At 34.1% G+C, this 72,089-nt stretch overlaps 2 protein-coding genes across 2 annotated transcripts; one reads left to right on the top strand and one right to left on the bottom strand.

The window, feature by feature from the left end:
- The first annotated feature begins 12,513 nt into the window (after positions 1-12,513).
- LOC129745903 (trans-1,2-dihydrobenzene-1,2-diol dehydrogenase-like) lies at positions 12,514-29,195 on the top strand. Its single transcript, XM_055739281.1, has 3 exons — positions 12,514-12,926; positions 13,033-13,571; positions 28,740-29,195. The coding sequence occupies exons 1-3, from the start codon at positions 12,722-12,724 to the stop codon at positions 29,007-29,009; spliced, it is 1,014 nt and encodes a 337-aa protein (XP_055595256.1). The 5' UTR covers positions 12,514-12,721; the 3' UTR covers positions 29,010-29,195.
- An 11,363-nt stretch (positions 29,196-40,558) lies between these two features.
- Positions 40,559-47,603, bottom strand: LOC129745065 (aldehyde dehydrogenase 1A1-like). Its single transcript, XM_055737892.1, has 2 exons — positions 46,784-47,603; positions 40,559-41,507 (listed from the first exon to the last, which is right to left on the bottom strand). Exons 1-2 carry the CDS (start codon positions 47,595-47,597, stop codon positions 40,855-40,857), a joined length of 1,467 nt encoding a protein of 488 aa, XP_055593867.1. The 5' UTR covers positions 47,598-47,603; the 3' UTR covers positions 40,559-40,854.
- Between the last annotated feature and the right edge of the window lie 24,486 nt (positions 47,604-72,089).

Below are 72,089 nucleotides of genomic sequence, written 5' to 3'. Positions count from 1 at the left end.
TTGGCGTAGTTAAAAAAAATATTGGTTTCTTCAGTTATTTTTAATTTTCTAAAAACATGCGATTTTCTCCCTTCTTAGAAAATGGGGTAACTTGCAACAAACTTTGTTTTTTATGAAAAATCTTATGAACACGTACGAAAATTCATAATTTTTAATATATTTGCGATGTCTTAAAGACCATTACGCATGACAACACCAATTGCAGTAGTTTTTGGGTCTGTAAAAACAAATTTTCTCATTTTTTCTGAAATTAAGGATGCTGCATACATTTAGGGGTTAAATAATATTACGAAAAATTCTACAAGCTGAAATTATAAAAATAAATGTTTTGATGAATGAAATTTAAATGTTTACAAACGCGTGATTCAAAACATTCATATTCCAACACATGGAAACGAGATTTACAAGGTATTTCTTTGATTTGCATTTTGTTGCATTTAACCCCAGACACCTAACTGAATATTAAAAATATTCATTTAAAAAAATTGGGTGATTGTTCGAAAATTATTTTCACACCAACAATGTTGGTATAATATGAGGAAACCTGTAAAAAGTTTGTAGGTAATTTCATCAAGCCGATCCGTCATACTGGGTAAAGTTTTTTTCGGCATCAAAAAACGTTAAAATTTGTACATTTATTGTTCGATTTTTCAAATTTTACATAAAAATAAAAAACTTAAGGCAACTAGCTTAAGATGCGAGAAATTATGTCATCATCATTTTGTTATCATTAAAAGATAACTTTATTACAATACATTAAATTAAAAATTGATTCAATGTAGTGTTATATAAATGTTGCATCGAACCCCGCTGTTGCATGATGCCCCGTTTGACGGTATGCTATTAGTCTGCAATCTCTTGCGCTTTACATTCTTTATTTTGTTTGTAGGGGAAAAGTTCATATAACGCCCCATGTGGCTAATACGCGCCACCCTTGTTTTGAAGAATCTGAAACATTTTAAGCCTGCAAAATATTACCAATTTGTTTTAAACGCTGTGATTGGTCATGGCAAGTATGAATTTTTCCTTAAAACGCCCATGTGTCGTGATAATTTCACAATTTAGGTTTTTCTTCATTTCAATCTAAATTTTAAAAACCTTTCAATAAGGTGTCACCAAGCAGAGAAAAACGAATAAGATAATATTTTCTGACACATCGATAGAGGAGAATCTAAACTATGATTTAAGGCAAAAAAATCATACTGAACTCGCTAAGGTATGCTTTTTATGGGTATGTTCTATCACGGCCCACGCGCTCGTTATAACGCGCCAATCGTAGTAGGCTGAAAACAGCATTAATTTTTCAAAAAGGCCAATTTTCAATGAAAATAAACATAAAGTCTAAAACCATATTTTGAGCGTTAATTCAGCCCAAAAAATCTACTTTTAATTTTTTTTTTAAATTTTGATTAGTCCTTTTTGATTTTTTTTTCACTCAAAGTGTCTGTAAGTATTGGTGTGTTTTTGGTCTTCGGCTACTTTCGGGTGTGTTCAGCTGCTAGGCGCGTATTGAATACACAGCGGCGCGTATTTGCTACACAGTTTTGTTCTGTGGCTTTGAATAAGGTTTTTAAAAATCAAGTTTTTGAAGCAACTATAGCAATTTTAGTAATAAAAAATCATAGGCATTTATAGAAAACAATTTTCTTCAACAATTGCACCCATTTTTAATACAATTTGTTCATGGAATACATAGAAAATCAGCGATTCGCTTAGATGGCGCATAATAGAGCATGTTCCCCTACAGCTCATTTACGAGCTAAATCTGAGTTTGGAATATTCAATCTGTTTCTAAATATTGAAACAAAGTTCAAAATTTAAGATTGAAATCTGTTTCCGATTTCCTCAATTCAATGCGATTCTTAAACGATTCCTTATCTTGTTTCCAGATCAGAATATCAAATATGAGCCAAAATGTGAGTTTTAATTCATGGATGCATTATTCAGATTCTAATGTCTTGAGTTTCGTTATGTTTAAATTCTGCATATAATTTAAGTTAAAGAACTTCGAATCTGAATATGAAACAAAAACTCAGAATGGTTTCAAGTTGTTTTATTTGCGGAAAAATTCATCTTTATATTGAAAATGTATAGTTTTTTATTTACAAATGGTTTAATTAAAGCATTTTGAAAATGTGTATAAGGTTCGAAAATCATGATCCAAATTTTAAATGAAAAGCAAAACCAAATTTGAACTATTGTTTAAAAGCCATTTTTTTTCTCCTGATTTCTATTGATGTTTTGAAATGAAAATTAAAAATCCTGAACTGGATTTTGATTCAAAATTTGAAAAGAGAAGTACAATGAGATAAATCTTATTTAAAATTGAGTATACTGAACTGAATTTCGATCAACAATTGAGGTTGGCAGTTGAAACCCGAAACCCATTTTAAAAAAAACATTTAGCGACATCATCAAGTGAAAAAACTATAAAAATATGTGACAAAATTCTGAACTTGGGATATGTTTTCAAGGTTTCTGCTTCAATTCTGTATCAATATTGTTACTCTCGAATAACCTTCTCAATCATCAAAGTTTGATTTGAATTTTAAAAATTTTAGTGAATATAAGAATACTTTGCTTGCTTTTCTGGACTCGCTGACACTGCACGCTTTGAAAAATGGAGCAAAGGCTGTTTTAACCCTTAATTCCTCTACATTTTTCAATTGATTCAGGAAAAATCACAACTCCATTTTCCGATGCGTGCGATGGCTCAAATAGTCTTCATTTGATTCTTCGGAAACATTCACACGAGAGTACTAAATTGTTCCATAATGCAAGTGCAAACAAGCTTTTTCTGAATTATTAAATAAATGTTGAGAGATTGAGGGTAAAACAGCTATAACTCCAACCAGTTTACGATGCGTGCGATAGCTAGAATAGCCTTCGTTTGAATTCTCGGAAGAAAACCAAATGGGATAAGTCCCATTTGTTTAAAAAATATCAAATAAGGGCATGTTTTTTTTCTAATATTTATTTGATCTAAAATTTTCCAGTCCAAACAAGCTTTTTCTTAACTATTATTAAAATGTTGGAAAATTGAGAATAAAACAACTATAACTCCACTTTACGATGCGTGCGGTGGCTCAAACAGTCTCCATTCAATTTCTTGGGGAAATTAACACAAGATAGGTCTCATTTGATTCAAAACTATAAAATCCGAACATGCTCTTTTCTGAATTAATTGGAAAATGTAGGGGAATTTAGGGTAAAAACAGCCACAACTCCATTTAACGATGCGCGCGGTTGCTTAAACAGCATTCATTCGATTTCTCGGAAAACTTCATAGCATCATTTGGTTCAAAATTTTCAAGTCTGAAAATGCTTTTTCTGAACTATTTGAAACATGTAGGGGAGTTTAGAGCAAAACAGTCATAACTCCACTTTCCGCAGCGTGTTGTGACTCAAACAGCCTTCATTCCATTACTTCATTTTCCGAAGCGTGGGGTTGTTCAAACAGCCTTCATTTAATTTCTCGGAAAAAAATCATTCAAGATAAGTCTATTTTTGTTTCAAAAAAATTCTGGTCCAAATCTGTGTTTTTCTGGATTGTTTACAAAGTATAGGGAAATAAGGGGTTAAAAAGGTACTATTTCTCCATTCATAAGCTCTTGCTGCATCTTAAACTATGTTCAATCGATTTTCGGACATTTTTACAAAAAGGAAAGTATATTTTCATAAATTTGGTTCATGTGGGAGGGAAGATATTGAATTTCTTCTCAGTTTGTTCACTTTAACCTCATTGTGCATTGGTAATATGTTATTTCTCACTATCTTTTTTGGCGTTATTTAATCGATGACTCCCAGAGGGTTTCTTCCGCCCACAAAAATAAAAACAAAGGTTTTTAAAAATATCATTGATTTTCTGAAGTATAAAAATTAAATAAGCACATGGGAAAGAGTCAAACGTCAAACATGGGCGGCTGTCAAACGAAGAGCACGCGTTTTTGGTTTGCTCCGAATTTTACTCTGAAAAATTAAATCTTATGTTTCAAAATAAAGTGATTTAAGTGTATACCATTGGAATTTTCTGAACTTAAAGTGCTGATGAACTTATGGATAAGTTACTTCATGTTCACTTGGTTTAAATTCATATCCTGCTTCTCAAAAACGGATGAATGAAACGAGGGGTTGTGGTTGCATTTTTGCACATTTATTGAAAAGTGTTTGTTAGTCCAAATCCTTGGATACTATTTAATGAAGACATCAAGTTGGAAGCATGAACATTAAAATTGCTATACTATTTTGAATGTTATTTTCAAAACAAACTGGTGGACATAATGCTTGTGTAGGATAAAATTTTATGTTTGGACGATCGCTATATTTATTTCGGCATGCTGCGACCAGTCAAACCTTTTTCACGGTGCGCCTCTGGACCGTTATTATAAAAAAAAATTGTCCATCAAATCCAAGTACGGGGCTCGATTCCTTAGGTCATTCTGCACCTCTGGGTAAATTTTAAAAAAAAATCCCTAGCATAAAATCCGAGAAATCTTGATTTTAAGGTTTTTGTTGAGAAATTTTAAAATAATTCATATTCAAATTATTCAATATCATCAAAAAACCTCCAAAAACGTCAAAAAAGTGGTCCAAGTCATTTCCAACCAGTATGTATTTGTTGCCGTTGATAAAATTATGATTATTTACAACTGACTTAACTCTCCAAACATGGCTTAAGTGTATTATAAGTATGGTTTATTGGGGGTTTAAGTTTAGTTTAAATTATTGTTTCCGTGAAGTTATGGGGGAAAAGAATTTCAAATCAGTGGTGCTTTTATTGGTTAGTAGGAAAAGGAAACAGTGAAATAGTAAAAAGTAAAAGTAAACTATAAAACAGCAATACAACTAAAAATAATGAATGGAACATATTAAAAACTCAAAACTAACACATATGGTTGCTGTTGTAATCAATCAAAGAGTTTAACAAACGGTCGTTATAAACCTTTGATGATTTGGGAGCTTTATATCGCTGCCAAATCACATCAAAATCAGCATGTACGGATTCGGAGGCTTGCTCATTGTGAAGCCCAAGTCCTCTTCAAGCTTCTCGACAGAAATCCGCCACATGGTACTTTGTAATGTGATATTTAGATGTGAATGGAAGATTCAGCTTCTCCCAGCTGCTGGCAAAATCTGCAATAGCCTCCTCAAACCCATGCTCGAGTTTAAAGGAAAAGCATTTTGCATACACGTTTTTGAAGTTATTCAGAACCTGAAAATCGTAATATTTATTAAAAACTTGGTAAAGTTTATTTAGTAGAACAACCAACCGTAACGTAATCTGAAAGTTCAGGGTTGTCTGCCAAACAATTGGTAGCATCCAATAGCGCGTGGCAAGCTCTTCCGGTGAAACCGTACGTCATCTGTTGGTGTCTCACCTGTGCTTGTTCCACCCATAAGTCTACCCAGTCTGGTGCTTTCTTCTCAAGTGACTTAAAAATTGTATTAATAATTCCAAGCATTATATGTAACGGTGGAGGCGGGCAAAGGTTCACGATTTTGTCTTCATCACTACCCGAGACCAACGGGGCATTCACGCAGCTTGCGAAGTTCTTTCCATTCAATTTCTTTTTTCTTGTGCAATTTTCGTTTATACTTCCTTTGGTTCTCGCGGTTCCGTTTGCTACACCGAGCTCGCTCTTTAAAGCCTCACAGTATGGACATGGATTCTTCGAAGAGTGGGCCATTATGCCAATTATAATATTTATAATCTTGAGGTCCCCAGCAACCAAGTATTCGAGCTCGTGTAATTTGAGAAGTTTCGTCCAAACGGGGGAAATATTGTCATACTTTTCAGCGAGATTTGGTGAAAGTGCAATGATGAAAAGCTTCTTCACGCCGCCATCCTTGAAGCCAGCCAGATGTTCCATTTGCGGAGAGATCACAGATAACGTTATCTTGAAGAAGCTCCTACCCCCATCAATTCCTATTTTCACCACAAAATCATCAACAGGTGGTCTTGAACGTTTGATACGGTTAATGAGTTCCGGTACATCAGTGCAATATGCAACAACATGATCTGACGAAGGTGCTACATTTCCTGTGATGCTGGACAACTGAACTACATCAAACAAGTCTTTAAGCTGCCGGTTCATTTCAATCAATTTCAACCGCACTCCAGATTCTATATCGACTCCAGAAGCTCGAATACTTTTAATCACACCTAGATAATAGATAGATTATATAAAACAACCATTGTTATGAATAAAATACTAATTACCCATTGTTTTCCTCATGCTTAGATTGTTTTCGCCTTTGACCTTAAACAAATCATCTGCACGTAGTTTTTTGGGAGGTTCTGGACAAGTTGAAACTTTCTCGAATACAGACGGTCTTCCACGAAGATTTCGCAGAACACATTTTCCATCTTGATGGATAAAATATTTTTTTTTTTTTTTTGGATTTTTTAAATCAGGTGATCAGTGATGGTTTGAATCATTTGACTTAATTTTGAATCATTTGCTTATAACTTCATTTGAAAACATTTTTCCCAGAAATGATGTTCTAAACTTTAGTAGAACTAGATCTTAGCTGCAACTTTTGTGACCAACACAAACCTGTATCTCTTATGCCTTATGAATGAGAAATCGAAAAGTTTAAATATTTGAGCAATGATCGTAATCACAATCATTTGGATTAGCGGGTTGGATTAAATCCTACAATTCATACCACATTGAAGATACATATTTATGACATACAAGAAAGTTGTAGCTTAGATCTGTATCTACTAAAGTTTAGAACATCATTTCATGGAAAAATGTTTTCAAAAGAAGTTATAACCAAATGATTCAAAAATAAGTCAAATGATTCAAACCATCACTGCAGGTGATTATTTTAAAATATAGTTTTACCTGGTGAATCTGGCTTTGAACGCATATAGTCAGCTACTGCCGCATCCGCTGAGCTTGACGAGGGCTCTCCATTATTCAAAATTAAAATGATTTTCAAATTCGACGCTCGGGTGGATTGAGTGCAATGGTGCCTTTTTTCTCTTCCGTATTCACTGTAGCAAGTTTTACAAATTACCACCGCTTTACACCCATCAATGTCTTCTGTGTCTGGACTGGACCTGGGTCTTCCGCGCTTGAGTTTCTTGGGTTCAAAACCAGCCAGGTTGCTTCTGCCCTCATGTATACCGGCAGCAACACAAATCTCACATTTGCACATTCCTTGAGATCGCGTGATGATTGAATTTTCGAGCTTGTAACTTCGAATCCTGGGGACCCTTGTACCTCCCTTGCTGAACTCTCCACACGACGCGCGACATGTTCCGCAAATGACCGACGGATACAAATTTTCTCTGGATTCAAAATCTTGGAGAAATTTTCGAATAACAACTCTTATACCTGCACTTATCGGTCGAAGCGACGATGTCTTAGAAAGGCAGAGTACGCAAACCAAATTTCTGTTCTTTTCGTGAACATCCATTTTGAGGACAAAAATTGACGTTGAGAATTTGAAGTTGAATCCTTTTGATTTTTCAAAGCCCACTTGTGTCCCCGCTTTTGTGCCGGTCGACTGTTTCGCTGGTCATTCGCTTGTAGGTAGTTTCAAGCCAATGATGATTACAAGATTTATTTAACCTTAAACCACTAATAAACCATACTTATAATACACTTAAGCCATGTTTGGAGAGTTAAGTCAGTTGTAAATAATCATAATTTTATCAACGGCAACAAATACATACTGGTTGGAAATGACTTGGACCACTTTTTTGACGTTTTTGGAGGTTTTTTGATGATATTGAATAATTTGAATATGAATTATTTTGAAATTTCTCAACAAAAACCTTAAAATCAAGATTTCTCGGATTTTCTGCTAGGGATTTTTTTTAAAAAATTACCCAGAGGTGCAGAATGACCTAAGGAATCGAGCCCCGTACTTGGATTTGATGGACAATTTTTTTTTATAATAACGGTCCAGAGGCGCACCGTGTTTTTAATATTCCCGATGCCTTTTATGGTTTGAAGATAAGTATCCTTTTCAAATGGTAAAAAGGTAAGATGTTTGAAATGTATTATATTCATATATTTAAAATAGCTTTACTCTATTCAAGGGGATTCGTGGGGGGTTGGATAGTAGACTGAGTCGATTTGGGGTCATTTTGGAATTTCTCAAAACCTGGGGCCTAAAAAGCTTTGTATTGGTCTAAAACTCATCCATGATTTTTTGCAAAATTTTTAAGTAACGTTTACATGAGTAAATTTGAACTTTTAGGTTTGCATGGGAAAATTGAATATTTTGTACTGAAAAAATCATCTTCACTTTTGTTTCGTCTGTGGAACCGAGCCAGCTTATGGTTTTTGTGTCAATTTTTAAAATTCCTATAGGAAATTTTCCGCTAAACAACTTTGTCGAAGACCGTAACTTCGTATCTTATTAGGAAAAAAAGTTATTAGCTGTTTAACAAGGGTATGTATTTTCGCACTGATAAACGATAAATTTAATTGACATACCTGTAGAGTGCCTAGCGGGGTATTGCGTGACTACTTTCCATGGAACACTTCACGAGGTTCATGCAGTGAATTTTATAAATTGGCATAAAAACCATAAGCTGGCTCGGTTCCACAGACGAAACAAAAGTGATGTTGATTTTTCAGTTCAAAAGATTCAATTTTCCCATACAAACCCAAAAGTTCAAATTTACTCATGTAAACGTTACTTTAAAATTTTGCAAAAAATCAAGGATGAGTTTTGGGCCAAGACGAAGCTTTTTAGACCCCAGGGTTTGAGAAATTCCAAAATGTCCCCAAATCGACTCAGTCTATTGGATAGGTCACCAAGCGAACGAAAGACTGATACAATGGATTGTGGGTTCAAGCCAGCCGGAGTATCTCGGCAAATATGGAATCATGAGAAGGATACTATGGTTCCTGTTCATAACTCTAAATTTGTTCCGAACAGTCGGAAGAGAGGACCCCTTGGTTGCATTGCAAATATTGTTGGTGAGTTAAGCATGGACAATATTTGAACGTGCGATCGAGACCGCCCGTACCGACTCGGGTCGAAAGGCCTATCAGTCACTGATGGGTTTAACTACATACATACATACATCTATTATATAAAATTCTCTTGTAACGGTGTTTGTAGTACTACTCCTCAGAAATGGCCAGAACGATTTAAATAAAATTATTTTTAGAATATTCACTAGGCATGCGAATCGGTTTATATCGAATGAAAATTACAGAAAGTCGCATAAATTGTCCGTAATAATTAAATTTGTAATTTTTTTGAATCAAATTAAAGTCATGGCTTCCATTTTTTTGAGATTTTTTTTCCTTTGGGCGGTTTGTTTTTCGTCTCCAAGGTCGAGGCGTCGCAAGCAGACGTCGTTAGAAGATAGTAACCATGGCATAGCATAGTGATCAGTGAGAATATTTTGGCGCGTATTTCTCAACCATACATTTTTTCAATGCAAGTGGTGGCGATATGAAGCATTGATGTGATTTTTTTTTCTCGATTCCTAGCTCATTTCTACAGCACATGGTTATGAATGACGCCTAGATGTGACCCAGATTGACATTTTGCCGATCGAATAAAACAAATAAATTTTATTTTACCAAAATCTGAAATTGAAAAGTTAGGCATTCATTTTTAGGAATTTTCTTTTCCTTTAGGGGTTTGTTTTTCGTCTCCATGGGCGAGGCGTCGCTAGCAAACGTCGTCGCAAGTGGATAGTAACCAAAGCAAACTGTTCATTGATCGCTGGAAAAATTTAAAAATTAGGCGCCTGTTTCTCAACCAAGTACCTATATTTCTTATGCACGTGGGGGCGATATGCAACCAAGATGTGTTTTTTTTCTTGCTTATTTGTACACAGCACATGGTAATAAATGACGCCTAGATGTGACATGGATTGATATTTTATCGTTCGAATCAAAACCATATAAACAATTTCAAATATTAAAACCATTTTTAATTCGTGTTAATTTAAGTAGTGAATTGTTGTCCAAAAAATATGAATTTGGTAAAGATCAATATGAAATAATGTCATGGCACTTTGCGGACGTTTGAAAATAAGAAATTGGGAAGCTTTACATTCAATTTCGTATAATCCAATACGCCTAGAACGCTAGACACATTAACTGAACAAGAGTCTATTCTATTCTATTTTGTTTATTTATAGAGTATTTTAGCCAACTTGGTCATTCGTCCTCTCATCAAGAGTCTGTTCTTTGAAATAGATTAGATAGGATTGAACTATTTGATTTTTTGCAAACGTAAATTGAAGTTATCAATAAAATAATTTACTTTTTAATAACAAAAAGTGAGGATATGCATTTCCGAAGAATTTTCAATTGAGAAAGTAGACTAGAACAAGTGCAAACTATCAACTTTTACAAAAAATGTATACATTATTTCTTCATCTAAAAATTATTGGGCTCAAAAATAAATTTTATTAAATAAACTTAACTCTTTTTTAAAATCATTCACCAAAAAACTGTTTACACGTTTACTGTTTGTTTGCACACACAATTTAAGAACAAACTTAACATGAAAAGTGTGTTTTTGTTTTACATATTTTGGCTATATAAAAGAGACTTTTGATTCACTTTTTTGTTGAAAAGTTTTTTTGTGATTGATAGTCCAGGGGCAGCAGATTTTTATGATGAACTTTTTATATGACCTGAAAGTGTTAAAAATAATATTAATTCCTGTAATTTCTTTGGTGGAATAAGTGAAAACGCGCCTTTTAGCTATGAAACATCTACAATTTAAGAAAAAAAAACCAGAAAGGATATCCCGAGTGTTGAATCTGAAGCGGATACTCAAAATTATTGTAAATGTCTTTGTGAATCGAGGTCTTTTGGTTGAACAGCATTCAGTGAAATTGAAGTACCAAGCATTAATTTATTCGGGAGAAAAATTTATTAAGGATATAACAATGAAAGTTGATAAAACAGACAAACAAGAACAAGTATTAAATTCATTTTAAAGTCTTTTCACTGGCGCATCTGAAAAAGACCTATGTGTTTTCACTTGCCCCAATGAATGGGACAAATGTATACTTCGATATTTTCTTTTGTCAACATAACTACTATTTTTTTTTTTTTTGAAAATATTACTTTATTCAGAGAATATGAAAGTTGAACTGTGGTGATATTCGTTAGGATTTGACCGGTGTTTCATTTTTAAAAATTAAGATTTACAGTAAAAAGGACTATTTAGTAAATTTTAAAAAAAATCTGCTTTTCAATTAAATGTTATTAAATCTTAAAAATATAACGTAATCCTAAATGAAATCGCAGATCACCACCAACAATGTTCAGGAAATTTTGAAATCAGAACTGCTTCAATTAAAATCTTTAAAATAATGGGTGAATATATCTAAACATATGTTTTCCTCTTTTCGAACTCAATCGTTTCTTTCATTCATCGGGTTAAAGTTCAAAGGAATTAATTTGCTTTTTTGCTTGAATAAAAAAAAGGAATTTGCAATACACAATATAGCCAGATTTTATGCTATGACAAGTGCTGTTTGGGAACAATTTAAATTGAAATGTGTAAAGTCTATAATTTAATTATCAGGCGAATCTTTTTGGAAATGATTTTTGTGAAAATATGGATCTTGATTCAAACTGCTTCGAAGGATGAGGATGGTGAATAAAAAACTGTTTGAAAATGGTTAGTAAAAAATCTTTTTTTATGTTTTTTATATCTTCAGCTCTAAAAAAATACACCATCCAAAGCTAATTGGGAGCATAAAGCGCTGCGTTAGGCAAAATATTCGGCAAATACTCCAAAAATTGTCCCGATATTAAAAACAATACAACAAAACGGAATAAATCTACTGAATGGAATACAGCGAATGAAACATACATATTATCAACATAAAGTTATTCATTGAACAAGTTACAAAAATTGAATTTGAAAAGACCCGTTGAGTTTAAATTCTTTGGTTTAATTTTGATAGAATTGAGCGGGACGACTCGAGTAAAGGGAAAGAAGGGATATGTAAAGAAAACTAGGAAAAATAGAAAATGGGCTCCAAATTGAACATGGTAAGACGAAGTTTACCGGGTCTGCTAGTATAAAAATAAAATAAGCACATCAATGATTTTCTCGATTTTCTAGGTTTTTCAGTCTTTTATCGTGTTATTATTTGAAAGATATAAGTGAAACAACTATCAATATAATTTTTGAGTTGTTCTCTGGACTTGTTCAGAATAATCATATGATCATGTGCGTTGTGAAGCATCATCATTTTAAAACCGTTTCAATTTTCAATGCGTTAGTGGCAGAAGCTCCAGAATAAAACGCCGTGAAGTATGCAATCAAAATTATCACATAAGCTCTCTGGTCTGGAATAAGCATGGTAACGGTAACTCAAGCCTTCTCATCTTAGCAAACAATAATTGTTCAACAACGTATCTATTATTGTGCCGGTTGTTTCATAATAGCTTATCAATAAGCTTACATATAGACCTAAGCAAACAATCCACTTGTTTACTTCATAGCTTCAAGTAGGTGCTTATCGTCGTCACATTAGTTCCTGTATCAATTCTATCAACCATATATGTAGAGTGAAGCTATTTTCTCCCTTGAGTTCTATCACCGTCAGTTGCACGACACCTTTCGCGGAAACCGGTTCGACAAATTTTGCGGCGCTTGCGTTCTCGTTCCTTTCAATCCGTTCGTCTTTCAATCAGCTGTGTTTTTGTTTTGCTTCCATTCCGGTCAGAAGAAGGTTCTGCTGAATTACAGCTTCCAACTTGAAAGAATGGCACCGCTTCGCTGGGGAATCATTAGTGCTGGTAAAATTTCGCACGATTTCACTAATGCCCTGTCCACCTGGCCGAAGGAAGATCATCAGGTGGTGGCCGTTAGTGCCCGGAAGCTGGACGATGCTCAGAAATTTGCAAAACTCCACGGAATAGCCAAAGCCTACGAGGGCTATGAATCGCTGGCCAAAGATGCCGATGTCGGTAAGTTGGGTGTGATTGTCGATGTTCGACGTGTTCAGAAGTACCTACTAGGAAGGAAGGTTGTAGTTTGACTTTCGTTTCTTCCGTTCGGTTCCGTCTACCGCAGATGTGGTTTACATTGGAGCCATCAACACGACCCACTACGAAATCGGAATGATGATGTTGGACCATGGCAAGCATGTCCTGTGCGAAAAACCACTCTGCATGAATGAGGGCCAATCGAAACGGTTGCTAGCTCATGCCAAGGAGAAAAACTTGTTCCTGATGGAAGCAATTTGGTCCAGATTTTTCCCGAGTTACATTCTGCTGAAACAACGCATCGATTCCGGCGAGCTGGGCGAGATCAAAGAGGTGGACGTTCAGTTCGGCTTCTACCTGTCGGACGTTGACCGGTTGCGTTTGAAAGGTCTCGGTGGGGGAACCGTGCTGGATTTGGGCGTGTACACGATTCAAGTTATTCTGTGGGCCTTCCGTGGCGCTCCCACAAAAGTGGTGGCCAAGGGTCAGCTGAACGAGGAAGGAGTCGATATGGAAGTTTCCGCCGAGCTTCACTTCCCTGGGGGTGGCGTTGCCAAAATGCAAACCAGTGGACTGAAAAAGTTGGAAAACAAGGCTGTTATTCGGGGCAGCAAGGGCACTTTCACGGTGAGTGTTTACTTTGACGACCATCCTAGTGTGACCGTTTGAGGGCCACCAGTGACCGATAAATGGGACTACTTCTCGGATTGCTTTTCTAGGGCGTGTTTTGTCACCGTCAATGACAACCTCATCTTGAGTCTGTTTGCTAATGAGTTGGTCATTAGAAACTGATCAGTATCAACTTTTGCCAACCCTTTCTTCAACTGAATAAGATATTGTTTTCAAAATTAATCCAATAGAGTGGATTTCTGATGATGGGTTAACCGTGGATTTGCAGGGTTACTTGCAAACTGAGAACATCGGGAAAATCTTTAAAATATCAACACGCCACCGAGAAACTGGGAATTTCAACATTTCAGCAGGAAAATTGTCATGGTTGTAAACCGGCCGTTTATTCGGAAAACCAAGTGCCAGAAAGTCGACTTTTGTTCAAAAAATTATTCTTGAAATAACACCATTTCTTAGTTATTTGGCATCGAAATTTAAATTTCGATTTTTCAAATTTCTTTTGGTCCCTGGTGATTTTTGACGGTTAAAAAGACCGAAACTTTGAGCGCTTTCAGGCACCCCTAAATCAAGTATGATTGAGCTGAAATCTTGCACAGGTTATTTTTTGGGTCAATTTTAAAATGTTAATGGTCAGTTTTAAAAAATTCGATCATGAATTTTTTCCCATACATCCATTGCCACCCTTATATAGAGTGTCGAATTTCGGTGTTTCCTAGCGTACATTTCTTCGCGGTCCTTAATGTGTAAATAACCTTTTTTGTGGTCCAATTTCCGACAACCTTCGACACACAGTGGGTCAGGAATCACAATTTTGTAGTCAAAGTTGACTGCAGTTCCGAGAATTGGTTGTAGCTCATCGGTGTATTGGACAATGTTACTCGACTATATTTGCGCTATCCATTTATGATCCATTCCAGCGTGACGTCACAACGTCTGTAAAAATTTTTAGGTATATTGTATGTAAGCTTTACAAGTCATATCGCACATTGAAAAAAATTAAGTTGATTGAAACTAAAAATATTTTTTTAGAACAAATACTAAACAAAATACAAGCAAAAGGAATCGTAACGTCACAACGCGCCTCTTTTCCCATTTTTCAGTTTTTTTTTGTACAACACCGCATTTTTCTGCTCTTTTGTTCGATCAAATTATGTGAAAATTTCAGAAAAGTATTGACTCATTACAACCAACAAATCGCTGTTTTTAATTTTGTCAAATTTTGATTTCAATTTATTTTAAAGCGATTCAATTTCGTGACGTCACAACGCACCAGTTTTTTGAGCAGTGTTTTGCAAAACGTTGTGATGTCACGAAATTTTATGGTCAGCTACATGAAATAAATCAAAGTATAATCTGAAAATTAATAATTAATTTACTTTAAATGCTTAAAAACTCAATAAATAATGTGATTTGGTGATGAAATCGATCCATTTATTCACAATAAACGAGGGGAGTTGAATCTCGAAGGCTCAGATAAGCAGAAAAGGTTTGCAACACTGCTCACATCAATTTTATTCGATTTTTTTTTGTGCGATTATGTGATTATCATTTAAAAAAAAAAATAATGCTAGGAAATATTCATTCGTAAACGCGTTGAAATGTGTATTTGAATCATTTAATCTTTAATTGCAAAGGAAATTCCTAAATGATAATTTCAAAAGCCTTCGATCTTTTAAAAGTTAGTTAATGGACAAAAGAGTACCTAAATCAGCCGACTTATGGAAATCTTATAAGTTGCAAGCTTCAATAGATCCTACGCCTAGCACAAAGTCCTGCGCCAAATTTTGGGGATTGGACCACGGAAATAGATGGCAAAATGAGCCTGAAATTTGTATGGAATTATAAGAAATTTGGTTTGGAAGGAACATGAAAACGAAGTTTTGCACCAACTTCTGAAGTCCCTATCGGCTGATTTGTTTTAATTATTCTCAAGGTCATTTTAGTTTCTTAAAAATCTGATAATAGAATTCGTTTATTGAAGCGCATTGTTGTGTTAAACTTATATTGAAAAATGCGATAATAGTGTTGAAGTAAAAAGTATTGAACGCTTTCGAAAAAAAGTAAATAAATTTTGTGACGTCACAACGCATTCTTCATCCGGGTGCAACTCACAACCTTCTGGACCGATTTTGGATCTTAAAATTGCATTTAATTTCAATTAAAAAAATTTTAAAAGACCTCCAATTTCCGACAATATGTGAAATTCCAGTAAATCATAAAATGGAAAACAGTAGAAACAAAGAAATGCAGAAGTGTTTTGCATCCTTTTTGATCAAGAAAGTTCGTTAAAACAGTCGAAATAGAGACTGATCAATTTTACCCCAAAGCATGAAATTCTAAACAGAGACGAAATCGACCAGTCTAATAAATCTCTGCAACCGAAATATTTTAAAAACAAGTGATCAATCTTACCCCGGATTACGGTACGCAAAACTGCGATTGAGTAAGTTATTGCAATTTGAGAAATGTATTATTCTCACCCATTTACTGTGATTATGGCAGAAAAAATCTATAAAACGGATAAGTTTTTCGGTAGAATACCTCATTTTAGTCTATTTCAATCGAGTACTGTGGAACTTGAAAATATTGTATAGCTAAAAACGGAAATAAGTGAGAACAAATAGTTTTTTCATGTTTTTATTTATATTTTTTTTACAAGATAAGCAAACAACTTATAGCTTAAAAAAATTCTTCAAAGTTTATATATTCATACGATCAACAACTTTGTAGAACAATCCATGCCTGTATCTTGCTTCTGAAAAAAGTTAGATTTTTTTTGCCACCTTTCAGAGAAAACAAGAACTAATTCCAATCCATCGATAGCACTAGTTTACAAAAGTTACAAAAAAATGTGTTTTGTTTTGTGAAATTGTGAAATTTTTGTTTCAAAGTCGGGTGCAGAATCCGAAAATGAAATTCAAAAAAATCTCAGTTGAACAGTTTTTGAGATATACTTTAAACATGAAATTTTGAATTTGTGCTACGATCCAAATATCTCAATTTGCCTGTTATCAAGTTATAATCTATTCTTTGAAAATTGAAGTTGAATAAATTTTCCATCGATCACTCCAGTTTCATTTCTGTGTATAATTAACTGTATTGATGATATTTGTCAATTTATTTTTTTTTCTGGAGGTGAAATTTGATTTAAAAACAAAGATTTCAAGTGGTTAAGTATCAAAGTTGGTTAGAAACTGTGGAAGTTATGTTTATTTTACTCCAACAGTTATGTTTATTTAAAAAAAATTAACGAACCAAAAAAATGTTTTTTACAGATGACGGTACTTTAACGAAAAATTACTAAACAAAAATCAAGAAAAAATAATAATTTTTTATCATCGAAACTCATGAGCAGAATTTTTATCGTTTTCAAGGCTTTCAAAAATCCTTCTGTGGTTATTTTTATAAAACTTGCTCAAAAAACATTGTTTGGAACAAATGAATAAAAAATTTTTTACAACACAATTTATTTATTTTTGCATGAATGGACAAAAAAATTGAATAAATCTGGGCATTTTAAATGAAATTCGGACTCTCGGACTGGGCAGAACTTTTCCCAAATGTTGTATTATATATCCGGCTAAACCCGGATAAAAACTGGGAAATTTAGCAAGCTTAAGTAAGAGCGATAGTAAATCTTTTAGATGTAGGATAACTTTTAGTGTTAATTATTTGATAGTTATAGTATAATGAACAAATGACTGCCCAATAGTGTTCGACACAAAAGCGATAATCCACTAATCGCTCATTTATTAGTCTGCTTACTTGTTTTAAGCGGTTTAATTTTGCCGCTTAATTTTGATTAAACTAGCAAATTTTAAAGTTCGGCTAATTTTCGGTTCCGCTTATTAAAGACCACTATCTCCCATTTATTTCTATCAATCTCACAAAATATAAGTTACAGAAGTTTTGGTCGTTTATCAAGCTAAGGTAGAGTTACCATCAATCCTGCTTTTTTCTCAATATTTCCCGCTTTTTCTCTAGAAAAACTTTTAAAAAGTTCACTGGCCAAGTAACAATTTAAGTTTTATACCAACCTTCACAGCTCGCTTAAAGCATGGATCACTACAAATCTGGACGCATTAAAACGGGTCTATCTCGGAGCTATGTAAACGAAATAAAAATGTTTTGTACTTGAAATGTAGGGTTTTTATTGCACTTTAAAGGAAAAGTAATAAAAAAATTATTCCGATGTTGTTTTGATGAGTTTTCGAACTTTTGGTTGAGTATCACTCATTATAGTTTGAACACCCTATTCGCTGACCTCAGCGGCCATTTTGTTCCACAATCTCTTCATCTCTGTTGCATCCCGAGTCGTCCTACCATTCTTCTTCATCTTCTGCTTGACAATTGCCCAAAATTTTTCGATAGGGCGGAATTGAGGGCAGTTGGGTGGGTTGATGTCCTTTTCGACAAAATCCACCCGTTGGTCCAATACCACTGTAGAACCTCCTAGCTGTAGTGGCAGCTTGCCAAATCTGGCGAAAACTTAACTAGTCCTTTGTGAGATCTAATTTACGAAAAAAAAAGTTTTTCAGGCATACCTCCTTGTAAATTTCGGAGTCCATGGTCTTGTTTTTCACAAAAACCGGAATTTTTCTTCCGCAGCTGCAAATACCTTGCCAGATCAAACACTTTCTTGCAAACTTATCAGCAAAAACGAATTTGAAGTTGCCGGGGACATCACCATGACCAGTGCAGTGCACCACTACAGTGGCTTTACATAATTTTTGGCCAGAAAGCTGCCCAAAATCCATCTTCACGTACGTTTCGTCATCCATGAGGATGCATCCGTCGAACTTCGTTGGAATCTTCTTGTATAACTTGCGGGCACGTCCTTTGGCTACTAAATTCTGCTTCAATGTCCGGTTTGGTTGCTTACTGGTCCGATAGGATCGTATTCCTTCGCGTAGACGAATTCTGCTGACGGTGCACCGGTTGGCGTTGAATTTCTTGGCAATGTCATAGTCCGACTACCCTGTGTTTTCCTTGATCGTTCTCAACACCTTCAAATGCAGTTTCTGATTCTTAGGTCCACTATAACGCTTGGTATGAACCTGCCGATCTATAGTACGCATCTCACGGAAACGTTTGAGAACGCTACACACGGTTGATTTGACAATTTTTAACGATTTCGCGATTTTTGAACCCTACCACGTCGGGTTTTTGAAGTGGGTGTTCAAAATTTATTTTCATCTCGCGGCTTCCATCACGTGTAACTTTTTTGAAACAAAACGAATCGTAATGACATTTTCAGCACTGGTAGAAGAAACATTCCTCTACGAAGTGCTGCCAAAACATTCCAGATCCGACAACTAGGAGCACTATGGTAAAATAAATAGTGCGTCCAGATTTGTAGTGATCCATGCTTTAAGACTATTTCCTAAAGCTACGTTATAAGTCAAAGCACATTCTATGCTTTAGAACAACTTTTTTAAAGCTAGCATATGGACAAGTTGGCCTTGACTTGACATCGTTTTTAAAATTAATTCTTTTAGCTATAATGAAACATCCAACAGAATAGTTTTATTTGACCTTATAGACATAGCTTTAAGAAACTCTTCAGAGATCTCCTAAGACTTCCCACAGCTTTTTGAAAACTACGTCATGGAATCTGATAGGAATTTTATTGTGAGAGCTTTCTTTCGTGTTTTTTCTTCTCTTGTTTTTTTTCTCGTGTAATTCATATTCTCCTAAGCATATTGGTGATTGGTGAAAATCCCATTTGAAAATAAAAAAAAATCATTTTATATCTTAGCATAAAATTTCCTGCAACCTAAGATTTCTCGTGAAATACATACGAAATAGCGTCAAAACATAAGCGCACCTCCAAGAAAATCAAGTTTGACCACATTTTAAGTATTTTTTTAATGAAAAATAATAATTCAAGGAACATATAAATTGGCTCAAATGATGCATTTTTGTTTGCATTGAAATTCATTTCCTATTCAACAAGTCGGTCGTGTTTATTTCGTCTCCGAGAAAATTTTGTATTCCAAAAGTCTTAAGAGATGACATTTGTATGAATACAGTAGTTTTTCTATTTTATCACGGTCAAAAAAAATTTCACCGTGAAACTAAAAATGAAAGTGGGAAAAAGTATTTTTATTGTCTTTATGCAATAATTAATAACATTTTCAGTAGTGGAAACGTTTTGTATCAATAAATTTTGATCATAAGATGTTATTATCAAATTTTACTAAACACAAAAGAACGATTTCAGTTAAAATTATTATTCCTTCAAGCAATTTTTTAATTTTTTTTTCTTGAAATTAATATGTTGAATAATAATTTGCTGGATTTTATCTAATTAAAGTGAATAATTTAATTTTTTTGGAAATTTAACAGTCGTTATCTCTTATGTCGATTTTGAATAAAAATTCAAAGAAATCTGCATCAAAAAATTTTCTTCTGAAAATTTCAAATTTCAAATTTCATTGTTTTAATCTTTACACCTTTAATTAACTTAAAAGTTAACCTTTTTGAAAAATGGTTTGAAATTTTCTCAACTTTTAAAGTGTGTTCTCGAAATTTGCATTATGGGCAAAAAACCACTGTTTTTATATGTAAAAAACCAGAAATCTAAGTCCTTAGACCAAAAGCTGTCCAATCAGGATTGCGTACACGACCCTATCAAATAAACAAGTTAAAAAATAAAATCATAGACACTTAGCTTTTTGCAAAAACGCATAAATTCACCCATATCTTTATATGATTCGCATAACCAAAAAAGTTTACTTTTTAAGAGCGGCTGATCAAGCACAAATTAAAATACTTACATTAGCGTGACGTAAAAATACTTATGTTAATTATTACAAATCTATTTAAATCCAAGTGACGATTTTAAACACTATACAGTTATTTCAAAAGCATTTTTTTATTATTAATTACCTATATACTATAACATAAAACCTTAAAATATCATGAATAAAGACACTCTACACTTTTGAAATAAAATTAAGGTCCTGGAACTGGTTTCTGAATGATTTCTAAAAAGGGTGATAAATTCGAAACAATAACGGTGATAAAATCGAGCTTAAATTTGGCGAGTACTGATAAAATCAAATAGTGATAATGGCCCTTATTCTGCGCCTCGAGTGACGTGACGATAGTAGAGTCACCCAAGTCACTCTATTCCAGCAGTCGGTTTAGGTGAGGAACGTCACTTCGGATGAACTTTGTGAGTTCTTACCCTATTCTCGTAGTCACCGTGGGTGAGAATCGTCGCATTCGGGTGACGATTTTAGGTGACAATTGTCGGTACCTTTTCAGGTGGTGACGAGATAGAAATTTAATCGAGAATTTATGTAAATCACAATGTTAGGCTCTAAATGGTTAATTATACTAATGAATGATAGTTTTGGAAATAAAATTAAGCAAATTTATTAGCAATTATGATTTTTAAATATATTGAAACTTTTTCATTGCTATCTTAAATTTGTAATTTGGATTGGAATACTGAATGGAAAGTATGATCTTCTAATGAAATCTAAAATTCAGATTTAATTGAAGTTTGTTCTTCGAACCGTTAAAACGATGAAATGACGAAAACTTTGGAATTCAAATATTATAGTACTTTTAATTTTATTTTCACTTTTTAATAATATGCTATGCAAAGAAACCGGATTTAGGTTTATGTGACCGAAATTTGTCGTTTGAATCTGATGCTGCTGCTGCTGCTATTTCGTTGGTTTCGATAAATGCTCGGCATTCCATGATCTCCTATCTGGCAGGCGAAACAACTTCCGGCATGCCACGGGGGTAACTTCAGTTGAGGAAAATATATAAACCGGCAGCATTCGCCATTACTGAAAACGAAAAAAAAAACTTAACTTCTCTTGGATGATCGAACAGTTTCAGGTACAAAACACAAATTATTTTACATACCTGATAAACCTTTGGAAATGTTTAACAAACACCGCCTTTTTGTGCGCTGGGTTTTTGGAGCAGCAGCCGTCGGCATCTGATTTTTTTCCCCGGCAATATGACCCAGATCCGAACTTAGCTTTGATGAACGAAATTTCCACTTACGTCACACAAATCGTCCGTTTTTCTTCCAGAAGCAGCTTGCTGTAACCGTACCATCCGATGATGGCCATTTTCGAACCGAAATTCTAACCCGAAATTCTAAAAACTTACTTCGGAAAATCCGAAGCGAGAGCAAAATCCAAACAACACCAGCAACATTCTACCATTTTGACAGATGTGTTCATTCGGTCACTCACCTAGAGTGAACCTCTGTCACTTTACCCACAACGACTCCGGGAATAAGGTGACAAATCTCACGGTGACTCGAGGTGAGGTGACAATCGTCACCTCATGCGCGGCGCAGAATAAGGGCCAATATCGAAAAACTACTGTATTGTTAGAATTCGGTCGTGATGTACCAGTAATGATTTTCTACGATTATGTTGAAAAACAAAAAATTGTGTTTAAGAAAAGGGAAAGTTAAGGGAAAACAAATCAAAAATCGGTATCAGTGGTTGAAAATTTACTGCCGGGATCAGCGGACGATGAATTGAACCAAAATTGGCATGATATGATTTTTTATTACGGAAAAAATGGATCTTTCCAGCAGTTGAAAATCGGATGAAAAAAAGGAGGATTTCCGTACAAGTTTTTTTGGTATAAATTGAATACTTTTTAAGCAAAAGGAACCAAATATTATTAGAAAGGTTGTTTGCGTACGTTTGATTTGGGACCCTCTCTGTAATCACGGAAACTTATCTGAAAAATGAAACGAAATGTAACGTTAGGTATTGAACTTCTACATGAAAAATCTTAAATCAGCTTAAAAGAGTATTTCGAAGTACCGTCTGTATCACTATATGTACTAAATTCTATTTCTATGTTTGTTGAAACTTTCATCTGAAGTAATCTGGAGACATCAAAATAGACCATCAACTCCAGTTATGAAATAAACAATGAAGGTTTTTTTTTTCATCGAATACTAACCACCTTCGATCCTTGACCACCTTGAAATATGGGGTTACATTGTCATATTTTCTTTCATAATACAGTATAATTAACCTTTAACCCTTCGTTTATGATTTTTTATTTTTCTTTAAAAATAATTTAAAACAGATGAAAATGATAAGTACATCAAGAAAAAAAAATTAAAATATAATACGATTTTTCCATTTTTCCATACATTAATTGTGTAAATTTGTAACTTTATAAAACGAGGGTTAAATTTGAAATCTCTCTAATCAAACATAATATCAATCGATCTTTCATAATTCTTAAAGATGATAATGCCTCGATTTAGCGTTTTGGCCAAATGCAACATCTACAGAACTACATAATGATTTTTTTTAATTATTGTCATTTTGTGTAGTTCCTGCCATATCTTTTTGGATTTTTGGAAAAAAAAATTTTTGATATTTTTAATGGTAACTTGCTGTCATTTTTCTCGGTTTTTGCCATTGTTAAGTCAAGTTTTTGTAAAATTTGTGTTTGTTTTTTTTCTTATAAGTTATTTTTAGTTAGTTCTATCTTTTATGGTGATTTTATGTCAGTTTTGCAAAATTATTCATATTTAAATCAGTTTTGTGTGTTATGTCATGTTAAGACATTTTTCGATATCGTGTTTTGGGTAAGGGGGCATCCATAAATTACGTAACGCTCCTAGGGGGGGGAGGGAGTAAGCTCCAGCGTTACAAATTGTGACATAGGGGAGGGAAGGGAGGTATGCTCATCGTTACGTAACGATTTTTTCCTTAAAAATTTCAGTTTACTTAATCGTAACTAATAGCTTTATTGATGTCATGCAAATTTTGCACATGATAAGCAAACCAAAATCAGCTTAAAATTTGTAAGCTTGAAAATGGTTGAAGGTGGTTTGTGATTTTTTCTATTTAAAGATTCTGAGATAGACTCCTTAAAATGTGTATTGAATAAACAAGAAATATTTGTTGAAAATCGAATATTAGGTACATTTACCCCCAAAAACTCAATTCAACCTCAAGACGGAAATTTTACTTTTTTCTCTCAATTGATTTATAGAATGCAATATTGATTACTTCGACGAATATTACTAAGTGGAGTATATTTTACATAAAAATTTATGCTCCATGAACAAAATGAAGTAAACAAGATAGACCATCAGTGAACAAGCACAAAGCAACTCGCAAAAAGACAATCAATTAATTTTATCAAAGAGTTATCATCAATGAGTATTAAGAAGCGATTTGTATAGATTTGAAGAACCTTTAAAAAGTTTTATGTTTAAATTTTTTTTTATCTTCGAAAATCAGTATTTAAAAACATGAGAAGATGGGGGGGGGCGGTTAAGTATCAGCGTTACGTAATTTTCATAGGGGGTACGTCTAAGCGTTACGATTTGTGACATATGGGAGGAAGGTGGTCAAAAAAGTGTATTTTTTGCATTATGTAACTTATGGATGCCCCCTAAGGAAGACCTGCAAAAAATTTCAAAGTATTTAAATTTCTGGTCGAAAAATCCTGTACACTTTCAAAATTTGAAATTTGAGCAAAATAAAAAACAATGTACAACCAAGTTGTTGAATTTATCCAAAATCGATTTTTTGATCAAAGATTCTAAAATGCCACTAAGTTCATCAAAAATATAAAAAAAATTCAAAAAGTTAAATAGACTGCCCCAAATTTGTATGGGAAATTTAAAGCTTGTGTTATGTTATGTGCTGCAGGCTTAAATTGATCCTAGGCCTAGTAAAGGTCTCATGCCATATTTTGGCCAGATGGGATCATGGGAAGGGGTCGCTCAACGAGCCTAAAGTTTGTATAGGATTTTGAGACATTTAGTTCCGGAGGAACATGAAAATCCAGTTTTTTGTAAATAACTTTGGTCCCCTTAGGTCGATTTGTTTTGAAAACGGTTTTTTTTAGAGCCTAAACTATGACAAATATTTCATACGAAGACTGTATTTCAATTCGACTGATGAGAAAAAAAGTTATTAAGGCTATGATCATTTAGTATCCGGGCAGTTACAAACGTGTGTATTTTAAAATCTATTCATTTGATCGAAAAACTTTCTATGAAGGAAATGAAGGTGTTAATATGACATTTAAACTAAAAATATAAAAAAAAATATTTATCAATGATTTCAAGAAATACTCTAACTTTTTCATAAAATCTCTTTTTTATCTTTGCACACTTTTTTCAGTCATGTTTTGATTTATTTTTTTTACCACAGAACCAAAACCTTTGCAAAATCATGGTATTTTACACAAACTCACCTGGAAAAAGCAATTGGAATCTGGTTGGAACCTTCTCATGATTTGGTATCTCGAAGAAATTGATCTCTTAAATCCGGTTTTAACATAAATTTTTTGTCCATCAGAACACATCTGTCATATTTCGTAAAAACCGGATGCACAGATTGCGATCTTTGGATCTGATGATTATTAGTTATTTACTTGGTGTCCACTAGTCAGGCAACACTTTTTGCCTCTGCCGGAAATGGATTTTTTGCATTATTTAGGGAGTCTTCATTCAGTTATCCCAAATAACCAAAATTTTAACCATATTTAAGATCAAGAGTTGCACTCCGATGGTTGATTTGAACTTCGTGTGGATCCTAGAGTGGCTCCTCATACTTATTAACCATTTGGTACGAAAAAAAATCAGAAAGAATCAACAGTTCATGAGCTTTTGAGTCAACAATGAAGAATTTTCGAGACACAAAATGCGCAAAAGGAGCAAATTTGTGCAAAATTATTTTTATCATGTATTTTTGCATAGTAAATATCTCATACACACGTAAACTTAAAAATCTATCAAAAATAGGCAAGATAGTCCTTTTCATAACCAACACAACGCTACTAAAGTTTTGCATATCCGAGCTCTATTAACGCAGCTATCACCAAAATAAAGTGCCCGGATACTAAATGATCATAGCCTTAGACTGGTGGGGTAACTTTTTTCTGGTTCATATTCATCACTTTAAATGCTGCGTCAAAATGTTCTTATCAGTTTCTCTCATTAATAGTGATGAATATCATCTTTATAAAAGATAACTATTTTTTTTAAGATTTATAACTTTTTTATCTTAATTTGAATCGAAATGCAGTCTTCGGATGAAATATTTTTAATATTGAGTCGATTTGGTGTCATTTTTGAATTTCCCGAATCCTGGGGTCTAAAAGCTTCGCTTTGGTTCAAAACTCATCCAGGATTTTTTTGCAGAATTGTCAAGTAACGTTCACATAAGTAAATTTTAACTTTAAGGTTTGTATGGGTAAATTGAATATTTTGTACTAAAGAATAAACATTATTATTGTTTCTTCTGTGGAACCTAGTGTGCTCGTTCGTTATGCTCTGCGTGATCTACCGTGGGATAATCCTCGAAACCTGCCACCTTACGCACAACGTTGCGCTTTGCTTGGCCTTCACACGCTGTCGGATCGCCATTCCATCGGTCAATCACTATTTGAAGCGAAAATTCTCAGAAACGAAATCGTCTGTTCTTGGATATTCTCCCGCTGTAACATTTATGCCCCAGAAAGAGCTCTGCGAAACCGTTACTGGCTTTCACTGGAATCGAGAAATACACGCTATGGCAGCAACGACCCCTTACGTTCCGCAAAAATTAGCTTCTTACGCCATTATGCTCTCTTTGACTTTAATGTCTCAACTGCAACATTTAAGCGCTTGATCGAATCTAACATAAGTGACCAGTTAAGAAACTGCTAGAAAACTCAAAATGTAAGTTTAGATAGACCTAGATTTAAGTAAACCATTAAGACACTTACGTCAGATGGTCTTTTTTATAAACAATAAACAATAAACAATAAACAATAAACAATAAACAATAAACAATAAACAATAAACAATAAACAATAAACAATAAACAATAAACAATAAACAATAAACAATAAACAATAAACAATAAACAATAAACAATAAACAATAAACAATAAACAATAAACAATAAACAATAAACAATAAACAATAAACAATAAACAATAAACAATAAACAATAAACAATAAACAATAAACAATAAACAATAAACAATAAACAATAAACAATAAACAATAAACAATAAACAATAAACAATAAACAATAAACAATAAACAATAAACAATAAACAATAAACAATAAACAATAAACAATAAACAATAAACAATAAACAATAAACAATAAACAATAAACAATAAACAATAAACAATAAACAATAAACAATAAACAATAAACAATAAACAATAAACAATAAACAATAAACAATAAACAATAAACAATAAACAATAAACAATAAACAATAAACAATAAACAATAAACAATAAACAATAAACAATAAACAATAAACAATAAACAATAAACAATAAACAATAAACAATAAACAATAAACAATAAACAATAAACAATAAACAATAAACAATAAACAATAAACAATAAACAATAAACAATAAACAATAAACAATAAACAATAAACAATAAACAATAAACAATAAACAATAAACAATAAACAATAAACAATAAACAATAAACAATAAACAATAAACAATAAACAATAAACAATAAACAATAAACAATAAACAATAAACAATAAACAATAAACAATAAACAATAAACAATAAACAATAAACAATAAACAATAAACAATAAACAATAAACAATAAACAATAAACAATAAACAATAAACAATAAACAATAAACAATAAACAATAAACAATAAACAATAAACAATAAACAATAAACAATAAACAATAAACAATAAACAATAAACAATAAACAATAAACAATAAACAATAAACAATAAACAATAAACAATAAACAATAAACAATAAACAATAAACAATAAACAATAAACAATAAACAATAAACAATAAACAATAAACAATAAACAATAAACAATAAACAATAAACAATAAACAATAAACAATAAACAATAAACAATAAACAATAAACAATAAACAATAAACAATAAACAATAAACAATAAACAATAAACAATAAACAATAAACAATAAACAATAAACAATAAACAATAAACAATAAACAATAAACAATAAACAATAAACAATAAACAATAAACAATAAACAATAAACAATAAACAATAAACAATAAACAATAAACAATAAACAATAAACAATAAACAATAAACAATAAACAATAAACAATAAACAATAAACAATAAACAATAAACAATAAACAATAAACAATAAACAATAAACAATAAACAATAAACAATAAACAATTAGACTGCCAAAAATTTGTATGAGAAATTTCAAACTTGTGAAATGTTATGCGCTGCAGGCTTAAATTGATCCTAGGCCTAGTACAAGGTCTCATGCCAAATTTGGGCCAGATCGGATCACGGGAAGGAGTCGCTCAACGAGCCTAAAGTTTATATGGGATTTTGAGACATTTCGTTCGGGAGGAACATGAAAATCCAGTGTTTCATAAATAACTTTGGTCTTCTTCGACCGATTTCTTCCAAAAACGGTTTTTCTTAAAGTTTTAACTATGACAAATATTTCATCCGAAGACAGCATTTCCGACTTCTCGAGGTGATGCTCTTTGTAACTTTTTCATAATGCTCATTGAAGCCGCACCTTTGTTGGAAAGAAGTTGTTTAACTGAGCACATTATTATAATTATTATTTCTATTATTTTTATTGTTTTCAAAACATATTGTAACGTAAGAATAAAATCATTTTCATAGTTACAATGTGGTAGGTTTGCATATAAAAAGTACTTACGTTCAAATTGAAAAAAAAAAACAGTCATTATCAGAACCTTATAAATCATTTGGAACAATTCAAGCGTAGCATGGTCTGATATTTTCTACGTATTTTTACCAAATTAATAAAAAATAAAACATTGAATTAATTGAATACTTTTCTAGATACTGTGAATCGCTCCTTGGTATTTGACTTATGATAATGAGCGCGGGTCCATAAATATTGCATCCGATTATTTATCTTCGTCCATTCATCTCCTTCGGTCGAAAAAAAAACCCTGAAACAATGAAATTCCTAAATTGGATAAATCAAATTGCGTAACCAGCGGAAAGAATCCCGTTTGATCGATTCACGAGGTTCGACAGGATTATAAACTGCTGTTGCTGCTGCTGCGCCAAGTTGAAAGCAATTACTTACTGGAGCATATTTTTCATTACATCTTTCGCCTTTCCCCACTCTTTTTTTTTTTTTTGGTTTTCTCTCGATCCATCTTGCAGCTACACGATTTCTGGTGTCCCGTCTCGCTGACAGATATTGATGGATCGCACAAGGAGTTTCCGCTTCCGCCGGCGCCGCACTCCTTCAACTTCCCCAACAGCTGCGGTTTGCGCTTCGAGGCGGAGGAAACGCGACGCTGCATCCGGGAGGGCCGACTCGAATCGGAAACGGTGCCCCACGGCGAGAGTTTGCTGATTGCCCGCATCCAGGACCAGATAAGGCAACAAATTGGCGTTCAGTTCCCGGAGGACGCGCAGTTCAAAGCGTAATCAGTGGGTGGTTATTTTTATTGCATCTTTTATATTAGCAGTTGCTTGCCACACTCGTGCAGATTGGCATCATCGAGCGATTCGTTGGCTGGGTGGTTTCCACCAATCAAATATGATTGCAAATTTTCTGCTTAATCATTGTTATTAGATGTTGATTTTTGAATAAATGATGAAATTTGCGATTTGGTAGACGGTTTTATTGGAATCAAAAAGGTATAATCATAATGCTTACGCTTTTCATTGGTACATAATAGAATTATCAACGAATTATCTATATTAAGGTAAAGTATGGGAAATGAAATGGAAAGTCTCTGTTTGCTGATTGGTTAAGCCATCGTTTAAAGGTAGGTCCTTCAAATTTTGTATTGAATATTTTATCCTACATCATTTTACAACTGAATTACTACATCTAGCACATACACTCCCGCCAGAAGTTTGGGATCACCAACTTGAAAAAATGAAAGTTTTTTGGCATATTTCAATTATTTTAAAGGACTTTTTTCAATCTTTTAACCATAATCTGCTCTTTTTTTTTGTCAATATGACACTATAGGAAGCTTGGCGACTTGTAACTTTGTTCGGGTGCATCCAAACAAAAAAAAAGTCCTCGAGAACATGGACGAACCCTGAAAGCCCAGAAAAAAACTCTTATCACTCAGAACTTGAGTGAACCTTCTCTTAAAACCGTTTTATGTCTCTTATTTTTCAAGCAATTTTAGGTTATTTGAGGTTTCAAAAACTATAAATTTGGTAAATTTATAGTTTTGGAAACCTCAAATATGTTTTCCAGACAATATTCACCTACAACACTTAAGTTTTCCGTTATCCAAAGTCTAAGAAAAAACTCAGAAAAACCTGCTTCGGATGAAAGACTGTAGACCAGCTACGGATTGTTAAAAAAAATCCACACAGTTTTCAAGAAAGCTGATGTTAGAAAATAAACGTGGCATATAAGTATTATTTTTATTTTTTATTTTTAAGGTCATGTGTAATAAGTGTAAAAAAGTGGTGTAAAAACCGTACATTTCAATCAATGAACCGTCAAAATTGTTTAAGTCATACCAGATAAATTTTGAAAAGAATATTGGAAAGTTTATGTAATTGGACACATTTTTGCATTTTCAAATGTTCAAAATAAGAAACACAGAATTTTCGACGAATTTTCAAAAGTAGCTGTTTTTTTCGACTTTTTGTCAGATTTTCTTGCACATAAATTCAACTTTGACTGGATTTTGAGTTTATTATTGTTCGATTGAAATGAACGGTTTTCACACCACTTTTAACATTAGGCCCGTGCAATGGTCGTGCCCATGAGGGATGCCTCGAAATTCAAAATAAGTTCGAAATAATATACCAGAAATGCACAGTAAATCCAGTCAAGTCCAATAATGTTCCTTTTTCTGAACTAGTAATTTGGTTGAATTTAAAGTTTCAGACATAAAAATCAGTGCACAGAAATAATATACAAAAATATAACACCAGATTTAAAAAGAAATAAAATCTGAATCCTGATATAAATTTTCAAGGCCAATAATGCAAGGAAAACTATACGTGATGGTGATTCTGGTATCCGTAAATGTGTAATGTCTCCTACATTGCGAAGAGACTTAAGATATGCTATTTAGTTGTTTAAAATTCTATTCCTGAAGTAGACGTTCCAAGGGTAGACATATCTACGAAATATTGAAATCAGGCCACAAAATTGCAGACATTTTTTATCACGTGTACATAATCAGAAAGGTCTGACTCTTTTATGATATGGACATTTTAACAAACGATAACACTATAATCACACTTTTTATTCAGGCTATTGGAAAGCGAAATTACCATTTATTAAAAACGAGAAATATGTATCCTTTTTCCTGAGTTTTTGGGAATTGAACAGGCAAAAAACTCGATTAATCCATCACAAAGGATCATCATTCGGTTTTCCCAGAGTCATTGATTGGAACTTTTTTTTCAAATCAATTTTTTTATTCAAAAAATGTAGAACAAGTATTTTCAACATTTTTCGTTCGAACTATTGAATCAATTATATAATTTTTTTTCCTTTAATTTTTTTAATAAGATTTAAAAAAAAATGAAAGTTAAAAGAGGTGTACACATCTATTGGTGAGGGAAAAGAGCGAAATCGAAAGGTGAAATTTGAGATCGACAAAATTTTTGTGCTTAAAGTCTAGCGTGAGAATAAAATCACAATAATAAAAATTAAAATTTTTTTAAGGAGTTCCAGTGATGAAAGTGAAAGATGATATTTTATTATGAAATTCTTCTTATAAAAGTTTAGGATGGAAAATGGGTGATTTCTTAATGATCAATAGGAAACTGATAAAAAAAAGACAAAAACAAACTTACGTTTTGTTGAAAATATTGAAAGAGGAACTTCAAAAGCATTGAAAATTAGCATTAAAGTTGCTACTTGTAACCATTTATGGAACTTTTCGAAGATTAACTTAAAAGTCATGATCGATTCAATTAAGATGAAAAAGAGGTAAAACGATTATAAACTTCCAAGTGCATATTATACAGCTTAAATTTTCATACTTTGACCATTTTTTTTTGTCGCCGATGGAAATGTTGGGTCCTGACAAAGAAAAAGGGTAGAAAATGTGATTTTTTAATTCAAATTTAAAGAAAACTATGTTTTCAAAAACAACATTTAACATTTTAAAAGATTTTTTTTTCTATAAAAACATCTTACTATTTTAAGCACTAATAAAAACAATTAATTTACAATGATTTCGTCTATCGCCTCTTGTTTTGGTTATGAAGAGTTTGATTGTTTAAAAATGAATCAATGTTTAGTCAAATCAGTCATAAATGACTGATGAACTTACAAATGTACGTGAAAAAAAAAATTTAAAATTTAATGAGGAAAAAATATTTTGATCATAATGATGATCTTAAAAAATCAACTCTACTATTTTAAAAAATTGGAAATCATTCATAAAAAGAACTTCTGACATTTTTCAAGAAAGTTTTAAATTTTTTTATTTAATATAACCTATTCCTTGAATGATTGACATTCTGATTTTTTAAATATTAAAAATTCACTCTTTTGAAAAAATCATTGATATTCTCATATTTTAAACAGGGAAAAGCAAACAAATAGAAAACTTATCTAACTTTTTTTCGTCAAAGTTAAAATTACTTACGGTTTTAGAAAATTTTGATAAAAAATTGAAAACTTTTCATTAAAAGTTTTTAAATGGTTAAAATTTTTTGTCATGTTTTCATGTTTTCCAGCTATTTGGTGGCATTGTGTTTTTTTTTTAATCATATGAATGTGGAATTGAGTATAAAGAAACACAAGAAACTATAAATAAAATTGAAGCTGGAATGGATTTTTTGAAAAATACTTTATATGAGCAGAGAATTTGTTATGAAAATTTGAAAATTTTTATAATTTTTGGCTTTATTCTTTGCTTGTTTGGTTACATTTCTTAATAAAAATCCAATATAAAGACGAGGTAGGGTTTTTGGTGTCAAGATTTGAAACTCAAAAAGTTGATTGAATTGCAAACCGAAATTTAAAATTAAAATCAATGTGGAAACGTCATATAGTGTCTTAAAATAAAATGTCTTAGGCATTGAATGATTCAGGACTGAATTACGCCGGAAGCGAGCTTATTTTCTGACATGTTTATTAACACATGTTTCTAATAGTTTATGAGTTCAATTAACTTCACATGACTAAGGTAGTTTTCCTTGTCAAGTCTCTTCATTAAGTATTTCATCATTGAATTTATAGAAATCACGATTTTGGCCAATCACTAAAGAATGTAACTGTATTTATCCGATCGAAACTTTTATCAAATTTGGCTCTTTTTCTATTCTCTTCTCTTTCTTCTATAACTCTTTTCTCCATCCCCCAGATTTCTCAGCCCTGTACAGCATAAAATTAAAATGTGTTGATATATTTATTATTTTCTAAGGAAATACAGTGAGCGAAATAAGAATAGCACCACTATGTGTTTTGCTTGTTAAAATATGAATGTTTGAAAATCATCAAAATTTTCTTCTATAAATTGTTTTGAATTGTTTAACGGATAAATCAAGCATAAGTTTACTTTTTTTGGACGTTGCAATTGGCGTTGAGGACCAAAACTATGGAAAAAGGGTGCGAAATAAGAATAGAACCACTTGTGTTTTTTCAACAAAAACAAGATTATTTCTAAAAATTGACTGTATAAAAGTGAATAATAATGCTTCTATGAATTATCTGAATAGATAACTGTGTTTTAAGGAGTTTTCTAGAATTTCGAAGATTTTCAAAGGTTTTAAAAAGGGGTTTCAAGAGATGCTCCTCTAGCGTTTAGGAATTTGATACTTGAGCTATAATATTTGATCAAACTGCTTTATTTCTTCATTATCATTCATAAGTATGATGCAAATTGACGAAACATAGATTTGATGCTGAATTTGAATAAAAAAACAGGCTTCAAATTCAAAAATACTAATCTTTTTAAATAGTCGAACGCTTTTTCTCTAGTTTCAAGTCGTAGATGGCAGCACTATCTTGCAATTAAACCGAATTGATGCTCATTTTCGAATATCTGGGATTAATTCAGGTGTGCTGGATGATTTTGGTCAAGAAATAAGTACTTGGTATCGTGTGACCGCCTTGGAAATTCTAAGATCACAATATCAAAAAATAAGAATTTCATCATGAACCCATAAAAGTGAATTTCTTGGACCGATAATCAGAATAATTTTGTACTTTCCGATGGAGCTTGATGAACCAGATAACTAGCAGTATTATTGGTATGATTTGAAATTGAATCGGAAGTTGAGATATGCAGGAATTATGGCGGTGTTATATTCTTGTGCTGGTGTTTGTTTTTGCAAATCCGGCAAAGATTTCTGCAGCGTGAACTCCAACAAAACTGTGTTGGAAAACTACATCGAAATGATGAATTTGGGCCTAAATAAACCTGAAAAATCAATATTGAGACTTAATTTGGTATTAACGGCAAGATAGTGCTGCCATCTATGACTTGAAACTGGAAAAAGTGATATTTATTGAAAAAAAATCTAAGTTTATGAATACCAACCTGTTTTTTTCTGATTTAAAATAAACCGAAAATGTTTGATTCATCATTTCACGTCATTTTAATGAAGAAAGTAAGTAGTTTGGTAAAGAATTACAGCTCAAATATCAAATTCCTTAGTTCTAGGAGAGCGTCTCTTTAAACACTATTTTAAAACCTTCGAAAATCTTTGTTATTCTAGAAAACTCCTTAGAATGCAGTAAACCATTCAAATAATTCGTAGAAGCATTATTATTCACTTTTATAAAGTCAATTTTTAGAAATAATCTTGTTTTTGTTGAAAAAACACAAGTGGTTCTATTCTTATTTCGCACCCTTTTTCCATAGTTTTGGTCCTCAACGCCAATTGCAACGTCCAAAAAAAGTAAACTTATGCTTGATTTATCCGTTAAACAATTCAAAACAATTTATAGAAGAAAATTTTGGTGATTTTCAAACATTAATATTTTAACAAGCAAAACACATAGTGGTGCTATTCTTATTTCGCTCACTGTAGTTTTATGTACCTCTTACCGAAAGTTTGAAGCCAACAAATCAAATAATTTTAATATAAATATTTTTTTTTCAATACTAAGGAATTAAAAAAACTGGTTTAACCATTCTGAATTAGCAATAAACTTAATAAAAACTTCAAAGGGCTCGCATGGATTAGTGGTTAAACTCCAAATAACAAGAATTATAAATCTTTGGTTATGATAAGATCATGTCATGTTTGAACTTATACCATCGAATTCAGAATTTTAATTAGCTTACAACTTGAACTAAAACTTAGAACTACAAATTTATATTTAAAGTTCAAGTATGAAAACTAAACATTTGCAACCCATTGGTCAGCAGCTAGTTAAAGTGTCGAATATTTTTTCTTGAAATATTTTGCAATTTTATCTCCAGGGAAGAATTAAGTTCAAATTATTTCATTACGTAAGAAACAGTGCATTATGCCACAGACTGAACTAATTTTTTTCTACGATTCAATACATTTTTACTCAATATCACTTTTTATTTCTTTTTCTATTGATTTAACCACTCCAAAGAACTACAATGTAGTTAATAGTTGGGAATTCAAGTCTACTTACATACTTACTGATCCCGCGCCGATCCTCCGGTGCATAGGGCCGTGGTAAAAGACCTCCACTGTTGACGGTCCGGAGCCAGCGTCTTCACCTGGTCCCAGTCAAGATTCTCGTCGACAGTTCGGATTTCAGCGGCTAGGCTTCGTCGCCACGAGTTTCTGGGCCTGCCTCTTCTTCGATGACCTTCTGGATTCCAATCTAGCGCCTCTCTGCAAATCTCGTTTTCATCTTTTCGCAGCATGTGCCCAATCCATCTCCACTTACGTTCCCGAATCTCGATTTCTAGCGCCCTTTGATGACACCGGCGATGTAACTCCTCATTCGAGATTCAGTTGCCAGGCCACCAAGCGCGGATGATATTCCGCAGGCAGCGGTTAATCAAGTCTAGTCGCATAAAAATTGAGAAATTTATTATGGATGGAATTGATTTTGAAATAAGTTTCTGTCACATTCCAGAGCTGTTGATTCGATAACGGGAGTCTTTTTTCACAAATTTACCTTTTTTTGGTGTTTTTAAAATTCACAAAAACACATGGATCATAATGCTTCAAGCTAACGGACAGCATGAAATGTATGTATTCATGAAATTATCGCATCATGGATCGGCATGTGGGCTGTTTGAAAAGATTGTTAGTTTTTTTTTAATATTTCAGGGAGTCTTTTTTTCATTCAATGTTACAGAACAGCTTCAGGCGGATATATTTATCGAAATTCTCATGAAAATATTCACTTCCATCCGATGCTAGCTTTAAAATAAACCTTTTTTAGGTTTCTATTCCTCCTGATTCATAATATAGGGTGACCCATTATGTCTAAGCACGATTTTAAATGAACAATACCGTTAACTGGGGCATTTAAAATTTTCATCATTAATGGCTTCTTAAAAATTAATGTCCACAGATAATCATATCAAAAGTTTTAAGATTGATGGGACATTAAATTGACGTAGGGGATATAAGGGCATACCACCTTAAGGAAGACGCTTATTTAACCATAGAAAACAGCTATTAATATGTGACTTACATCATTGTTTCGTGTTCAGACACTTAAAAATGTCTATTTCCTAACTGGATTGTAATTGAAAAGGTAGATAAAAACGTTTAAAAATGCATTTTAAAAAAAATCCGAAAGCTGAAAATCAGTCACTGTAGGGGCATAATGAAAACCCCTACTGGGGCAGTATAAGCAACATTAATTGGGGCACGATGAGCGTTTTCTACCGTGGAATCTAGCAGCGAACTTTACTCGATGATGTCTACTGAATTGACTTATTTCGTCTGACGATTTGGCCTATTGGTAAGATGTCGGAGAGGTAATCAGTATGGTCGGGTTCGACACCTGTTTGAGGTAATTTTTTTTCTCATTTACCATTCATGATCGATGTATTTTACACTGAAAGATGAGGCGTGGATCCATCAAACAAAGCAATACTAAAATAATGTATGTCTTTTTGTAGAATTCAAGCAATTCACTCACACTCATTATGTTTTTGGTGATTTGCGTCACTCGCCAAGAAGCTACTAGTAATGAAAGGCAACAATAGAAATAATCGATCATGAATGGTAAATGAAAAAGAAAAATTTCCTTGAACAGGAATCGAACTCGAACCTACTGATTACCTTTTCAACATCTTACCAATAGGCCAAACCGTTAGATGTAAACTAGGCATGCTGTAGCTCTATCGTTCAGTTGACTACATGAAATTGAATTCGCTGCTAAATGCAACGGCAGAAAACGCTCATCGTGCCCCGAGAAAGTGTGCTCTGTTCGCCCCAAGTCAACAATTTAAAGTAAAAACGTGTTTTAAAATTGATTATCGTGAAAAACCAAAAATTTAATGATGGTGAAAATTGAGGAACAATTTGTTCGTCATTTTGCAGTGCGTACATTATAGATTAAGATGATTCAACGATCATAAAAGGCTTTATTCCAGTGATCAAAAATTATTACATTTTCGTCACTTGTCACTATTCAGAAAAATTATTGGTGAAATTTTTAGCGTTTGATATATTTGTCGAGTCATTACACATATAGCGCCAATTGCAATTATTTTTGGTTCTATTAGAATTAAATTTTACCTATTTTCTATCAACATACATTGTTCAGTCCGGCGAGCGGACTGAAAGTTGGAAAGAGAGCGCGAGAGAAGAGAGAACAGTCGTGGGCCAGCGAGCAGCAGCCGACAAACCGAAGGTATAAAAACGCGCGCTGCCGCGCGTATGTCGTCGTTCGTTATTAAATCGCCAAACCGTGAAGATTGGCGGAAGTGTAAATAGTGCAAAGTTGTATATAAAATGTAAATATTAGAAAAGTAAAAAGAGAAATAAATAGTGTTTAAGCCGATACTATTGCCTCCTTTCTTCGTTGCTTCGCTCCAACGCCTTGCTCCCGGGTCCAGCTGCCACAATCGGCTCTTTTCAGAGCCCTCTATCTGAAGGAGTTTGGATCTCGGTGAACTAGGCAACCGAGATCCCCCCCGAGCCTCGGCCGCCAAGCAGCGTCAAGAGGACCTGCCTCCACTGATGGGGCAACCATGCGTGGTTGTCTCTCAAGGTCCAATCCCACGAGGGGAACGGGCCGTCAGTGGTTGTTTTCCCAAGCGCTCACATCGACGCGGCCTTGGCCTCCAGGTACAGTCCGAGGACTTGCCTCCACTGGTGAGACAGCCACCAGGGGTTGTCTAGGAGAGGCTCACTACCACGAGGGGAATGAGTCCACCAGTGGTCGTTTTGCCAAGCGCAGCACCCACAGTCCACCAATGGCTTTTCATGGCCACAACATACATTAAGGGGTAAAAGTACTACCAAAAAATTCAACTAGCTGAAATAAACAATCTAATGTTCGGATGGATGAATTTTGAAATAAGTAATCGCGTGATTCAAAACAATCATATTCCAGCATATGGAAACGAGATTTTAAAGGTGAATCTTTGATTTGCATTTTGATGCATTTAAGCCCAGACTGGTAACTCAATTTTAAAAATACTAGCTGACCCGGAAAACGTTGTTGAGTCTTATAATTTTCACAAAAAAATGTTCATTTAAGTAGACGGTAAATCATGATTTATGTCCATAGAAATTTACAAACTATTTTCGCAATATTTCTGTCAAATGATATTGAAATAGCAGTTCGGATTTGGTACTGTTTTTTTTTGTATATTCCTTTTTTCCTGTAATCACCTTTAATTATGTTCGAAAAATGTTAAGGGTAGTGTTTACCTCCAGAAGCAAAAATTATCGTTATAATTTATTAGTTTTAGTTTTAATTTCTAGTGAAAGCTGAAATTTCCTTATCACTTCGCATTTGAGTATCTTCTATAATTTATAAGAAAATTTTTTCAATTTAAATTTTTAATATTTGTCAAAATTTGTTGTCAATTTTTTGAGAAAAGGAAATAAGAAAATTGAAAATCCTAAAATTTGAAATATTCATACAGATAGTAGCGTCAGCTGCCAAACAAAGCACCAGTAATATAATGTATGAGTGGGTGTAAATTGCTTGACATACATTGTTCTGTTTTTGCTTTGTTTGATGGATCTACGACTCACCGTTTAGTGCAAAATGCATCGATCATGAATGGTAAATGAAAAAAAAATCACTATGACCAGGAACAACTCGAGTACAATGATTTCCTCTACGAAACCTAACCAATAGGCCAAATCGTCAGATGAAATAAGTCAAGCTGTAGCTCTATAATTCAGATGACTTCATCGAGTTGGATTCGAGATTTTAGAGGCCAAAATGCTTATCTTGCCCCGATTAATGGTGCTCATACTGCCTCAGTGAGGTTCTCACTATGCCCCTACGGTGACTCATTTTCAACTTTGAAAAAAAAAAATCAAATACATTTTCAAACGGTTTTATCTACTTTTCCATGATTTAGACTGTAAGGAAATAAGATTGTTTTTAGTGTCTGGACACGAAACAATGAAATTTTAGCTGTTTTCTATGGTTTAATTAGCATTCTTCTCAAGGTGGCCATTATGTCCTTATCTTCCCTATTGCTTGATTTTTGAAATTTTCTATGAGAATCAAAAACTTTAATAAACTTTCTCACGAAGGGAAAAACTAAGTGATCATCATTTTGTTATCATCAAATGATAACCAATAATATTATATTATACTAATATAAAAAAATGACTAATAGTTGTGCTATACACCGTTTGACGATATGTGGTGTAAACACAATTTAGAAGCTAATTAAATTTTCATTTCACTTTTATGTTATCGCCTTTTACTGTGATTCAAAATAAAATCTCCCCGACATGGAAGTTTTTTCAAATCAAATTATCAGTTCATATAATGAAACATCCACAGTAAAAGCAAGAATTTATTGCATAAAAAAAAAAGTGTTTAAAAAATAAGCGCTAACCAGTTTGTTAGAAAATATGTTCGCCTCCTGCGGATTTTTTTTTATATCAATCTAGAGCCTACAGCCTTGGTTCAAGCATTTTATTTAACGACTAAATATGACGTCGACAAATCGTAATGATTCTTTATGATAAATTTTGAATCGCAATTTCATAAAAATGAAATATTGAAATCTAAATCCTTTCTTTACGACAGTAATATGGTAAAAATATTCTGGAAACTTCCTTCCTAACTTTATGCTGGAAATCTAAAGTGAATAACCATTACTAAAACGCACAATCATCGTGTTTGGTTTTTTTTTAACAGTGTCACACTTCCCCTTTGCTCGCTTAGCTTCTGAATAATCTGTTTGACCTTGGCAGATCTTGATGAACTAACTGAAAACGAACCGTGTAGATTCCTATGCTCATCGCGAGAGGAGCATGTTTTTAATTTTTTTCTCTGCACAAAACATCAGAACTGGTAGCGTGGTGTGAAGCAAAACAGAAAGATTACTCACCAAAGAGGGACCGCGCGCGAAAACCGCGGCGATTATCGGAAGAACGCTCCGTTGGTCTTACAAAGCTGCGGTTGTCAAAGAAATGTATTCGTTTCTGGAGGGTTATGATATAATTTTATGCAAATTCTAACGCACTGTTTTGAGGCAACAAAAATAAACCGTCAACAGATATAAGTTCCTAAACAATAGCGTATTATCGCTTTGAACCAAGATTTTGCGCATTTTAATATACTATTTAAATGAATCAATGTAAATAAGTTACAATATAAGTTTGTAAGGTTTATACTTTTCCATTGAATGGAAGGCAAACTTTTTTAGCATTTGTATTGATAGATTTTTTTCTAGAATCGAAAAAAAACCCAACAACATTCAGTACAAAATTTGAAACAGTGACGCAATTTGTTGGGCTTTCACGCCCTTCTGAACAAGATAGACGAGGAACATTTGCAAACCAAATTAGGAATTCTGAAGAGAAGCTTGTCGCACTAGGTTGCGTTCCGATCGTAAATTATTCTTTCCAGTCTGAACGCGATTGGTTGATACGCATCGAATGTATGTCGTTGCTTATACATAGTTGCATATATCTTACAGCAAAAGTGGATAGTCATATTGACTACAGTTTCTCAACGATAAAGGCTCAATTACCTAAGGTAAACACAGCAGCGATTAGTAGGTATAACCGATAAAGGGACAGTTCACAGATAAGAATTGCACCGTATCATTCGAGATTGCTATTTTATAACACCTCGAAAAAGTTAAAAGTCTCACCACTACAGAAAGAACTCAAAACAGATAAAGCAATGCATTTCAATATGAATAGTATCACGAAGCTGATAAGCGAAAACAGCTATTTATATTTTCGCTGGCAGCTTGATGGAGACTGTTTTGGTTTCCAAGTACAGTTCCAGACCTTCTTTGCCCATTTCGCGACCAATGCCGGATTGTTTGTAGCCACCGAATGGAGCTTGATAAGCCACAGCCAGATAGGTGTTGACCCAAACCGAGCCAGCTTCAACGGCATTGCTGAACATCAGAGCGTTGTCGATGTTTTTCGTTACAATTCCGGCTGCCAGCCCAAACGAGGTAGCATTGGCCCTCTCGATGGCCTCATCCAGGGTCTTGAACTTTATGATACTTTGAACTGGGCCGAAAATTTCCTCCTTCGCAATGGTCATTCCGTCTGTGACGTTCGAAAACACCGTAGGCTCAATGAAGTATCCCTCGCTACCGTGACGAACTCCTCCCGTTTCAAGCTTGGCTCCCTCCTTCTTGCCGACCTCGATGTAGTTCAGGATTTTCTTGAACTGAGTATCGTCGATCTGGGGTCCATGCTGAACGCCGGCTCCAAATGGGCATCCAACTTTACGGGACTTGGCCAGCTCGGTGGCTTTCTTCACGAAAGCATCGTAGATGCCTTCCTGCACAAAGGTTCGGGTAGCCGCGATGCAACATTGACCCATGTTCTCGAACACTCCGGCGTAAGCGATTCCAGCCGCTTCATTGACTGCAAATGAGAAAAAAATGTTTAGGATATTTGATTTCGAATAGTTATGGTATGATAAGAAAATAGCTGAACGCAAAATTTAAGTATAAGGCTAGCCTGAAAAAAAAAACAAACATTTAACACCGAGTACCGAGATGGGAATCGAACCCATGCCATCAGTGGACCAGCGACTACCATCTTACCACGTTAACCACTTGATCACCGAGACGTACTCATTTGATTAACTCTAATGAGTTGCTCAATGAGGTTCAAGTTATTTGGTATTTGGAACATTTTGAGTGAGTAAAAACTTAAAACTTAGAACTTAATTCTGTTGAAATTCATCTGCATGCTGCTTAATTCTTTTTAAGACTTTTTAAGACTTTTTATGAAACATTTCAAGATCAAGCCCACAAAAAAAGTTGAAAAGTAGAGTAAAAACCATACTTTTCAATCATTGAATCGTCAAATTTGTTTGAGTCATACCAGATTGATTTTGAAAAGAGGATTGAAATGTTTCCGTAATTTGGTACAATCACAGAATTTTTAACGAGTTTTCAAAGGTAGCTGTTTATCGGGCTGTTTGTCAATTTGGAATTTCTCAGATTTTCTTGCGCTTAAATAAAATTTTGAACAAGATTTTGAGTAAATTCACGCAAGATTCTCGCAATAAATTTAAAATTGTTAGAAAGTAAATTTCATACCGATTCTAATGATGTAATAACATAAGCGGTCCAATGCCTAAGACATCAAATTTTATGAAACCAGTTAGGAAGCAAATGAGTTATATTGGTATGAGTCATAAGAGTCAAATAGACACTCCGGGGGTTGATACGGGTAAAAATATCAGGGACGGATGAGGGTTAACAATTTTGTCTACAAATTGAATCAAAATGTGTAAACCAAATTTTGTGGAAAATTAAAAATTAAAAATTACGCTTTTTGAGTGTTTTGCTTAAATTTACAAATTAATGATATTTTTTTTTGTATGAAATCAGGAAACTGGGCCGAATTGACTACAAAAAATTCAATGATGCAGTATTTGAATCAATCTTCATCTGAATTCTGAGTAAAAAAATTAAAAAAATTTCGAAAATTTTTTCAGTTTTTGCAAAAAGTTTGAATTTTAATCAACTTTTGATCCTGAAACATTAATCATGATTTCAGAATAAAACTTCAATTTTTAGTTAACTTTTTTAAAATTTTTGAAAACAAAAAAAACCCACCAGTTTTGCAATCCAGATAACGAGTGAAGAAGCCAAGAAGTGAGTTTAAAATAGATAAAAAAAAATTAACAGAAGAATGATTTATTTTCACATGACTGGACGATTGAAAGTTTATTTGAAAAAAGCACAATTTAAAATTAATAATGATAATTTATTGTCAATATAAATAAAATCCTTATGCAAATTTATGTAGAATTTTGTTATTTCATTTACGTTTTTAAAATCTATTTTTAGGAAAATGTTTACAATAGTGTTAAATGATCGTTTTTCAAATTTTGAAACAATAATAAATCCTTACTTTTAGGCTTCAAAACTAACATTAACAAAATTAAAAACGTAGAAATTTACTTTTATCTGAGATAAAGAATAACAATTTATGAACATGAAACAGTCACACAAAAAGTATAAATTGTAAAGACTAGTTTTCAAAAACAACACCCGTATCTTCGTCCAAAAACTTTCGTCAGTAGGTAAAATTAATTTTGAAACCGGATAAAAGTTGGAAATAATTACATATAATATCTGAAAAAAAAAATCACCCATTCTATTCTATTCTATTTTTATTTATTTAAAGAGGATTTTTACCTTCGTTGTCATTCAGCCTCTGGATCACTCATTAAAATTTTTCGAAAATCAGAAAATGTTGCAGTTGGTTCAATTTCAAACTGAATAAATGCGTGATAATAAAAATAAATTGTAAGTTTTTTTATCGTTCAATCATTAACATCATTATCATTCAAAGTTCATTTTAACTGAAAATTACCAATGCAATCTAAAAAATTCCTTTAAAAAAAATCATAAAAACGTTCAAAATATTGAGGATAAAAAATCAGAAAAAACTATATAAGTTCTACACAAATTGTAAATTAAATTTAAGATTTTCATTTAAAATATAAACTTGAAAAATACAATTAAAATAAGTATTGATTTCAAACCAAAAAAATTAATTATAGCTTTTGGAATAATTTTTCATCAATCATAAAGACTTAAAAATGTAATCACAGAATGTTTGAGAATTAAATCTTTGGATGAAGAATTGATAAAGACAAATCAAAATCCTCTTTTAAACTACCGGAAAATATATAAACCGGATTCTGGTTAAATTTTTCGTTTCATGTTTTTAGAGCTTAAAAATTTTATTCAAAGTTTTCCGAATCCTGTAAGGGCTAGGGCTATGAGGGGGAAAAGTGTAATTCGATGGATCGTTTTTTGTTTCGTTTTATTTACTGTTCGATAAAGAGTCAGCAATTTTCGAAAAGATTCAAATTATAATTTTCCATGATTAGTTTCGTGTAGCAAGTCATGTAAGTCACTTGTTAAAGTGCTAAATTTAAGTCTTCTGAGTTTATTGCAGCAGATTGAAAAGTAAACATCGAAATCGAATACACCAGCTAGATTATCCAACGCCAGCCTGTCAACTCTGTCGTAAATATACATTTTGAAATATAAAAAAATGTTGTTCGGTCCATGGTTATAAGCACAACTTTAATTATGTTATTTTGGCAATTTTTAGAACAACCAATAATCAAACAATTGTTATTTTTCACCTTCAAATACTTCAAAGGAATTTGAGTAAGTTAACACGCTTGAACCTGCAAGAAAGCGCCAACACAAAACCTAATCAAATTATTTTTATATGCAAAACAAGTGCTTTTCAGCATCAACATTTTTTTTTTTAATTAAAAATCACTCAATAAGAAAGTTAAATTTGAACCTTTGCACTGGTTGGTAGATTGAGGAGAGCAATTTGACGTTTAAATTTTTTTTTTTCTTTTTTTTCTGTCTTCCTGCCCCATTTATGAAGGAGGCCCTTTTCCAATACGAAAAGTACAGTTTTAAAGAATATTAAGAGTAGTAATTTCTTACAAATGGATTAGTGCTATGAATTCAACGTATACAAAACTGATTGCTTATTTAAAATCACAATTACTGCACAGCAAGTTTCGTGATCTGAATTAAATCTACAAAGTAATTTATTTGAATGTCTTTTTCTATCTAAATTTTGGTATGTAGCACAAGTAATCCCTCCTACTGAACAACATATAGCTGAAATAATAAACGCAGTTGACCAGTTTTTGCGGAAAAAAAATATTTTTAAAAAAGAAGAAATCAGTTATATTTAAGATCTAAAAAAAGGGTACTAAATCTTATAGATCCTGTGATCAAAGCTAAAGCTCTGTTAATCCGTTATATTATTTATAAAACCAGTGGAAATGAAAATTTAGATAAAATTTTACTTCTTAACCTAAAATCATTTGTAATGTTACCGAGGAATGGGAGAGCTTGCATTGAAGAAGCGATATTTTTAATAACCAACTTTTCATTGACAAATGTAAGAGCCTTATGTTGGTATTCCATTGATCCAACGGAGATCATCCCAAAAATTGAAAAAAGTAACCACTGATTAATTGGGAAATAATTTGGGAAAGTTTAGATAGCAACTTCTTAGCAGCTGAAGATAGATCGCGATTGTTTCTGTTAGTTAACGATTTGTTGCTGAACAAAGAAAATATAAGTTTTTACAACATAGGTCGGCTAGAAAACAGCCATTGCGAAATTTGCTCAGAGGTCGATACGAATCAACATAGCATCAAACAATTCACAAATGTAAAGCCTGTATGGAAGCATAAAAAGTCATTGAAGAAAAACTTTTAATATTGGTACAATCTCTTGAAAATATTAAATCGTTGAAAATACTGCCAAAAACCAATGTCAGCAGAAAACTGTGCTATAGTTAGCCGCAATGAGTTTTAGTATAGGAAGAGTATGAAATTTGTACATTAAAAAAAACGTCCGAACATAGGGTTGTTTTGATTCATAAGGTTGTATTAAAGAAACATTTAGGGAAATATGGAAATTTGAATGTTTTTCAGTTAATAGCTCTGTTTTAAATTGAAAAAAAATCATGTTTAATACTAAAATTCTTTTCATCAACAACTTATATGAAAAGATAATACTTTTATTGAAGATTCAACTTTTTGAAAAAAAAATATAAGAAAATAGAATGCTTTTATAATAAAATGCTGCCATTTTCTTCAAGTTTAAGAATTCAAAAGTAATGCTGACGAAGAAGAATGACCTTAACGGGTTAAACTCCTATCAAAAAAGAAAAAAAAAGTAATGCTGAAACAAAAAGTATGTATAACTCTGTTTTTAAGCTATTATTGGCCAATACTCTATGCAACGTATCTTCATAAAAAATGCGTAATATGTTTAAATTTTAGTTTATTAAAATTTGATACATCCTAAAAGAATATCAGAAATAAGTTTAAGTCATTTATGTTAACTTTTATGAAATATACAAAAAATATTGATCGAGTTTCATCCTTCGTTTAGAATCCAGCTTTTGAAATTCCTATCAATTTTTGATGACAGAATAAAAAGCGTAGTCTTTCTTCGGCCACAGCCTACCAACCCTCTTACTATGAATCTTTTTTATAATAGATCGTTAAACACCTGGACCAAGGATTTCTGTTGAGGCTACCAAACTGATAATTTTTCGAAAAAATAGGTCCACTTGCGGATTTTTTTATGTATTTAAACTTTTCTTACCTGAAGTTTTTGTCAATTTCTTGTCAAACAGTTTTCATGGCATGAGTATTAATTGTTAGATTGACATATTTTGAAATATTTTGCCTAAAAATTGAGTTAAAACAATGATTTGCTTTGGTTTAATGCAGATTTTAGAATAACCCGTCTGATGGCGTTATTATGCACCAAAGGGTTAAAAAAAGGAAACCAAAACCTAAAGGAACCAAAAGATTGTTCTTACTAGATTATTGTTGAATACATTTGTTTAATAAGATGATCTGAAACTTTTTCCGTTTAAATTTAAATATGTGGTGAAGTGTTGATATTTGAACCTAAAATATTTTCATCAGGTCTTTCAAAACAATGGATTGATTGGGTGACTGATCAAATCTACAAGTGTGATTTTTCGTTTCGATACGTTGTAAACTTATAAACAAACACACAATGATCTCACTTTAGCTTGATGTTATGGAACGAAAAATAACCGACCTTGAACATTATCAAAAGAATGGTCGAGGTGAACCCTTCTGCGAAACTTACCATCAACATCATCGCAAATGACCAGCGGACTCTTGCCGCCCAGTTCGAGGGAAACCTTTTTCAGCGTTCCAGCCGCCTGAGCCATAATGATCTTGCCCACCTCGACCGATCCGGTGAAGGCAACCTTGCGCACATCCGGATGCAGGGTGATGGCCTGTCCGGCCGTTGGTCCATATCCGGGAACCATATTGACCACACCAGCCGGGAAGCCAGCCTCCTTAAGTAGGGAGCAGAGATACAGTGCCGTCAGGGGAGTCTGTTCGGCAGGTTTCATCACGACCGTACATCCGGCAGCCAAAGCTGGTCCCCATTTCCAGGCCAACATTAGGATCGGATAGTTCCAGGGAATGATTTGACCCACAACGCCGACCGGTTCCTTCCGAGTGTAGGTGAAGTGAGGGCCGTCCGTTGGAATAGTGTCGCCACAGATCTTGTCGGCATAACCGGCATTGTATCGCAAACAGGCAACCGAAGCATGCACATCATAGAATGCACTCTGATACGGTTTACCGTTGTCTAGCGATTCCAAACTGGCTAGATAAGGTCCATTCTGCTCCATCAGATCGGCCAGTTTGTTAATGAGCTTTGCCCTGGCCGAGGCATCCATCTGCCGCCAAAATCCCTTCCTCTCGAAGGCAGCCTTAGCAGCTTTAACTGCCAAATCGACGTCGGCCTTATCACCTTCGGCTACATCGGCGATCTTCTTCCCGGTGGCTGGATTCACCGTTGGGAAGGTTTTGCCACTGGCCGAGTTCACCCACTCGTTGTTGATGAAGATCTTGGTGTACTTGATTTCTGGATTGGGGTTGGCCATTTTGCTCTCTGATCAACACTAATAGCACCACTTTGTCAATCTGGTTCAATTAGCACCAAGTAAACCCTGCAAGCCGACGACGTCTGATAGCGGCGAGATACTCCACGAGACTGCCGGTTTATTCTGAGGGGCGCCAGTTTTAGCACCAGTCCAACAGCGAGAGAATTCGAACGGGCACAACCAGCTTACTCATTCGATTTGATAGGGTACAATACATATGTTCCACTACTTGGCTGATTCATCCGGGCAACAACTGATCAACGCCAGTTCAACCAATCGGAGCTAACGATTCAGGAGAAAAGAGCATCTACCGTTGAAATCACGATATCGCGAACAGAACCGCGATAAAGGGTGATATTATCTGTAATTGAGCGACTCGCGCTTGTTTAGAAATGTTTTTCTCCGACACAGTTAAAAAAGTTGGAAGTTGTTAACAAAAAATTTCAACTTTGCATTCGGTATGATTCGCTTAAGACGAAATGACGATCGAAATAAAAATAAATGCAAATTCTAATAGAGTGTTAGGTGAGTTAGAATTCGATAAGAAGATTTCAGGATTAAAACGATCAATCACCTACTAACCATATAAATGACCATCTAAACATTTGAGTCTGAGTTTCCGGGTTATTCTGGATTTGATAAACTGATTTATAATTCAACTTTCCATATTCTCGTATTTTGCAGAATCGGTTAAAATTAGTAGAAAGACAACTTTCTTTATTTTATTCTCAAAAGTTAAAACTACTCAATGTCTTCGGGGAAAATTGATCAGTTTAAAGACTTCATTTTTGAAGTTTTTGTAATGATCAATAGTTTTTCAAAAAAAAAAATCAAATATTGATAAACTTAAATTTTTCCTTTTTCAAAAAGTTAGTGCTGATAAAGAAAAACTAATTGAATATTTGGAACATTTAAGCGCACTCAATTAAGTATAAATCAGTTTCTTAATTCTTGGCAACTTAGAAAAATGCGAATATTGTTGCCTTGTGTTATGTTTCTTTCAATCAAGTAATCTAATGTTTCCTAGATATTCTAGTTTCAGAGATACATCGCTTTGGAAAATTCAATACTGCAATTTTTAGATATATAATTTCAATTTCAATTTCAATTATAATACATCTTCAATTTCAATATAATACATCTTGTATTATATTGAAGATTGGAACTTTATTGGAAACTGCAAATCAATTTGACTTATCCTTTATAAATTTCTAAAATTAATTTTGGTTGAATACTGCTCTGACATTTTTGCAATATTCACGTATTTTGCAAATAGGAAAAGATACAGTATGAAAACACAAGTATAACTAGAAATGTACCAAATATTCGGCCGGCCGAATATCACCCAAAAGCCGTTTGGTCGAACTCAACGAATAGTTAAGCTTAGTATGCGGCCAAATTCGGCCAAAATTTATACTATGTTGTTGCATAGATTTGTGGATAAATATTTCCAAACGATTTTGGATAATTTATAAGATATTCAAAAGTTATGCTGAAAAACTAGTTAAATATTTAAAACATAAGTTCTTTAAGTAAAAAATCTGAGGTGTACCCGTGTATCTTTCACTAGTAGGTCTATACTTTGATTTTCGTTTAAATATTCTAGATTTTTTATCCTGGCGTACCCATAAATCTTATAAAGAATTGTAAATAAGTAAAATCTGAACGGGATGCTCAGATATTGTTTAAAACTTTCTGAAAGTATCCTGGATTAAGTCAGATTTACTCTGAAATTTTTAAAATTTTGTGTTCAAAAACGATAAAAACATTAAAATTAAAACAATTTTTTTCTTTTAAATAATACCATGCGATTATAACACACTTTAAATTTCAAGTTGTTTTTTATCACATTCCTTTTGAATGTTTTTGGCCTACATTTTGTTCAGATTTGCCTGTATTTTGTTTTATTTTTCGAGAAATGATTAAGGTTTTGGTTGAAAATAATCAACTCAAAAACATGCGCGACACAAAGATGGAAGTTAAAGAAGGAAATTGAAATAATTGCTTTTGATTTTTTTTAAACTCAACAGAATATTCGACTAAATATGCGACCGAATATTCGTTTGTCCGAATTGTTGAAAAGTCTCTTCTTAATATTTTTTTCCAAGATGACAATATCATAAATGTGTCTTCGGAGAAAAAATTTTGGAAATTTTTGTAAAAAAAATTTTTTTTTTTTGAAAAAATAATTGAAAAAAAGAAATTTTTGTAAACTTCAACAATTTTGCCAAACAAATTAACAAATATCCAAATGAATTTTTACCTATTTTCAGATATTATCTCGAAAACAAAAGCTGATTGAGAAAATATTGCATATTTTGGATCAGCCCCCCAAGTTGGTCAAACTTGGAAATTGAATTGTTGGCATCTCAGAAAAATGTGAATTTTATGAACAACACAAAACATTGATTTTTGAGAACCTTTAGTAATGATTGAAATAATGCAATAAACATTGGTTTGGGTTGGCAGATTGCAATATAATTTCACATTATTTGACATGCACTTCAGAATTTCTTCAACACTCTTCTTTTCTGACTGCCCTTTATGCTAATACTAGCTGAACCGGTGGGCTTTGCTACCCCTTCCATGAGAAAAAGTTAAGTTCGTTGAACTTATTGTAGTGAATATAGGTATAATTAAGTGAAATATAGTCAGGTGTACGGAATAAAGTAGCTAATTGCAATCTGTGAAATGAGTCATAAACAAATAAATCTGATCTTGAAATAAATAAATGTGTAGCATAAACTGTGAAAAGTATCTGATAATTTCTATCAGTGCAGAGGAGTATTTATACATTCTATATATGGGAAAGCGAGAAACAGATAGATGAGTGAGAGTTTGGAAAATGAGAAAAATTGTAGTGGATAATCAGTTTGCAAAAAGATGAACAAAGAAGCGGTCGTAAGGTGCGTCTCAAAATGTATTGAGCCAAAAATTGGAACTGAGTCGTGTCGTGGTATAAAATATAAATTACTAGATCGGTTACGACACTTATTATTATTAAAATAATCTTCTTTTCAAATTAAACATCAAGATTATTCAGAAGCGAACTATTTTTCATGGCATCTGAGCTTCTAGATTTTCTTGAGTCTCAACATAACTTTGTAGGTTGAAGGAGTCACCCTTTAGAAAAAAATAGGAAGGATCTGTAATACAATGGATGAAGTTTATCCAGTATTTTCATAAAATTTGGCACAGAATTTAATTGTGTACTTATTTGCCTGTATTTAAATACCCCTCTGGCATAAAAAAGGGCAATTTTCGAGTTCATTTAAAGGGTTTGTTCAACAAATTGTTTCAATAAATAAAAAATTGCCATTTTTTAAGCGAGACGAGTTTTGAAACGTCTGTAAATTTGTACACAATCAAAAAGTGAGCCAAACTTTATGAAAACACTGAGACATTGGTTTTGTTTAGGATATGAATCGTACATTTGTTAAATATGAAAGTCTTCATTCAAGAAAATAAAAAACGTCTATCAACACAATACATAATCGAATTTTCTTAAAATTTATTTATCAATTCAATATATCATTTTAAAAAAAAACGCGTACGTGTATTAATTTATAACAAAATCCTTCCATGATTGTTAAAATTTTGTCAATTTTTGTAATTTTGTATGTGAGCCCATCTTTTTGAATTTGGAAGATTTTGAAAGTTCGAATTGTGTCATTTTTTAAATTTTGTATGGGACCCCCACCCCCTTAAACTCGCAGTGGTTTGAAAGTATATTAAAAATCATCTCCAATCCTGAAAATTTCAGTAAGGCCGGAACAAATTCCAAATCCTTCTTTTGTCACTCGGAGTTGGAACACCGCAAGGGGGGGAGAATCAAAAATAATGCAAGAAACAAATAAATTGCACGAAATCTTGTATGCAAAAAAATTGAATACAAAATCATTGAACAAAATCTTTAGATCAAGTAATTTTTTATCTAGAAATTTAATAAAATCAAGAATAGAAGAGGTGAAATACCTCCCATCTTCCAAAATTTGTTTTTTGGTCTTGGAATCTTTCGTATATTTGATTTTTTTTTCGAAATTTACAAAAAATACTTAAAACTTTATGTATTTTCCCCTTCGGGTTTTTCAGAAAATTCGAAGGGGGAGGGGGGGTGACAAAAGAAGAAATTTGTTCCAGCCTTATTTTCAAAAAATACTTTGGTATCTGAAAAATGCTACATTTGGATGCATTAGTTAGATTAGAGTATTCGAGTTATGTCTGATAAAATATTAATAATACCTGCCCTTTTTCTTTCCGACTCCGCCCTGTAAGAAGGAGGGTCTCGAATTATTCGAATGCAAATACCCTTTGGTCCCTTTTGCTTGATATGTTCTCGATTTATGGAAAATCTTAAAAGGGAATCCCATCCACTCTCCCTGTCTCTCCATTGGTTGGATGAGAGCGTACTCAATATTTATGGAAATATTTCTCGTACCGAAATACTCTTTGAAGCCAAATTTGGTTTCATTTCAATTCTCATATTATGCTCCCTTGATATGACTCCACTGAAAAACGGATGGGCTTCAATTTATCATAGAATCATTACTCGTATTCAAATACCCTTACATGCCAGATTTGGTTCCACATGCTTGATCAGCTCCCAGTTATACTGAAAACTGTAAGTGAGCCTGGCCTTCCTGCGCTTTTTCATACACCCTTTTGAAGGATTAAGGGATACCAAATATTCATAGAAGCATTTCTCGCTCCCTCCCTCTTTCATTTTTTTTTCCGCTGGAAGAAACGAGATGTCTAGAATAACCTTAGAAACATTCCTCGTGTCCATACACGTAGAAATTTGGTTCCATTTGTTTGATTGTTTCTTGAGTTATACTAAAAATTGCTAGAAAGCGCCCTCCTTCTTATCCACTGAAAAAAGAGGGATTCCAGACCACAAAAATAAATATTTATATAACTCAGTTACCAGTCTGGGCTGAAATGCATCAAAATGCAAATAAAAGTTTCAACTTATAAATCTCGTTCCTTTATGATTGAATACGATTGCTGTGCATCACGCGTTTGATAAATTCAAAATTTCATCTATCCAAACATAAGTGTTCAAAATTTTAACCAGTAGGGGAAAGTCGAGTAAAACGGACACAGCGGGTAAAACGGACACTTTCAATATTTCGAGAATCACAATGTTTAACAAAAATGTAATGATGGGAATATGTTAGCCTAAGCGTATCAACACTTTCGAGAACCTTTGTTTATTCATAAAAAGCAAGCTCCCATCATAATCATAGTAAACAAAAAAAACAAAAACTTTGAGGATCCATTATCTGATGTAATTCTCTCTCCTCATTAAAAAGTTCATAATTCGAAAAAATTTCGAAAATTTCAACCGTTTTCAAAGGTAGAGTGCTTATTAGGCTTCTTTCTAACCATCAGGAGGAAAATCAGAGAATTTCCGTCAAAGGGCTTGAACAGCAAACGTTTTAAAAAAAAAGTTGCTAAGGCGGGTAAAACGGACACATAAGTTTCTCCGGGTATTTTAAATTTTTCATCGGTTTGATCCTCCACATGCCTACAAAAGATCTTGACAAGAGCAATTGTCGGTCGAAAAGCACTCACCATCTCAAACAGGCCATAAAAACTGTAAAAATAGGATCTCCGGAGAAGAAAGCGCCTATAAAATACGGAATTCCGAAACCACAGTTGGTTCCATTTTTGTTTGAAAACGTTTTCAAATACTTAACTCACAAAAATATCTACTTTTACAGCAATTTTTGCGGCAAAATGTACCTTTTCTGAGCAGTGTCCGTTTTACCCGACCATTTTTGAAAAGTGTGATTTGTAAGCATGTTTAAGATGGCTATAAAAACAGTCTTGATAAAGGAAATTTACTTATTCCAATGGTTAATACGATAGCAAACAACCTAAACTGCCCATCTGCAAGAAAACTGCGATGAAAAATGCAATATCTGATTTTCTATTGCGATGCTACCTTAGGGTGTCCATTTTACCCGACTTTCCCCTAGATTTTTTTAAGTATTTCCACCCCTATATGTTTGCAGTACCTTTATGCATTTTCTTTTAAAAACATTTGTAACAAAAAAAAAGTTTAAAATTTAATTCGAACAGAACCAAAAATTGGAACGTTATGACATCACAAATATACCTTAAACCATGGGTGGCCAAATCGTGGCCCGCGGGCAACATTTGGCCCGCGAACGTTCATTTGTGGCCCGCGGAGCTTTGATAAGAATCAAATTTATGAAAAAAGAATTATACTTATAAAACAGAGCAAGGTCATAATGGTTTTTGTGAACTTCTTTTAAATTAAAAAAAAAATCCTCGAATTTGTTTCAAATTTTCGCTCTTAAGAATTTGAATCAAATAAATATTAGTAGCTTACGAGGCAGTAAAAAGTCGCTTATTTGAACTTGAAAATCCGTGCGAACTATTCAACGTATAAATTTATTCAAAAAGTTTGGAATAAAAGCCAAACAGCATCAAAATTCCAAAATACGCTGAGTTTCGGACTCGATATTGGAATTAAAGAACAGATATTGGAAAGCCAGCATTTATTAACAACACAATTTTCTAATAGCGTGAGCTTATTGCCAGGATAATTACAAATGGGGCACTGCGAAATGTGCTGTGACACCCAAATAAAGAAGAAAATTCCATCAGGTTGGTCTGAATAGGTTCCATGAAACAAATTTGGATAAAGTGAAGTATCCGGCATTTAATAAACATAGCTGGTTGATAAAAGGTTGCTGGTGAACCGGGAAAACCGGGAATTTCGGGGAATACTTTGGAATGCCATTCTTTCATTTACCAGGAAACCTAAATAAACTTTGGATTTCAGCACAATACCTGGAAAATTGTGATTTTTTTTAATTTCCCGCAAATTTAAAAAATATTTCCAACTAAAAAATTAAGAAGTTTTTGGGTTCAACTGAATGTGATATGACAAAGCTCTTTCAAAAGCATAGAAATATTTTCCATCAGAATTTTTAAAAGTTTACTGAAGTTTAATCGCAGACGTGTGAATAAATTGATTTGAACAAAATTCGGCTTAAAATCATCTCAGGCTTAATTTATTTTTAAAATCTACATGAGAACTTTTTCACACACCCGGCAAAATTTTGAAGCTTATGATTTTTCATATCAAAATGGAAACAAGTTTTGTAAAAAAAATATTTAAGATACCCTCAATTGTCGCTCCAATTTATGTTATCTGAAAATTTGAAACCAAGTTTGAAAAAATATCTTTTTTTAAGTTTTTATAGATACCTTACATGTCAGTACTTACGAAGGCAAATATTCAAGACAATATTCGTAAAATGAAAAATTGAGGGTGAATTTTTTGTATTGATGACATGATTTTTTATTTGAGCTAACGCATATCCCATTCGAATTAATATGCTAATGATTACTTTTTTTGAAATCGTCAAAACTTTTTTATCAAACTTCCCTGTTTTGGACATATTCACTTTATGTGGTTTCAATATAACGATATGCCAAGACAATTTCTGGAAAAAGTTTCTTTCTTCACGTGATTCCTTTTTGATTATTTTCAGCTAATAATAGTACAGCTCTGGAAAAATTTTGAAATTCAGAATTGCGGATCTCGTTTTTTTTTTATTTTAAAAAAAATTATGAGCCATGTTGTTATATGCAAAATTTAAATTTACCACGAAAATCATCATTTTTAACCAAGAAAAAACGAAAACAACTTTGAAAAGAATTTCAATACGAAAACTCGCTATTGTCCCTGGATTTTTTTGTATTGATTGTAGTACCATCTTTGTGAAATCCGAGACTTTGATACGTTAATATGCAGTTGGCGGACAGTTATAACAAATCATATCCTGTACAACTGTTTTAGAACTCACGGACATCGGTCACAAGCCCTTTATATCGCTTTTTTAAATGGTTATAGAAATTATTGATTCAGCAAAATTACATCATTTTTACGTGAATAACACAATCTAACGAGTTTGGAACCGATATGTAGAGTCTAATAAAAATTATGGCTCATCAAATAAAAAAAACTGAAATTGTTAATGTATTCCAATACGATTTTGATAATTTCCTCATCATTGTTGATAGGGTACTGAAAAATATCTATTATTCATTGAAATTTTAAAAAAAAATTTATCTGTAGAAATTACAGCAATAAATAAAAAAACAGTTTTTTTTATTTTTTTGTTCATAAGTAATATGTATGTTGAAATAAAGTAATAGAAATACCACGAGTTAATTCCAATAAACTAATTTAACAATTTTTCAAAGCGTTTTTTTTAATTAAATTTATTTCAATGTGTGTGTGTGAAAACATAATTCTAAAGTATGAAAGGAAAAAATATGTGCTGACAAGAATTTTCCGGCCCGCAGACAAATCATATTTCTAAAATTTGGCCTGCCAGCTGAAGATGTTGGCCACCCATGCCTTAAACATTGAATTTTCAAACATTTGATTTTTGAATGATGACCCTTTAAATATATGGGCAAATATTTACACCAAGAGACGAAATCTCTAATGTTTATGAGTCATAATCGATAGATTATAATTCAGGAAATTCGTTTCAATCAATCATTTGCATTCTTCCAACCTACACAATGAATTACACGAGATTCCATTTCTGTTGTTTCGAAATTTTTACATGGCGCTCAGTTCGATGTGATCGTAGCCCGGCCTACTAAGATTATTCATGTTTTTTTTTTCGTGCAAAAATTTATTGGAGCTCTTCAACTCATCTCCTAATTGATGCGATAGTAAATGATACTGCTCATCGCGTTTATATTTCATTCCTCTGGTATGCGTATCATCACTGGTATATGGCCAACAATGATGATGTCAACAGGTTTCTATATATGACCCATTCCAAGCACCCCTCAACTGGAGAACCGATTTTTATTTTTCTTTATCCAAAAATAAATTACATAGCGTTAGAAAGGTTATTTCTTGAGTGTCATTTTCCATTAAAAGATTTTCGGCTACCTTTTTTTTAGAATTGAGTATTATAACGTTGAAATCTAAAAATTTTAGTATGCAATTAAATTGATTTTTGCAAATATTCTTTATTTATAACATAACTTTGTCAAAAATCTAGCTATGTAAAAAAAATACTGCAAAATGATGGTAGAAAATCCATCTTTTAAGAATGATATAAGATAAATAACAGTTACTGCAAGTTCACGCTCTAGAATCGTTGATAAAGGTATCTATTTTAAAGCGTTGTGACGTCACGAAAATTCTACTGTTTTTAAATTTCTGATTTTCTGAAATTTCACTTATTGTTGAAAATTGTAGGTCTCTTCAAACTTTTTGAGTGGAATTTAATGCAATTTTTAGATTTAAAATCGGTTTAGCAGGTTGTGAGTTGCACCCGGGTAAAGAATGCGTTGTGACGTCAAGAAAATTTATTTTCTTTTTTTCGAAAACATTCAAGACTTTTTACTTCAACACTATGATAGTATTTCTTCAATACAAGTTCAACACAACAATGTGCTTCAATAAACGAATTCTATTATCAAGTTTTCAAAGAAACAAATTTTTTTTTGCATTTACTTAGTTGTTTTTAAACATTTCTAATAGAACATATAAAACAGCGCTTAAAAACGCTTGATTCAAGAATAAACAAACTATCAAACAAATGAAATTCTCATCGATTTTGTAAAAAAATATTTGTGAATCATAAAGCAGGTAGTTATCTGTGATTTGAATAAAAATCTTGCAAAAGATCAAGTTCTTCATATATCTATGTTAGAATGAAAAACACCGCTAGTAGCTTCTATTTCTTTCTATTTGTTGAAACAAAATAAGTTCCATGAAATAAATGTAATGAGATTCAAAAAATCTTTGAACATGGTAAACTTAATAGATTAACTTTTTTAATTAAAAATTCATAAGATTCTCATAGAAAATTATTTGATAAAATTAATAAAATTATTTTAATAGAAAACTGCCCTTATTGAAATTTTCACCTCAAAGAATGTCACTAGAAAATCCAAATCGAACCCCGTGTTCACATAAAATCTCACAAAAGAGACTTTGAACTGAATTACAAAATTAAATAAATTCAAATATGTACTAGCACAAGGTCTCATGCAAAATTTGGGTCAGATTATTCTATGTATGAATGTAAATATTCTAAGGGAAGTGCTTGCGCAACGCACCTGAAGTTTGCATGGAATTATGTAGATTTTGTTCAGCAAGATAAAAAAAACCGTTTTTCGTCAATAATTTAGGTCTTTTTAAACCAATTTTTCATTTAATTTGAGCATTTTAGAGCTTTGATTATTACAATACTTCATCTGAGAAACGCGTTTCGGGTATAAAAAAATACCATTTTCACGATTTTTTGCTAGAGCTATCGTTCAAACAAATGTATTAAAATTTTTTGCATTATACAAAGCATTGTTAAAAGAACATTTAGTAATTTTTTCGTAAAAAAAATATTGAAAAATGAGCCGGTGACGGAGCATTTTCGAGGATGCCTTTTAGAAAACAAGATTTGCGGTGGACACTGTATCTCAGCACAGAATCATCTGAAGTCAAAAAATCAGAGCAGAATATTTTTAATAGATGTTTTTCTGGACCCCAACGTTTAAACTTAACTTAAAAGTTGAGGCAGTTCTAAAGCGTTTTACAGTTAATGGAAAAAGATTGTGGTTGCCAGTTTTTTTCTCAGATTTCATCTTGGTCCAATTTTTGTATGTATAAGATTTTTATCAGTGACACTCATTAATTCCACAAATTCGTGTCGAGACTCAAGTCAGGGACTTAATAAACGTGTACGTGAACAACATTTTCAAACTTAACACTAGAAAACAAAAAACAGTTTCCATTCGAACTTGAAACAAAGGCTAAATGAATTGTTGACAGCATTTCACAATTCATAGTACGACCAAACGTATAGTTCTATCAGTAATCTTTCGTGAGTTTTTCACAATATATGAGAGATAGCGCTCTTCAAATAGCGGAACTGAAAATTAGCGGAACTTTCTAATTCGCTAGCTGGATCAAAATGTAGCGGTAAAATTAAACCGCTAACAAAAAGTTATCGGACTAATTAGCGATTAGCGGTTTAGCGCTTTTGTGCCGAACACTGTCATTTATTTTTCCTTTCCTTTGCATTTAAAGATTAAAAAGATTCAGAAACACATTTCAACGCTTTTACGAATAAATATTTACTAGTTTTAGTTTTGTCCTAAATAACATTCACATGATCGCACAAAAAAACTTCGAATAAAATTGATGTTAGCAGTGTTGCGAACTTTATCTGCTTATATGGGCCTTTGAGATTTAATTCCTTTTAATTTTTGGGAATAAATGGATCGATTTCATCACCAAATCACATTATTTATTAAGTTTTTAAGCATTTTAAGTAAATTAAGTATTCATTTTAAGATTATACTTTGATTTATTTCATGTAGCTAACCATAAAATTTCGTGACGTCACAACGCTTTGCAAAACCCTGCTTTAAAAAAAATGGTGCGTTGTGACGTTACGAAACTGAATCGCTCTAAAATAAATTGAAATCAAAATTTGAAAAAATCAAAAACAGCAATTTGTTGGTTGTAATGAATCGATACTTTCCTGAAATTTTCAAAAAATTTGATCAAAAAGACGAGCAGAAAATTGCGGCGTTGTAAAAAAAACTGAAAAGTGGGAAAAGAGGCGCGTTGTGACGTCACGACTCCTTTTGCTTATATTTTGTTAACTATTCATCCTATACAAATACTTTTGGTTTCAAATTGTAGAGAATTAATAATGTACAATTTTTAACAATGTGCGATATGACCTGTAAAACTTACATACAGTATACCAAAAAATTGTTTTGCAAACGTTGTGACGTCACGCTGGAATGGGTCGTATATAGATACAGGTACCGACATTCGAAAAAGGACCAATTACGTTAATATCCATATGAAGGTTTCAAATTTCTAGAATTTATTGATATTTAAATATAACTCACAAAAATAGCAATGGTGATTTTCATAAAAAATTTAATTGGTTTGCTTTTTCATTTCCAATACATATTCCAGCTTGTTGAATTATGTAGCCACACACAGTAGTGAAACATCTATCAGACTTTGCATTAAAGCTGTGTGCCAACTCAATTAGTTAGTAAACTTAATCATTCAAAAATATTTCGATTTAGTTTTCGAATCATGATATTTTGACGACTACGTGCATTTCAACCGTTGCTTAAAAAAAAGCTACGAATCGTATACAATGTAACAGAATGCAGTTTCCAATCATCTCCTTATTTATTTCACAACCAACAAATGCAACAAATCGACTGATAAATGAGAATGCAATTTCATCGGCTTTTCGGTTAAGTAAATGTTATCAGTCATTCGATGTTACCAAGTTGGTTGAATGAAAACACGTAAGAACCAAAGCACACCAAACGATGCACCGAAATGCTCCCTTATCAGAAGTTTTTTTTTTGTTTTAGATTTTTGGTACACAGTCTCCGTAAAAAAAATTGGGTTGTTGTTGGTGAGGTTTTATAAAGAAAAAAAGTATTACCAACAGGTGGATTTGATTGTTAATTTTTTTATCTGTAAAGTAGAAATTCAAAGTAATTTTCAATAACCAACCGACCAAGGTTCATTGTGACATTATAAGTGTAACGTAAAGGATAAAACTTCTCTCATTAGTGGCTTAAGAACTTCGGTAATAAAGTTTTGAATTTGAAACCCCTGATTCAAATTAACAAAACTCGGTTTCAATCATTTTAATGTTTGGGCGGCAGAAAGCATACCTACGTACACAGCTAATTTGTGGATTCTATATTCCTTTTCATTTCGCTCAATCTAACAGAGGGCACTGGAGCTAATGAAAATTAACACCCCATGGAACAGGCAAAAGGTACTCGTCCGTCGCCGTCGATGGTAGAAAAAACAGTTTGACGTGATACCGAAAGCCGCCGCCTTTGGCACAAGTATCGCAAGCAATCATCCCTCTCACGGAGCTCCCTTCAGGTACCGAGAAAATCTGTAAAGGACTCGACAAACGACACACTTTTCAAAGTTTCCATGGCGAGAGTGGAAGTGCTTTTAAGAAAATTGCTTCCAACGTCTTTTACCTTGGAAAGACGTTGCGAATTAACCTGTTGAAAAGTTAGCTTGATTATAAAAAAATACTGAAAAGGCTGAAAAGACTGGAAAAACTGAAAAGACTGAAAAGACTGAAAAGACTGAAAAGACTGAAAAGACTGAAAAGACTGAAAAGACTGAAAAGACTGAAAAGACTGAAAAGACTGAAAAGACTGAAAAGACTGAAAAGACTGAAAAGACTGAAAAGACTGAAAAGACTGAAAAGACTGAAAAGACTGAAAAGACTGAAAAGACTGAAAAGACTGAAAAGACTGAAAAGACTGAAAAGACTGAAAAGACTGAAAAGACTGAAAAGACTGAAAAGACTGAAAAGACTGAAAAGACTGAAAAGACTGAAAAGACTGAAAAGACTGAAAAGACTGAAAAGACTGAAAAGACTGAAAAGACTGAAAAGACTGAAAAGACTGAAAAGACTGAAAAGACTGAAAAGACTGAAAAGACTGAAAAGACTGAAAAGACTGAAAAGACTGAAAAGACTGAAAAGACTGAAAAGACTGAAAAGACTGAAAAGACTGAAAAGACTGAAAAGACTGAAAAGACTGAAAAGACTGAAAAGACTGAAAAGACTGAAAAGACTGAAAAGACTGAAAAGACTGAAAAGACTGAAAAGACTGAAAAGACTGAAAAGACTGAAAAGACTGAAAAGACTGAAAAGACTGAAAAGACTGAAAAGACTGAAAAGACTGAAAAGACTGAAAAGACTGAAAAGACTGAAAAGACTGAAAAGACTGAAAAGACTGAAAAGACTGAAAAGACTGAAAAGACTGAAAAGACTGAAAAGACTGAAAAGACTGAAAAGACTGAAAAGACTGAAAAGACTGAAAAGACTGAAAAGACTGAAAAGACTGAAAAGACTGAAAAGGCTGAAAAGACTGAAAAGACTGAAAAGACTGAAAAGACTGAAAAGACTGAAAAGACTGAAAAGACTGAAAAGACTGAAAAGACTGAAAAGACTGAAAAGACTGAAAAGACTGAAAAGACTGAAAAGACTGAAAAGACTGAAAAGACTGAAAAGACTGAAAAGACTGAAAAGACTGAAAAGACTGAAAAGACTGAAAAGACTGAAAAGACTGAAAAGACTGAAAAGACTGAAAATACTGAAAAGACTGAACAGATCAAATACCTAGAAAGAATGGAGAAAATGTATATTATGAAAATTCTGAAAAGACGAAAGTTTCAGAAAAGGTATCATTGGCCGAGATAACGTTTTCAGCTTTAAATTTCACCCAATCATAAAAATCCCCATGAACTTTAAAAATCTTATTATTCAAACGATTAAATATAAAAAAATATTTCTATTTGATAGGAGTTTTTAATTGTTGCTTAATTCAGAACCAGGATCATAACAGGTTAGCAAGCAAACGGAAGAAATGGTCTTTCGGCACTTCGGTCGGGAATAAATACCAACCGGGCGTCAGTGATTAAAAAGAATTAATTTTATTTTGCTGCAAATTGTTTTAATGTGTTCGATGCAATTAATTTTACCGTACCGACTCGCAATGATTGCTTGCTTGCTCGCTGTAATGGCACAGGGAAATGAAATCGCGACAAGTTGAAAGCACTTCTGTGCTTTTGATGGGGCAAATAAATCTCCGATGTCAAACTGTGGCAAACAAAGCTGCTTTAAACATAAAGGAAGTAAACAAAAAAAAATTTAAAAAAAAATCCTTTTTTGATAAAAATTGAATAACTAGGAAAGACTTTATCTGATTCAAGAAAGCAAACATCTGTAAACATTGTTCTTCGTAAATTGCTCAATAAAATTCCCATGGATCATTCCAGATTCCCAATGGATAGTTTCAGAGGACTATTTGTTCTCAACCCTGCCTGTATTTCATTTGGAAAAATTCCGACCAAAAGATTGTTTTTAGAGCCCGGTTTTCGTTTTTTTTACTGCCCCGGATAATTTCGCTGAAGCATTTGCACTTTTAGCTGCTGTCTGTCGCATTGAGCAAGTTTGCCGAAAATGTGCAATCGTAATTCACAGATTATAATCCAATTATTTGCTCCAAAAGCCAGTGCCAGTAGCTTTGGGACACTATTTTCGTCGTGTTTTCGGCTGCTCCTTGCCTTTTAAATATTGCCAGCAAAATAAGTCATGTGCGCTCAATTTTCAAATAAAGATTTTCTTACTTTGTATTGGACTGCGAAACACAAGATTTTTTTGCAGTAAGTTCATATTTCAATAGTAAATCAAACTACTTATTAATTTGAGAAACTGAGAGTAAAGGGTGATACGGTCAAAATTTGGTCAAAGGAAAACGCGTGTAATTTGGTGAAATCGTTTAGTTAAAAAATCAAATTAAATTTCTTTTTCAAGATTAATTAGTATAAAATTCAGGAAAAAATATTCTGTTAGGCTTCCGCTTTTCCAAATCCGATAAAAATATGGCCTTATATTACAAAAAACTTCAGGATTAGTTAAATTTTTCGAATTAATATTATATCCTAAACTGTAGCGATTAAAAAGATCATTGATCTTATGTTACATGTGTTAATAAAGAAATGAAATGAAATGAAATGAATTGCCGGGCCTTACGCTTAACCCCTGCCATCAGATTTTGTACAGCCACCTTGTCTATCTTTTTCGCCGCAAAAAGCCAGTTTGCCTTGAACTGCTGCTCGTCCTTAGCAGTTTTCTTTTTTTTTTTGGTCTTCTTTAGGTTCCACTTGACAATAGCCCAGTATTTCTCAATTGGGCGGAGCTCTGGCGTGTTGGGCGGGTTCTTGTCCTTGGGAACCACCTGCACGTTGTTGGCGGCGTACCACTCGATGGCCTTTTGACCGTAATGACAAGATGCCAAATCCGGCCAAAACAGTACGGAATAACCCTGTTTCTTCAGGAAAGGCAGCAGACGTTTATTCAAACCCTCTTTTACGTAAATTTCTTGGTTGACAGTCCCGGAAGCTATGAAAATGCTACTTTTCAAGCCACAGTTACAGATGGCTTGCCAAACGAGATATTTCTTCGCGAACTTTGACAGCTTTATGTGCTTGAAAATTTCTGCTACCTTTCCCCTTCCTTTTGCCGTATAAAACTCCTGTCCCGGAAGCTGCTTGTAGTCGGCTTTGACGTAGATTTCGTCGTCCATTGCCACGCAGTCAAACTTCGTCAGCATCGTCGTGTACAGCCTCCGAGACCACGCTTTGGCAGTCGTATTTTGCTTATCATCGTGATTTGGAGTCACTACCTTCTTGTAGGTCGATAGTCCGGCTTGTTTTTTGGCTCGATGCACGGTTGTAGACGATACACCCTACTTATTTGCGGCATCTCGGAGAGAGAGGTTAGGGTTTCACTTGAAACTACCGGCAACTCTCTTTGTCGTCTAAGCGACTTCCAGTTTTCGATTTCCCCCCGATCCAGACTTCCTGGCTGTCGACAAACGTTCCCCAAACACTTTAATCATATTTGTAACGGTTGATTTGGCAACTTTTAGCGATTTTGGCAGATTTGCGTGCGAGTAGCTTGGTTTTTCGCGATGCGCGAGTAAAATTTTGATGCGCTGCTCTTCTTCCTTGGACGGTATTTTAACAACTGAAGAGTGAATTCCAAAATAAAAATAGGAGCAACATTCTACACACACACCTTCAAAATGAGGGGTGTTTCTAAATGTAAAATTGAAAGAAATACGTCAAGTTGAAATTGATCAAATTTTGACCGTTTCACCCTTTACTTTAGACTAAACACGAATTTACAAAAATGGCACTTAACTATTGCCGTTCTTTGTAACTTAAAAAGCTTCGTTCTAATTTGACTAGATTCGTCAACGTCCATGACATGAACCCTCCAAAAAAATTTTCATCAACTATCAATTAAAAATATCCAATCAACACCCACACAACCACCCACACACACAGCCTTCTGAAGCTCAATGTAAAAAAATGCAACTTAATATCATTTAGCAGAAAAAGAACAACACCAAACATCACAATTACATATGGAGATCAGAATGTAGAAAAATGTGAACGCGTCAGAGATTACGGAGTTATCTTAGACTCCAAACTAACTTTCACAGACCATTACTATACTATTATCCATATGGCAAATAAGATGCTGGGCTTTATTAATCACTTTATCATTAATTTTCAAGACCCATATGTCGTTTTCTTTCCAAGAAGCTTCCGAACAACTTCCATTCAGAACTGAACACTCGCGTCCGTTGACTCTAAAATTCACCAATAAACTGACTCTAGATCTATAACCGTTTTTTCTCTCCTTTTTTTCTCTTCTGTCAATTCTGAAAAGGCTTTCTTGGCACGCTTAGATAATAACATTCAATAGAAAGTAGATTTTACTTAGAGTTTATAATACGTCATTTTAATTTATTCATTTCTGCTATTCATCTGTATCCTACACCAGACACAATAAAAACACTATTTATTGCCTATGTAAGGTCTGTACTGGAATATTGCAGCGTTGTTTGGTCCCCATATTCAATTTCACACGAAGAAAAAATAGAAACAGTACAAAAGCAATTTCTACTATATGCCCTTCGTAAATAAGGTTGGACATCATTTCCACTTCCATCATATAAAGCGCGCTGCATTCTCATTGACATACAAACACTTAAAGAACGCTGCGAATATGCAATGGCTTCATTTGTTATCGATATCGTTTCGCAGCGTATAGACTCAAAAGAAATTCTTTCAAAATTAAACTTTTATGCACCCTCTCGGCCACTCCGAAATCGAAATTTATTTTTCATCAATCACTATCGCACAAACTACGCGAAAAACGGGCCAATAAATCGCATGATGGCCTCTTACAATCAACACTGTGAAACCATTGACTTTACAATGTCTCGTCAAAAACTCAAACAATATTTGAATCGAAGAAATCTAAACTCTGTAAAAAAAATTGTGAAGCAGACACTGCTTAAACATATTCTTAAGAAAATGCACATGTTTCAAGTCTACGTTACGGTTGACGAAATAAAAAAACAAAACTAAACTTGCGGTTAGCGAGTCCAGGAGCATTCCAGCCAACCAGAGGTCCAAAGAGGTCAGCCAGAGTTCACGAGGTCATCCAAAGGTCCGAAGAAGTCACCTAGGAATCAGTCGAGGTCCGAGGTGGTCAGCCAAGATGTCCCAAGCCCAGGTCCCGAAGAAGGAAGCTAAGTCCACCAGGAATCCGGAGGAACCAGCAGTCAAGAAACGTGCCCGGGAATGGTCGGTTTCCGAGAGGGTTACTCTCGACTGCGCCAGTTGCCCCGCCCGGGGAGGGCCTTCTTCCGAGATGGAGATTCTCGATTTCGTCACCAGACCTTCGCAGCATGGAAGTGGGGAATTAAGCGCCGATTAGTTGCTATAAACCTCATCCACACCATGGTGCGAACCTCCGAGGAAGATGACTGTGCCATACCGATGAAGAAGCCCTCAGAGGAGGAACGGCGCCTGGTAAATAGCGCTCCGGAAGCGCAAAAACGAGGACTCCGAGGCACTGGACGAGATTGTGATGACTGTCAACAACATAGTTCTGAACCGCATAATCAGAGCACGATATGCGAAGGAGGCCATGAACATCTTGGTGAAGACCTACCAGAGCGTTGGCCCCTATACTTTTAAAGCGATGCGCGACAGGCTCTATGACCTCAAACATCGGATGAGCATCAGATCGTTGAGTCATTTATTTGAGGAATACGATCTGATCGTTCGGGAGATTGAGCGCATGGGTGCAAGCATCCCAGCGGATGAAAAGGTCCAGGCGCTGATCTCCGCCGTTCCCAATGACTAAAGTCACGTAAAAGGGGCTTTGACCGTTTTACCGATTGCGGACCTTTGCGCGAAACCGATAATGGAGCTGAAAAGAATGTTCCTGGATGCAGAGCTAGCTTTCAAATTCGAGGGGACTTTCCAACAAGAAATTCAGCACCAAACTCCGCGATGAGGTTCGAAAGGCGCAGAAGATAATTTGCTTCGGGTGTGGTGAACTAAGGCAATACAAAAATCGTTGCCCAGCCCAACGTTAAGGCCGACGCGGAAAAAACATAGTGGCTGTCGAAGCTCGACGTACAACCGCTGGGGTTACCAGCGGACGAAAAGAGCGCAGGGTCAGATTTGTTGTCGATTCCGGCGCACATGGACCTGGATGAAGGACTTCTCCAGGACGTCAGAGACCTTGCCGAGCCCGTCATCATAGAAACGGCTAAATCTGGTGAGAGTCTACGTGCTAAAAAAACTGGAAAAATGTTATTGAAGAGCGTAGTTGGTAAACCAATAAAACTCATATCTAATACTCTACAACGTTTTTTTATACCCGAATCAGAGAAGAAATTACTCTCAGTTCGAAAATGCAACAAGAACGGGAAAAGAGTGATTTTTCTGGGCAACCAAGTTCGGTTCGAATATTCTGGAAAAGTTTTGGCTGAAGGAAAAATCGTTGAAAGCTTGTACTGTCTTGATTTTCTGTAGTCTGGTCAGTCTCATCGGAAAGCGCTGCATGAAAGCCATACGACAACACAAAAATGGCAATTGAGGCCAAGTCATATTAACTTCACATCAGTACAGCAGTTGGTTCGCGACAAAATGGCAGAGGGTGTCTGTCATTTACCAGCAAAAATTTAAAACCAAGTTGTCTGTGAAAGCTGCATGGCAGGAAAACAGACAGCCAACAAGTTCAACAATGCAAAGCTCCTTCGGTCGGTTAGACCACTCAAGCTTGTGCACTACGATGTTTGTGGGTACATGGAGGTGCCGACGCTTGATGGATTCCGTTATTTCGTCACCTTCATCTATGACTATACCCACTTCATGGTCGTGTATCTGCTCAAGCACAAGAGCGAGGTCTTCGAGCGGTTCAAACAGTACTAGGCGATGGCTACATCACACTTCGGTCAGAAATTGTGCAAACTGCGGTGCGACAACGGGCGTGAATACATCAGAAACGACTTTCAACGACATTGTCCTGAGAAAGGAGTTCAGATTGTATTCACGGTACCATACACTCCGCAGCAAAACGGCGTCAGCGAACGAGCCAACCGAACTGTGATGGAAAAGGCAAGGGCGATGCTCCATGGCAGCAAGCAACCGAAAGCTATGTGGGGTGGAGCCGTTTTGTGCGCTGCGTATGTGGTTTGGTCGAAAACCCAGGCTGAATAATCTTCGGATTTTCGGATGCTTAGTGTACGCAAAGATCCCGAAGGAAAAGCGGCAAAAGCTCGATCCTAAATCCAAACGACTCGTTTTCGTGGGCTATGCAAAGAACGGGTTCAGGCTGTGGAACGGGTCGAGTCGATCCATTGAAATCCATCGAAACGTAGTCTTCGATGAAACCAGCACGATGAAGCCTGAACAAAACCGCATAGAGCCATTTTCCTCATCCATCGAGAAGTCCGAGACTTCAACAGAGCCTGAATCAACATTTGAGCGGTTAGCCAATATGCCAGAACAACAAAACACTATCGAGCGGCTATCCAAAGTGCCATCACCCGAACCTACATCCAAGCGGTTTGCCGATGTGCCTGTTGATCGCATTTAAACTGTTAGTGTGATTGAGGATGAACCCGACGAAAGTGACTACGAGAGCAGCGCAGAATTACCAGACGATGAGGACGACGATGATGTACGAAATTCCGTTGATCCGGAACCAACGCTGAGACGAAGTCAGCGAACTCGAGGAGTTACTCAACGGTACGCAGCCAATGCGGCCGCTGTTATTGATGAGGAGCTACCTCAAATCATCTACGAGTTAAAGCGCCGAGATGACTAGGAGTCCCGAAAGAAGGCCATTGATGAGGAGATGGCTGCCTTAGAAGAAAACAAGTCATGGGAAGCGGTCAGCTTACTCCCGAGTCATAGAAAACCCATTCTATTGAAGCGAGTGTTCACCATGGAGGATGACAGTCGCTACAACGCACAATTGGTTGCAAAAAGATGTTCTCAGAGACCAGGACTGTACTACTGGGAAACCTTCGCTCTGGTGGCCAAGAAAGAGAGTGTTCGCACAGTCTTGGCGTTGGCAAATGAACTCCACATGGTCTTTCATCAGATGGACGTCAAAGCTGCATTTCTTAACGGAAATTTAGAAGAGGTTATCTTCATGCAGTTGTCAAATGATGACATCGGCAAATCGAAGGTGGTTCGGCTGTAGAAAAGCCTATACGCCTTGAAACAAGCGGGTCTTGCTTGGAATCAGCGATTCGACGACGAGATACGAAAACTTGGATTCGTTCCGTTGAAGAGTGACTGCTGCGTTTACTGATCCTGCAAGCGAGGACTCATTCTCATCCTGTACGTGGATGACATCCTGAATGCCGGCAAAGATTTATCAGAGGTTATCTGGATAAATACCGAGCTCGGAAGGTTATTCCAAAAGAAGGATCTACTGGAGGTCAAGAGGTAAGATACGGATTGGCTAAAACGCGCAGTTTCTTAGGCTGTTGCTGCTGATTGTTTCGTTTCGGCCTTCCAATGGATAAAGACGGGATTTGCTTAGGAAGCGCAGATTTTTACGACTGCTGTTGCTGCTGATTGTTTGTTTTGATGTGGCCTTCTGGTGTTAAAAGACGAATTGGCTTGGGAAGCGGAGATTTTAAGGCTGCTTTTGATTAATAAATTTGATTTGATTCAACCTTCCGGGGTAAAATGAAAGAATTGGCTTAGAATGCGCCAATTTTGAGGCTACTGTTACTGATGGTATGTTATGATTTGTCGTTCTAGTAAAAAATGACGTATTGGCTTGGTAAGAGCAGATTTGCTCTTATTGATTGATTTAATTTGGTCTTCCGGTGAAAAACGACGGAATTGGCTTAGGACGCACAGATTTTTAAGGCTGTTGCTGCGGATTGTTTGTTGTGATTTGGTCTCCCGGTGGAAAAATACGGATTGGCTCAGATATCGTTGACTTTTTAGGCTGCTACTGATTGATTGATTTGATTTGGCCTTCCGGTGGAAAACGAAGTTATTTTCTTAGAAAGCGCAGATTTTAAGGCTACTTCTGCAGACTGTTTGTTATGATTACGCGTTCCGGTGAAAAAAGACGGATAGGTTTCAGAATCGCAGATTTGAAGGCTGTTGCTGCTTTTTTGTTGTGATTAGGCCTTCCGGATGAAAAAGACGTACTGGCTTAAGAAACACAAATTTTTTGGGCTGCTGCTGTGAATTGTTTGTTTTGATTTGGCCTTCTGTTGGACAAAGACGAAAATGACTGAGGATGCTCTAATTTTTAAGGCTGCTACTGCGGATTATTTATTGTGATATGACCTTCCGTTGGATGAAGAAGGATTGGTAAAGGAAGCGCAAATTTTTAAGGCTGCTACTGATTGGTTAATTTGATTTAGCCTTATGGTGGAAAAAGACGAGATTGGCTTAGTAAGCGCAGATTTCTAAGGCAGCTGCTGCTGATTTTTACGAATTTTAGTAACGGTGGCAAAAGATGAATTAGCCAAAAAAGCGCATATATTAAAGCCTGTTGCTACTGATTGTTTGTCGTGATTTGACCTTCCAGTGACAAGATACGGATTGCTTTAGGGCAGATTTTCAAGGCTGCTGCTGCTGATTTTTTGTTTAGCTTTCCAGTGGAAAAAGACGGATTGGCTTAGGAAGCGCAGATTTTCAAGTCTGCTTCTAATTGATTGATTTGGTTTGGCTTCCGGTGGAAAATGACGGAATTGGCTTAGGAAGAGCAGATTTTTAAGGCCTCTGATGCTGCTTGTTTCTTATGATTTGGCCTTCCGGTTGATGAGGACGGATTGGTACCGGAAGTGCAGATTTTTGAGGATGCTGCTGACTGATTGTTTCCAGTGGAAAAAGACGGAATTGACTTAGGAAGCGCAGATTTGTGAGGCTGCTGCTGATTGTTTTGTTTAAGTCTTTTGGTGGATCAAGACGGGATTGGCTTAGGAAACGCAGATTTACAAGGCTTTAGCTGTTGATAGTTTGTTATGATTTGACGTTCCAGTGGAAAAATATGCATTGGTTAAGAAAGCGCAGATTTTTAAGGCTGCTGTGCTAAAGATTGTTAGTTTTAACTTGGCCTTTCCGTTGATAAAAGAGAAATGGCTTATGATGCTTAGATTTTAAGGCAGCTTTTGCTGATTGTTTGTTGTTTGTGAAAAGGCGAACAAAAGAGTGTTTTGAGAAAAGTGGTTAGAAGGAATGTATAGATGACATGAAGGACATGTAGAAAATAAATCAAATTTTATAAAAATAAAATTTAAAATTTTAAACTGCGACCCAGAGATGGGTCTTGACTCAAACATTCAGTCAGCGAAACTTTTTTTTTTTTGTAAGGAAATGAATCCAACTGTGTTAGATGAAATTTCAGGGACTAGATAAGAGAAAATCTAAGTTGAAAAACATGCGAAAAAAAATTCGCCTTGTCTCCTGTAGAAGAATGTTGATACATGGGCCCCGGAGAGGCGCAAGATGTGGGTTCAAGTCCTACCGGGAGACAAGGCGAATTTTTTTTCGCATGTTTTTCAACATCGATTTTCTCTTATCTAGTCCCTGAAATTTCATCTTACACAGTTGGATTCATTTCTCTACAAAAATAAAATTAAAAAAAAAATTAAGTTAATAAAAAATAAAATCAGCAACACTGAAGATAAATAAAATAAAATAAATTCCTTTAGCAAAGTTTGTTATTTTGGCAACACTATGCAAAACAAACATATCAAGGTCTGCATTGATCTTATCATGTGAGCGACAGACTGTAATGACATGATTGATGCAGCTAAACTGGTAGCTAATGAATGGAATTATAGGCTTTCATTTGATCTGTTTTGGACTCTTCTATTTATGATCATCATGGTGCTTCCAGCGTTTTCCGGAATAACTTTATGTTCCTTACTTCAGTTTGCTTATGTTTAGTATGTGATAGTTTTTCTAGCCCAGTCTCTTCTCTGATCCTTGAATAATTTAGGCATTAAAAAGGCTATTCACCGTCAACGGTTTTTATGGACAAAAGCTACTACTACGATATCACAAGAACGAGAAAAAAGCAGGCATCAAGAGGTGATTATAAAAAGTGGTCCCTAATTTTAACCCGCTCTGATGTCCTTCCCAAAAAACGAGATCCTCACATGTAGATGTTCATATCCGTGTGGATTTTTCCCACCTTGTTCCACATTGTCTGCAGTAATGTTCCCGATTTTTGTTCATTGAACCGGAAAATAGGATTCCAGCACGCGTTCCAAACTTTACGACTTTCTGGTTCAGCAATTTCATTCAATTGCCTGGCGCTGGTTGGTATGTCCTGGTCCATCTCAGGGCCCAATGGAACTAACATAACGGTGCATCTTATTTCGGAAATCAGCAAGAAACTAACCCGGCCTGATCTTGATTGCGATAAATATGAATGTGTTTTTAGTCACAGGGGCTAGCTTTATTGAATGTTTCTATATTATTGTGAATGTTTATACAGATTTGAAAACAGATTTCAGAGAGTAAAATTCAAAATTTGTGATAGG

This window comes from Uranotaenia lowii, chromosome 2 (assembly GCF_029784155.1).
Source record: "Uranotaenia lowii strain MFRU-FL chromosome 2, ASM2978415v1, whole genome shotgun sequence".
NCBI classification, from domain to species: Eukaryota; Metazoa; Arthropoda; class Insecta; order Diptera; family Culicidae; genus Uranotaenia; species Uranotaenia lowii.
Note: the sequence above shows the minus strand (reverse complement) of the source record. Positions and strands in the feature narration are given on the sequence as shown.

What these genes read in the sequence shown, in the direction of transcription:
- LOC129745903 (XM_055739281.1), top strand. Translation starts at nt 12,722, where the DNA reads ATGGCACCGCTTCGCTGGGGAATCATTAGTGCTGGTAAAATTTCGCAC. An exon ending in GGCCAAAGATGCCGATGTCG is followed by an intron (nt 12,927 to 13,032) that starts GTAAGTTGGGTG and finishes CGTCTACCGCAG; the next exon opens with ATGTGGTTTACATTGGAGCC. An exon ending in GCAGCAAGGGCACTTTCACG is followed by an intron (nt 13,572 to 28,739) that starts GTGAGTGTTTAC and finishes TCCATCTTGCAG; the next exon opens with CTACACGATTTCTGGTGTCC.
- LOC129745065 (XM_055737892.1), bottom strand. Translation starts at nt 47,597, where the DNA reads ATGGCCAACCCCAATCCAGAAATCAAGTACACCAAGATCTTCATCAAC. An exon ending in CATTTGCGATGATGTTGATG is followed by an intron (nt 41,508 to 46,783) that starts GTAAGTTTCGCA and finishes TCTCATTTGCAG; the next exon opens with TCAATGAAGCGGCTGGAATC.